At 38.5% G+C, this 72,089-nt stretch overlaps 2 protein-coding genes across 2 annotated transcripts; both read left to right on the top strand.

The window, feature by feature from the left end:
- Nucleotides 1-14,884: 14,884 nt before the first annotated feature.
- LOC107777113 (prefoldin subunit 6) lies at nt 14,885-25,673 on the top strand. The gene is made up of 5 exons (XM_016597101.2): nt 14,885-15,121; nt 15,213-15,283; nt 15,387-15,511; nt 24,046-24,106; nt 25,428-25,673. The coding sequence occupies exons 1-5, from the start codon at nt 15,043-15,045 to the stop codon at nt 25,482-25,484; spliced, it is 393 nt and encodes a 130-aa protein (XP_016452587.1). The 5' UTR covers nt 14,885-15,042; the 3' UTR covers nt 25,485-25,673.
- A 4,386-nt stretch (nt 25,674-30,059) lies between these two features.
- Nucleotides 30,060-70,424, top strand: LOC107777114 (cuscuta receptor 1). Its single transcript, XM_075252800.1, has 9 exons — nt 30,060-30,655; nt 30,756-30,914; nt 31,297-31,392; nt 31,494-31,649; nt 31,751-31,825; nt 67,134-67,283; nt 67,382-67,528; nt 67,682-69,849; nt 70,395-70,424. Exons 1-9 carry the CDS (start codon nt 30,289-30,291, stop codon nt 70,422-70,424), a joined length of 3,348 nt encoding a protein of 1,115 aa, XP_075108901.1. The 5' UTR covers nt 30,060-30,288.
- The last annotated feature ends 1,665 nt before the right edge of the window (nt 70,425-72,089 follow it).

The following is a 72,089-nucleotide window of genomic DNA, read 5'->3' as shown; positions in this document are numbered from 1 at the left end:
GGATTACCTCCTGTCTTGGGCCTTCAAGCCTAACTTGACCTAGATTTACTAGGTCCATATATTGATAGCTCTCAATCCACTAAATCCAGTTATATATTTCTACATAGGTGAAATATACAAATGACCCCTTTAAATTGTCTAAAACGATCAGATAAGACACTTCAACTGACCCCATTATCAATTAGACACTTTTTCTCTATTGAAATGCGACCTCCTGGACACTCGAGTCCAATATATCACAAGCGTGAAATACACTACGCTGATGTGCAAAAAGAACGAATTATAAAATAACACGTGTATTTTAAAAATTAAAAAAGAAGAAAATAACTATAAAAAAAATTAGACAATCATCCCCTTCCTCCACCTCCTTTCAGCTCATTCTCGTCGCCCCATAGTCTTCTCCTCTTCTCTCCACCATGCAACTACCAATGACCACTGGTATTCATAATTCTTTGTCTAGTTTCTCCAATTTTATGACTTCTTAGGTTAAAGGTGATTTTCGGGTGGTCACAGCGGTGGAAAGGAAATGAATAAGTAGAAATGGAGCGAAAGGGTCGACGGTCAAATATGGCTGTTGGTTATGCCAAAGAAATTTTATCTTTTGTGTGTGTGAGGAAGGGAAGAAGGTGGTTGTTGGTGGTCTGGATTTCGCCGGTGGCGATTGTAATGGTGGTTTTTGGGAGAAGTAAGGAGATGGTGGTTGAACGGGTTACGGGCCGAAGGAGTGGACTGAATTAGGCAGGTTTGATTTTGTATGTCATTCTCCAGAAAAATTTATCACTATGCTCTCGAGCTTTACCGATAATAATATTGGATGTTTACCCATAAAATTGGATTTTTGCCATGAAAATAGGACATGGTAGTAATTTGATTTCATTGACAATTGGGACTATTTCAATTTCTTTTGAATTTTTACTCCCTCCGTTTCAATTTATGTGAACCTATTTTCTTTTTAGTCGATGCCGAAAAGAATGACCCATTTCCTTATTTGGAAACAATTTATCTTTATGCAATGATTTATAGCCACACAAAATATATGTGCTTCATTTTATACTACGAGTTCAAAAGTCTTCTCTCTTTTCTTAAACTTCGTGTCCAGTCAAATGGGTTCACATAAAATAAAACGGAGGGAGTATTTCATTGAAATTTCTGGAGACTTTTTGAAAGATGTGTGTAATGACTCGGCCTGTCATTTTGAGAGTTGTAGCCCCTTTCCCCCATTTACTGTTCATTTTATGTTTTACAGTTGTTATGTGACTTGTCGGGGTAGCTGGTTCGGATTTGGAGAGGTTTCAGAAGGAATTGAGACACTTAGTCTCAAGGTTGGAGGCTTAAGTTAAAAAGGTTGACCGGATGTTGACTTGTGTGTAAACAACTCCGGAATGGAGTTTTGATTGAGTGATTTTGGACTTAGGCACATGTCTGGATTGTGATTTGGAGGTCCGTAGTTAAATTAGGCTTGAAATAACGAAAGTACGAAATTTGAAAGTTTGACATAGGATTGACTTTGTGGTTACTAAGCTCGGATTGGGATTCCAGGAGTTGGAGTACGTTTGAACGTTCACAAAGCTTGGGGTCGGCAAGGCATCGCGTTCGCGAGTGGTACCCCACATTCGTGTAGAAGACTTTTGGGCGGCAGATTAATTTGTGCTACGCAAACACGAGAAGAGGGCCGCGTTCGCAAAGAAGGGTTACCAAGGCAGACTTAAATATTTCAAAAATGAGGGTTTGAGTTCATAATACAAATTTGATTTTGGGAGCTCGGTGGAGGCGATTCTTGGAGAGATTTTCAAGTAGGTGATTGGGGTAAGTGATTCTTACTTAGTCTTAGTTAAATTCCACGTTTGTGTCTTTGATTTTATCATTTAATTAGTGATTTGGGGTAACAAATTGGGCGAAATAGAGGAAAGTTCTTAAGCTGAATTTTGAGGATTTGATCGAGATTTTGATATTGGATTTGAGTAATTTTGGTACAGGTGGACTTGTAGTTGAATGGGTGTTCGGATTTTGTGACTTTAACTCGATTCTGAGACGTGGGCCTGTGGGCCAACTTTTGAGTTGACTTTTTGACTTTTGATTAAGAGCTTAGTATTTTCTTATTGAATTGATTCCTTTAGCTCATGTTGATTGTATCGAATTATTTGCGGCTTGATTCGAGGCATTCAGAGGCCGTTTTGCGAGGCAAGGGCTAGTTGGAGTTGAATTTTGCACCGTTTGAGGTAAGTTATACTTCTAAACTTGTTTCTGAGGGTATGCGACCCCAGATTTTGTGTTATGTGATTGGTGTTGAGGTGACGCATGTGCTAAGTGACAGGCATGTAGGCATGCACCGTAAGAGTTGGGACTTGGTCGATTCCATGGAACTGAATAGTTGTAAATGCTTGTTATTACCCGAATTTCCATCGTGTGATAGAACAATTGGGCTGTCAGTCATGCTAGAAATCCTGTTTAGGTTACATATTGAACTATTTTGCTTAACCTGCCATTTTATACTTAGTCACAACTATTGTTTGTATAATATATTTCAATCTCTATTTTCCTTATTTGCTACGTCATATCATTATTATTTGGGTTGAATAACACGGTTCTGGTAAGCCCGAGAGACTGGAAAGATTAGTGACTGGGTGAGCCTGAGGGTCTATTATGAGTAATATTTATAGGATCCGACTGCACACCGCGACAAACTTTATTGATTAATGTCAGGATTTGGCTTATTATAGAGCTTGAGCTGGATCGGCCCCTCCGGAGTCTGCACATCCACAGTAGGCGCAATGCTAACAACTATTTATATTTTGGCTGGATCTGCCTGATTTATTGCATTCGGGATGGATCTGCTCTATAATGTGTTAAGTTTTGTCGTAAAATATGAAAGTGTGTCTACATTCTTGTTGAAAGCATGTCTAAATTTCTTGTACTTTCATTTGTAGACTATGAATTTCTGAGATATCACTGTCATATTTTCTATAACTTTCCACACTGTTAAATGTTGAAAGTGAACCGTAATAATTGGATTTGTCACTACTTTCAATCCAAAGGTTAGATTTGTTACTTATGGAGTTGGTTGTACTCACACCACAACTTCCACCTCGTGTACATATCCAAGTACTTTCAGTCATGGCGGTTGCTGATTTGCAAAGTCCATACATACGAAGATCATCGAGGTAGCTGCTTGGCGTTTGCAGACCTTGACTCTCCTCCATTATCTTTCAGTTTGTTTTATTTAGTTTTACTTTCTAGACAGTGTACCATAATTTGTCATTTCGTAGATGCTCATGTACTCAGTGACACCCCGGTTTTGGGAAGGATTTATATATTGACTTATGATTTTTCCTATTCTATTTTTAAAAGATTTTCCTTTAATTGAGCTGCTTTTAGTATTTTCAAAGATTTAGCGTGTTGGAAATGTCTAAGTAGTTGGCTTGCCTAGTACTAGGATAAGTGCCATTATAACGGGTTTGTTTTGGGTCGTGACAAGTTGGTATAAGAGCCTAGGTTACACAGGTCTCACGATTCATGAGCAGGTTTAGTAGAGTCTTGTGAATCGGTATGGAGACGTCTGTACTTATCTTCGAGATGCCTCCGAACCCTTAGGAAACTTCACATTCTAGTATTCTTGTCATGCGGATTTGTTGATTCAAGTAACTAAACTTCTGTTATTATTTTCTCTTACATATGGTGTGGACACGTGCTACCGGCAGGACAAATAGCCACCAATACCATCGGCTAGGGCCACAAGAGGCCAAGGTCACAATAGGGTCTGCGGTAGGGAAAGAGGTACAGCTCGTACAACAACTAGAGCAGCGCCTGCAGATCCACCAACTGCTCCAGCTCAGGAGCAGGTTCCAGATGTGGTAGAGCCAGTAGGGCCAACTCAGGCACTAGCTGCGCCCATTATGATTCCAATCCTTCAGGAGGCTTTGGCTCAGATTTTGACTATGTGCACCAGCCTTGCTCAGGCGGTTTCTGTTCAAACCGCGGCAACCACTTCTCAAGCCATGGGAGGTACTCAAACACTCGCAGCCTGTACTCTAGAGAATGTGATGCAGGGACTTCAGACACTGAGGGTATTGCTGGGCCAGCCGGTTGCAGCCGCTCAAGCCCAGGTAGGTCCCGCTATGACTGATGATGAGCAGAGGAGACTAGAGAGGTTTGGGAGGCTCCAGCCTACATCATTCGGTGGGACAGAGTCTGAGGATGCCTAGGACTTTTTGGATAGGTGCCAGCAGATTCTTCGCACTGCGGGTATTCTGGAGACCAGTAGGGTCTCGTTCACTACTTTTCAATTTATTGGGGCTGCCTTCAGATGGTGGGAGGCATATGAGAGGCGCAGACCAGTCGGTGCAGCACCCCTTACTTGGCACGAGTTCTCCGTACTCTTCTTTGTGAAGTTTGTGCCACAGACCCATAGAGAGGAGCCGCAGGCAGTTCGAGCAGTTGCGTTATAATGGCATGTCTATGACCCAATACGAGATAAGGTTTCCAAAATTGGCTCGTCACGCAGTTTGGTTGGTTCCCACTGAAAGGGAGAGGATTATGAGGTTCATTGATGACCTCTACTATCAGTACCATTTTGTTATGACCCGGGAGAGTGTGTCAGGTATTACGTTTGACAAGGTGGTTGACATTGCTCGGCGGCTAGATCTAGTTCACAGTTAGGAGCGTGAGGAGAGGGAGGCCAAGAGGCCTCAAGATTCGGGTGGCTTCAGTGGTATTCCTTCTAGGGGACAATCTTACCACAACAGGGGTCATCCATATAGGCTCGCTTAGATGGCTCGTCCAGTTCACTGTAGTGCATTATCCAGCCATGATTCATATAGTGCTAGACCGGTTCAGTCATCCCTCAGTGCTCTCCCAACTCAAAGTTTATCTCATGCACCTTTAGTTTTGGGTTCGTCTACACCAAGTTCTTCTAGTAGTTATTCTGGTTCTCGGGGTCCGCCTCAGTATTTGCCACCATTTTTCGAGAGGGGATATTTTGAGTGTGGAGAGTTGGTTCATGTGAAGAGGTTCTATCCCCGCCTTACAGGAGGTCCAGTTCAGCGGAGGAGTTAGTCCATTACTTCAGCACCAGTTACTTCACCACTCGCCCAGTCAGCTCAGGGTGGGGCTCAGGCAGCTAAGGGTAGCCTAAGAGGGGGAGGCCGATCAGGTGGCAATCAAGCCCGATTCTATGCTATTCCTGTTAGGCCAGATGCTATTGCGTCAGATACAGTGATCATATATATTGTCTCAGTATGCAACAGGGATGCTTCTGTATTATTTGACCTTGGTTCGACTTATTTGTATGTATCATCGTATTTTGCTTATTATCTGGATATGCCCCGTGAGTCGTTAGTTTCATTTGTTCATGTATCTATGCTAGTGGGCGATACTATTATTGTGGACCGTGTATATAGGTCATGTGTAGTGACTATTGGGGGATTGGAGGCAAAAGTTGATCTATTATTACTTAGTATGGTTGATTTCGACATTATCTTGCGTATGGATTGGTTGTTTCCATGTCATGCTATTCTGGATTGCCATGCTAAGACCGTGACGTTGACGGTGTCGGGTTCGCCAAGGATCGAGTGGATATGTTCTTTTAATTATGTTCCCAGCAGGGTGATTTCATTTTTAAAGGCCCAACAGATGGTTGGGAAGGGATGTCTGTCATATTTGGCCTTTGTGAGGGATGTTGGTGCTGATACTCCTACTATTGACTCTGTTCCGGTGGTGCGAGATTTTATAGATGTGTTTCCTGCAGACCTACTGGGTATGCCGCCCGACAGGGATATTGAATTTAGTATTGACTTGGTGCCGGGCACTCAACCCATTTCTAGTCCTCTGTGTTGTATGGCACTAGCTGAGTTGAAGGAAGTGAAAGAGCAGCTTTAGGAACTTCTTGATAAGTAGTTTATTAGGCCTAGTGTGTCACCTTGGGGCGCACCGGTTCTGTTTCTGAAGAATAAGGAGGGCATATGTGGATGTGCATTGACTATAGGTAGTTGAACAAAGTTACAATCAAGAACAAGTATCCTTTGCTGCGTATTGATGATCTATTTGACCAGCTTCAGGGAGCGTGGGCGTTCTCTAAGATTGATTTGAGGTTTGGGTAACACCAATTGAAGATTCAGGACTCGGATATTCTAAAGACTGTATTCATGACCTGTTATGGTCATTATGAGTTCCTTGTAATGTCTTTTGGGCTGACCAATGCCCCAGCAACATTCATGCATCTGATGAACAGTGTATTTCAGCCTTACCTTGACTCGTTCATCATAGTATTCATTAATGATATCCTGGTATACTCACGTAGCCAGGAGGAACATGCCCAACATTTAAGGATTGTGTTGCAGCGGTTGAGGGGAGAGAAGCTTTATGCCAAGTTCTCCAAGTGTGAGTTTTGGCTTAGTTCAGTAGCGTTCTTGCGCACGTAGTGTCCAATGAGGGAATTAAAGTGGATCCAAAGAAGATAGAGGCGGTTCAGAGTTGGCCTAGACCATCCTCAACTACAGAGATTTGGAGCTTTCTCGGCTTGGCTGGTTATTATCATCGCTTTGTGAAGGGTTTCTCGTCTATTGCATCGCCTTTGACCAAATTGACCCAGAAGGGTGCTACTTTCAGGTGATCGGATGAGTGTGAGGAGAGATTTCAGAAGCTCAAAACAGACTTGACCACAACTCCAGTTCTAGTTTTACCTTCAGCTTTAGGCTCTTATATAGTGTATTGTGATGCTTCTCACATTGGTATTGGGTGTGTCTTGATACAAAAGGGTAGAGTGATTGCTTATACTTCACGTCAGTTGAAGCCTCATGACAGGAACTACCCTGTTCATGATTTGGAGTTGACTGCCATCGTTCATGCATTGAAGATTTGGAGGCATTATCTCTATGGTGTATCTTGTGAGGTATTCACGGATCATCAGAGTCCCCAACACTTATTCAAATAAAAGGATCTAAATTTGAGGTAGCAGAGATAGTTGGAGCTGCTAGAGGACTATGATATCAGCATTCTGTATCATCTCGGGAAGGCCAACATGGTAGCCGATGCCTTGAGTAAAAAGGCGGTGAGTATGGGCAGCCTTGCATTCATTCCTGTTGGTGAGAGATCACTCGTAGTTTATGTTCAGGACTTGGCCAACCAGTTCGTGAGATTAGATGTTTCGGAGCCCAGCCGGGTTCTAGCTTGTGTGATTTCTCGGTCTTCCTTGTATGATCACATCAGAGAGCGTTAGTATGATGATCCTTATTTACTTTTCTTGAAGGATACAGTTTAGCACGGTGATGCTAAGAATGTTACTATTGGTTATGATGGAGTGTTGATGATGCAAGGTTGAATTTGTGTGCCTAATGTAGATGAGCTACGTGAGTTGATTCTTGAGAAGACCCACAGTTCGCAGTATTCTATTCATCGGGTGCCGCAAAGATGTACCAGGACTTGATGCAACATTATCGGTGGAGGAGGATGAAGAAGGATATGGTAGGGTTCGTAGTTTGGTGCCTAAATTGTCAACATGTGAAGTATGAGCATCAGAGACAGGGTGGATTGCTTCAGAGGCTTGAGATTCTAAAGTGTAAATGGGAGTGTATCACCATAGATTTTGTAGTTGGGCTCCCACGGACTTCGAGGAAATTTGATGCTATTTGGGTGATTATGGATCGGCTGACCAAATCCGCGCACTTTATTCCAATTGGTTCTACTTACTCTTTGGAGCGGTTGGATGAGATTTACATCCGTGAGATTGTCCGCCTTCACAATGTGCCAATGTCCATCATTTTATATCGGGGCACATAGGTTACGTTGTAGTTTTGGAGAGTCGTGCATCGAGTGTTGGACACACAGGTTGAGTTGAGTACAATATTTAACCCTTAGACGGACGGGCAGTCCAAGCGCATTATTCAAATATTGAAGGATATACTATGCGCTTGTGTCATAGATTTCGGGGGTTCTTGGGATTAGTTTCTGCTGCTCGTAGAGTTTGCCTACAACAACAGCTACCAATCGAGCATTCAGATAGCTCCGTATGAGGTTTTATATAGGAGACGGTGTCGATCTCCCATGGGATGGTTTGTGATGGGTCAGTCTAGGCTATTGGGTACTGACTTGGTTCAGGATGCTTTGGACAAGGTTAAATTGATTCAAGATCGGCTTTGCACGGCGCAATCTAGACAGAAGAGTTACGTCGACCGGAAGGTTCGTGATGTTGCTTACTTGATTGGGGAGAAGGTGTTGCTCAAGGTTTCACCCATGAAAGATGTTATGAGGTTCGGGAATAAGGGCAAGTTGGTCCCTCGGTATATTGGGTTGTTTGAGGTGCTTCAGAGGATTGGAGAGGTGGCTTATAAGCTTGCCTTGCCACTTAGTTTGTCGAGCGTGCATCCAATATTTTATGTTTCTATGCTCTGGAAGTATGTCGGCGATCAGTCTCATATTTTGGATTTCAGCACGGTTCAGTTGGATGGTGATTTGGCTTATGATGTGGAGCTGGTGGCCATTTTGGTCGGCATGTTTGAAAGTTGAAGTCAAAGAATATAGCTTTAGTGAAGGTACAGTAGAGAGTTCTAGTTGAGGAGGCTACTTGGGAGACCGAGCGGGAGATGTGGAGCATATATTCATGCCTATTTAAGACTTCAGGTACGTTTCTACACCCGTTCGAGGACAAACATTTATTTAAGAGGGGGAGGATGTAACGACCCAGCCGATCGTTTTGATAGTTGTAGCCCCGTTCCCCCATTTATTACTCATTTTATTCTTTACAGTTGTTTTGTGACTTAACAGAGTAGTTAGTTCGGGTCTGAAGAGGTTTCCGAAGGAATTGAGACACTTCGTCTCAAGGTTGGAGGCTTAAGTTGAAAAGGTTGGCCGGATGTTGACTTGTGTGTAAACAACTCTGAAATGGATTTTTGATGGTTTCTTTAGCTCTGTTGGGTGATTTTTGACTTAGGCGCGTGTCCGGATTGTGATTTGGAGGTCCGTAGTTGAATTAGGCTTGAAATTGTGAAAGTTGGAAATTTGAAAGTTTGACCGAGTGTTGACTTTGTGGCTACCGGGCTTGGATTGGGGTTTCGGGAGTTGGAGTAGGTCCGTGGATCAATTGTGACTTGTGTGCAAAATTTGAGGTTGGAAGTTCATTGAAAGTTGCAAAATTTGAGGTCCGTAGTTGAATTTGGAATAGGTTTCGGCATCGAATGTAGAAGTTGGAAGTTGAAAAGTTCATTAGGCTTGAATCGATGCGCGATTCATGGTTTTAGCATTGTTGGATGTAAATTGAATTTTTGACTAAGTTAATATGATGTTTTAGGACTTGTTGGTAGGTTTGGTTGAGGTTCGGGGGGCCTCGGGTGGATTTCAGTTGGTTAACAGATTGGAATTTGGACTTGGAAGATGGCTGAAGCTGTAGATTCTGGTGTCTGGTTTCCTTCTTCGCATTCGCGAAGAGTATATGGAGGCAGCTGAAGATTCGTTCTTCACATTCGCAAAGTGGGAGCCGCGTTCACGAAGGTCTGGGTAAATGGTGCATCGCGAACGCAAGAAGGGGGCCGCATTTGTGAAAGAGAGGGGAGCGTACTGGGGGTTAGCGGACTGGGACCCCACATGTTTGGTCTACGCATTCGCGGAAGGGTGATCACATTTGCGAAGCTTGCGGTCAGCAAGGCATCGCGTTCGTAAGTGGTACCTTGCGCTTGCATAGAAGACTTTTGGGTGGCAGATTTATTTGTGCTACGCGAACGCAAGAAGAGAGTCGCGTTCGCGAAGAAGGATCACCTGGGTCGACTTAAATATTTCAAAAACGAGGGTTTGAGTTCATAACACAAATTTGATTTTGGGAGCTCGGTGGGAGGTGATTCTCGGAAAGATTTTCAAGTGGGTGATTGAGGTAACGGATTCTTACTTAGTTTCGGTTAAATTCCATATATATGTCTTTGATTTCATCATTTAATTAGTAATTTGGGGTGAAAATTAGAGAAAAATAGAGAAAAGTTCTTAGGCCAAATTTTGAGGATTTGATCGAGATTTTGGGTATCCGATTTGAGTAATTTTGGTATGGGTGGACTCGTGGTTGAATGTGTGTTTAGATTTTGTGACTTTTACTTGATTCTGAGACGTGGGCCTGAGGGCCATCTTTTGAGTTGACATTTTGACTTTTGATTAAGAGCTTAGTATTTTCTTATGGAATTGATTCCTTTAGCTCATGTTGATTGTATCGAATTGTTTATGGCTAGATTCGAGGCGTTCGGAGGCCGTTTTGTGAGACAAGGGCTTGTTGGAGTAGGTTTTGCACCGTTTGCGGTAAGTAACACTTCTAAACTTGGTTCTGAGGGTATGAGACCCCGGATTTCGTGTTATGTGGTTGGTGTTGAGGTGACGCATGTGCTAAGTGATGAGCAGGTAGGCATGCACCGTAAGAGTTGGGACTTGGTCGATTCCATGGAACTGAATAGTTGTAAATTCTTGCTATCACCCGTATTTCCACTATGTGACAGAACAATTGGGCAGTTAGACACGCTAGAAAATCTTGTTTAGGTTACATGTTGGACTATTTTGCTTAACCTGCCATTTTCTACTTAGTCACAACTATTGTTTGCATAATATATCTCAGTCTCTGTTGTCCTTATTTGCTACGTCATATCATTGTTGTTTGGGCTGATTAACACGATTCTGGTGAACCCAAGAGACTGGAAAGATTAGTGATTGAGTGAGACTTAGGATCTATTATGAGTAATATTTATGGTATCGGCCTGCACGCCGCAACAGGCTTTATTGATTGATTTCAGGATTTGGCTTATTATAACACTTGGGCTAGATCGGCCCCTCCGAAGTCCGCACATCCATAGTGGGTGCAATGCTAACAACTATTTATATTTGGGCTGGATCTGCCCTAATTTATTGCATTCGGGATGGATCTGCCATGTTATATGTTTAGTTTTTATAAAATTTGAAAGCATGTCTAGATTTTTGTTGAAAGCATGTATAAATTTCTTGTACCTTCACTTGTTGACTATGAATTTCTGAGATATCACTGTCATATTTTCTATAACTTTCCATACTGTTAAATGTTGAAAGCGGATCATAATAATTGGACTTGTCACTACTTTCAGTCCAAAGGTTGGATTTGTTACTTATTGAGTTGGTTGTACTCACGCTACACCCTACACCTCGTGTGCAGATCCAAGTGCTTCTGGCCATGGCGGTTGCTGATTTGCAGAGTCTAGACCTTATGAGATTATCGAGGTAGCTGCTTGGCGTTCGCAAACCTTGATTCTCCTCCCTTATCTTTCATTTTGTTTTATTTAGTTTTACTTTCTAGACAATGTACCAGACTTCGTTATTTTGTAGATGCTCATGTACTCAGTGACACCCAATTTTGGAAAGGATTTATGTATTAAGTTATGATTTTTCCTTTAATTGAGCTGCTTTTAGTATCTTTCAAAGATTTAACGTGTTGGAAATGTCTAAGCAGTCAGCTTGGCTTGTACTAGGATAGGCGCCATCACGACAGGTTGGTTTTGGGTCGTGACAATGTGAGATCCTCCTTTCCGTTAACAATGAAGATGTCGGAGAGGAAATTTTTGGATGGCTGATAGAGTGAACGGATTTGCTTGGTATGCTTTTTTATATATTGATGGAGGCAACTATGATAATGGTGGATGAGGTAGGTAGAATTCTTATAGCAATGGTAGTAGCAATGGTGGAGATGGTAGCGACACTTTGAGATTGAAGGAGACAAAAGCCAGAAATTTAAGGTGCTAATTTTCCTATATTAGCTTGCTATTTGGGCTGCCATAGCAATTTGAATGCTTGGAGTTGATTGTATAAATGATTGTGACAATGTGTATTGGAAGAAATTGTCAGTGCTTATTTGGAAGAAACTTTTTAGTTGTTCTTATTTTCTGTAGTAGTGAAAAAATTTGAAGAAGGAGAAGTGTGAAGATGAAGGTAAGTGGGGTCCACATAAAGTAAGGTTAATTTAAAAAAAAAAGAACTAAATTTTCAAGACTTCACACGCTTAGATGTGAATATAAAACACATATTTTATCATGTCAATGTGAGGGGTTCACGAGATCACACTTCAATCAAGAAGACGTGTCTAATTAGTAATCAGCTTAGTTAAAATATCTATCTCGTTATTGTAAATAACTTAAAAAGGTCATTTATCTATTTGGCCTTCGACATATTTATGACATGCACACACGCAGAGTAACAATATAGGTGCGTGTCTTACTCTTTCAGGTTAAACTCTAATTTGTTCTAAAATATTCAATATTTTAGAAATAAAGAAGCACTTACTATTATTTTTATGAACGCACCCTAACAGTTTCAATGAAGTGAATTTTATTTAAGTGTGATGTTTAAGATAGATAAAGAATAGTTCAGATAAATATTTTTATATTTAAGGTTATTAAATATTTTTATAAATGAGTGTGTAAAAACCTTTAAAATATAGATACATGAATAAAAGGTAGTAAAAATAATATATATAACAAAAAGTTTAAGTTATATAAACTTGTAACTTTTTATTTATATTATTAGGTTATCCAAGGAGAGATGCCGTGGTGCATGTTATTTGCAGACGATATTGTTCTGATTAATGAGATGCGATGCAGTGTTAACGAGAGGTTAGAGATTTGCCGGCAGATCCTGGAGTCTAAAGGTTTCGAGTTGAGCAGGACTAATACAGAATACTCTTGTTCAGTGGTACGACTCAGGCTGTGGACGAAGAAGTGAGGCTCGACTCTCAAGTCATCCTTGGGAAAGAGAGTCTTAAATACCTTGGGTCTGTTATACAAGAGAATGGAGAGATCGACGAGGATGTTACATATCATATTGGGGCGGGATGGATGAAATGAAGGCTCACTTCACGTATTTTGTGTGATGAGAATGTGCCACCTAAATTTAAAGGTAAGCGCGGTGGTCAGATCAACTATGTTATATGGGATGAAGTGTTGGCCAGTCAATAACTCCCATGCCTAAAAGATGAAGGTGGCTAAAATGAGGATGTTGAGATGGATGTGTGGGAATACTAGGATAGATAGAATTAGAAATGAAGTTATTCGGGACAAGGTGGGTGTGGTCCTGTGGAGGACAAGATGCGAGAGGCGAGACTTAGATAGTTCGGACATGTGAAGAGGAGATTCACAGATGCACCGGTGAGGAGGTGTGAGAGGTTGACCATGGAAGGCCTAAAGAGAGGTAGAGGTAGGCCGAATAAGTATTGGAGAGGGGTGAATAAACATGATATGGCATTACTCCAGCTCACTGAGGACATGACCATGGATAGAAAGGTGTGGAGGTTGAGAATAAAGGTAACGGGTTAGGGTAAGTCACCTACCGTTGTCCTTGTCTGTAACAGTAACTTTAATACATGAGTTAGCGTTATTTATTTATTTTCGTATACCTTGATTTCTATATTTCTTGTCGTTGCTTTCATTCTAGCCTTCTGATTACAATACTCAGTTTTAGTTTTGTATTTTTGTATTTTTGCTTGGGTTTTCTAATTGGTGTACTTGCTGATGCCCTTCTTTTATTTTTCCTAAGTCGAGGGTCTTTCGGAAACAATTTCTTTGCCTTCTTGAAGGTAGGGGTAAGATCTGCGTATATACTACCCTCCCAAGACTCCACTTGAATTACACTAGGTCAATTGTTATTATTATTAGATTATCCAAAGGATATTTACATGTAAGTCTCCTTAAAATATAAGATTGGTAATTTTTAAAATGAGACAAGTACCCCATCATGTCCATGTTTCCCACCCACATTATAGTGAGTCTTTGCTTGTTGAATCCATTAAGCTAATCAAAACATTTGAATATGTTATATCAAATGGTTTGATGTATTCTGTCTGAATGACTATATGCATTCATCTGGATTCGCTATAATTTGGGATACCTACAAATTAAATATTTATGTTGTATATGATGTGCCAAATATGTCAATTATTACTTTCAACTTCACCAGTACCCGGTTTATCAGAACTACAAGTGACAAACGGGCAGATCGGGTCGGATATGGTTCAGATTGAAAACAGTATGAAAAAATGGATAAATTATCCGATCCGACCCATATTTAATACGGATAGAACGGGTTAACCGGCGGATAATATGAGTAATCATATTATCCATAACTTCTTGCATGTGATCACTTTTGGGAGAATTCTTAGTTTCCCTAAATTGAAATCCCAATTTGAGGCTTTACAAATATAAAAGTTAGATCCATTGACCAATGGTTATCCATTTTCTAAATGTATGATATGGATCTTATCCATATTTGACCCATTTTTAAAAAAATCATTATCCAACCTATTTCTTAGTGGATAATATGAGTGGTTAACTGTTTTCTTTTAACCATTTTGCCATCTCTAATAAGAGCCTACTACATTTAATGTGTAGCATAAATTTAGGTACAAAAGTTTATTAAAATTACAACAAATAATAAATATGAACTCATATTTAAAAAATAATATGTTCGGTGCTAAAAACTTTAAAGTTAAACTCATAAAATATTAAATCCTAGATAGTGGACTTTTGTTTGTTATTATGACCATCATCAGGGTCTTTAGTTAATGTGGCCTTTTGAAAATTATTTTTCATGTATGGATGATGTACATGGGTCAAGAAAATAATATTATATAGTCGCTTTTAAAATGTCGAAAAATATGTATTTTTATATATTATATAAAAATTAAATTTTATGGCTTGGCCTGTTGGCTAAAAGTGATCTTTGACTTTTTTTTTTTGGGGTGCAAATTTAAGCAGTTTATTCGCTTTAATGATGGAATTCTGTCAAGCCTATTTTGACACAATCTATTTCCAACACATGTTAACTATGATACCTGAAGGACTGAAGTCGAGCAACTACTAAAAATTGAGGACTAAAACAATGTTTATATTTTCTCGTTAACTATTGACACCGCAAATAAACGAGCAAATCTCCGGTTCTCTCCACGAATATCCACCCGCTCCCGGTCGCCGCCGCACTCCTTTCCCTAAACCCCAAAACTCCGGCAGCAGCAGAGAGCAAATCAACACAAGAGAAGGTAACCCAATTGCAGAAGAAGTTAAAAGAATGGCCTCGTCAGCTGCTCTTCGAGATTTGCAGCGTGACCTAGAAAACAAAGCCAACGATCTTAGCAAACTTCAAAAAGGCATAATCTTTTCTTCCTTAATCCTCCTCCCTTTTGTTTTCTTACTAAAAGAAACTGTATCATTCATATATTAATTGCGATGTATTTACAGATATATCAAAGAACCACCAAATCAGAAAGAAGTACACTATTCAACTAGGTGAAAATGAGCTTGTTCTCAAGGTATTATTATTATTATTTTATTATTCATATGCTTATTTGGGTGTGTTTGGTTTTTGCAATATTTGGGATATTGAGACAATTTTTTTTTGAGTTGGGTGTGTAGGAATTGGATCTATTGAATGAAGATGCGAATGTTTACAAGTTGATAGGGCCAGTGCTTGTGAAGCAGGACTTGGCTGAGGCAAGAGCCAATGTCAAAAAGCGAATTGAATACATTTCTGCTGAACTGTATGTCATTCATTTTGATTTAAGACTTTTTTTCTTTTTGGGCAATTGGTGGTTTCTGAATGTGCTTTGATGATTGTAATGTTGCTTTCTTGAGCAAGTATATAAGATTGTTGTTTCTTGGAAGAGGTTTTGTATGCTCAATTAATAGGTTTTCGAAAAATTAAAATAGTTTAAGAAATAGTTGAATGGACTAATGTGATAAGTGATGATTCATATAGCTAACCCCAGCTTGTTTGGGACTAAGGCGTAGCAGTTGTTGTTGTAAAGTAGTTCTTACTAATTCTTCAATCAGTAAAAGAATCGCAAGGGCTTATGCAAAATCTTTTTATTAAAGTTTTAGGAATTTCTTAATAATACTAATTTAATACCCTCTTTCATTTGACATTGTCCATGATATTTTGACTCAATGTGCTTCTTATATATCTAAGCCTTTGTACCTAAGTTGATGGTCTTCTATATGGGTTTTATTGGCTGTAATATTGCTGGACCGAGGTCCAGTAAAGAAATAGAACCGACATAGTCCATTAAGCAGATTATGTGAAATATGATTGGGATTTGCTCTAGTTGCCATAGCATATCAGATCTTTTTATTGGAAGTAGAACTACAAATATATATAGTTTCAGAACAGAAACAGTGATGTGCTTTTAGGACTAAATTCAAATTCCCTGTATTAGAGGCGCTGAAGAACTAATGACGGGGGTGAAATTGTAGAACACGATATCTTGTAGCAAAGTAAAACTGTTTAGGTTGCTGTTGTGTGTTATGGCAGTCTAAATTTGCTATGGCAATGAACAGTTGTAGCTGATATGCTAAACGGTGTTTTGAGAATCAACCAGACCATGATGTTTTATACTATTTGTTAACATTTGAAAAAGAATAGTTCAATCTGTAACATAATTCATCTACTTTCTTAATCTCTAAATGTTGTTCTCAATTATAGGAGTAGAGTGAAAGTGATTGACAAAAGGTTTTAGTGAAAAACTGTATAAAATGAAGGTTGTTCGAAGGTAATTTAGTAAAACACAAAGACTGTTTGAAAAGAGATTGAAGAAATGAACAGAAGTCCAAACACAACACCTTAGGACAGGTTCATACACATCCAGGAGTCACAACACCAAGGCAGGTTCAGTAGTCACAAATACGGTTCAAGGGGTTTGGGAATACATGGAACACATGGTGGTTAACACATAGAGATAATCGGTGCAGACATGTTCAGAAATAACACAGAGGGGTAACATGCTGATCTAAAGGAAGTGGAGTACATAAAAACGTAAACATAAATTACAAGTTTCACAACAAAAACCACAAATAGAAGCAAACTGAAAACAGGATGAACTTAAGCAATAAGAAAATCATATTGTTGTTGGAACTTTGAATTGAAATTTAAACGTACCAGTAAAGAGGAGAGTAAGCAAAGTGAAAGAACAGTAGGGCAAAATGGTTAGCCTTGGCTTGCAGCTGGCTAACTTAGAGCAGTAGCAAGTAGCACAAAAGAGAGCAGAAAGTTTTTAAGTGTGACAGATAGTTTTTGAACCAAGAGTGTTCGTCTCTTGCGTTGATGAAAGACTAAAGTATTTATAGTTTGAAAGCAGGTAGCAAATAAGGTAAAAATCAAATTCCATTAGTAACTAAGGAACTCAGAATCAGTCAGTCAGGTAATCAAGGTAAATACTCCCCTTAAGTTAAGGGAATTAACTCAAACGGTAAGAACAAGTGGTAAATAAGGAAAGAAATCAGTATATAACTATTAAAGAAAGATTCAAGTTCAGTAAGTATAGGGTAGGCAATTAGGACTAAGCTCAGAAAACTCCAATTAAGGAAATGGTTTAGTAAGAATAAAGTACCATAGCAAATAAGGTAGGGGAATCCGTTAATTTAGACAGACAAGGTAGAATTTTAGGGTTTAAAAGAGAAACTTTCAGTCAAACCATAAAATAAGGAATCCAGAATCAATCAAGAGGAAATTATGATTTAATACTCAACATATAAATAGAGTAAGAGCAACCAGACATAGCAAACATGCAGGGTCAGCAATATCGATAGAAAGAGGCAAGTCTTGAACAATCGATGAACATAATCACATAGAGGTGGTATAAGTTAGGCTAAGAACTCAATAAGAACATATTCGAAGCAAGGTAAAGTAGATTAAGTTTTTATAAAACAGTGCAGGTTCTTTTCCTATCCTTGCTTATCCCCTAACGTTTAAAGTTGTTTTGTCTGTTTCAGTGTTTGACTCGGCATTGTCTATGCTCCTTACATTGTGATTCCAAACTGTTAAAACCTGTATCTAAGGAGCTTTTACCCGTTCCCTTTTCCTTTCAAGTTGCTAATCTATAGCTTAACCTCTTGTCCTCTTTAAGCTGTCAACTTAAAATAATGTTTTCTCTTGATTTTCAGTGGTTTCAGTCTAATAAAAGCTCTGCTAAGTTTATAAAAAAATAAACAGATACAAGCTCCGCTAAATAACAAAAGGCTTTCACTTGGTTATAAAGTTGGACGTGAATACTTATTTATCCCAATTACTGGTACTGATAATTTAGTAAGTGAGGGCTCTGTATTAGATCCTACGATTGTAAAAACATCTGGAGTTAGGACATAATTTTCTGCTGGCTTTCCAATCCATAGCTCTGTCACACCCCAAAATGGGGTGAGATCTGGCCGATACCTTGTACCTGCCACCAGGATCGCCCGATCGAGTGAACCTATATGACATGTTAAATGTCCAATTCATAACCTTGTATCTCAATTCATCTAAATAATTACAATATTAAATGTGTAAAGCAAGATACTTACCATTTGAATTAAAGTGAGACAAATCGTATCACAAGACATAACTAAAAATGCCATGCAAATGCCATAGAGTACCCATAACCCAAAAATAATACGAATTTCATCTATGGAGCCTCTATGATGCTATGAACGAAATAATAAAGTTTTAGTCGCACGATACAAAAAGAAGACAAGGAAAATGCATCAGTATGAATCCTAAGATATCAAATTGGGTTCACCAAGAGTAATGAAGCTGCAGGAATCCTAGCTCGTATGTTGACCGTCTTGCGCCTAATTGACAGTTAAACCTAGCACCATTAAATGAATAATGTCAAAGTACTGACACTCAGGTATGCGTTATGGCGGCCACTCGTGGTGGTGCAAGAGTTATACAGACATAAAGAAAGTATCAAATGCATAAGTGAGGGAGAATGTAGCATCCATGAATGTTAAAGATATTGTTTTGCGTGCCAATAAAGATGACACAAAGGAAAAATATTTACGAACACGTTAATATACGTGTAACATGGTTTGGGGGTACATGGACGGGGTATGAATATTTAAATTGTGTTGAAAATGGAAAAGAAATCACAAACAATCAAAATTGGAAATTCATCGGGTGTATGGATCGTACCCCCATCGCATGCTAATTGAAATTTTGCCAAAGTTTATATGACAATATTTTACCAAGTGCATAAGAGCCACACCAGTTGAACTTGTGGCACACTATATCGCCAGCAAAGGGGGTAAATTCAACCCCTTATACATATCTCTTTCCTTGGTCAGAAAGCAAGTTACAAAAATAAGATTTGTGTTGCAATTAGTGTGGTTCTATATAAACTCATTACTTGTGTCAGAATATGCACATTTTCTCTAATATTTTGTGTTAAGCAAAGTGTGGAACCACTAATGGGATCATGACCAATCTCATCTTAAGCAAAATCAGGGTAAATTTTCTCTAATATTTTGTGTTAATTAAAGTTAGGTAACTCCTGTATTAACCCCATTATACATTTGGATTGACTAAATTCTAATAAGAACTATGAGAACCCATAAGAACTCAAGTTAGTGCTTGTGTGGACTGTGGAAGAGGTGATTTCTTTACCCCATTCTAGAATATAATTATGGATTGAGCATTTGGAAGGGATAGTGAAATAGAAATTACAATTTTATTGAAGTTCTATGCGAGGTTTCGAAATGAGTTATGTCCAAGCTAGGGGTAAATTGAGGAAGAAGATGAATAATGTCGGGTATATGAACGGTGTTTGGGGTTCTAATAAAGCGACTAGACTCCATAACACATATAATGAATGAATTGGAGCTAAAAATCGGCAATCGACCTTTAATGAAGAATATGGAATTTTTGGAAACTTTCGAAATTGTGTAAGATACTTGATTAATTAAACTAGTAAGGTGTGGAGGTCGAGGATTGGGGTAATAGATTAGGTAGCCTAGTGTTTTCCTTGTTCATACCGATAATATTAGTATGTACTCTCGTATTTAGTTGGTATTAGGTTTCTAGTACTACCTCTCGTTCCCTTCATTTCGGTCATCTTACTTTCTTGTTGTTATTCATGTTGCTTTTTCATGGCTACTTGCCGTTGTTTCTTGTATTATTTTTCTTTTCATTACTGTTGTACTTATACTTTCCTGAGCCGAGGGTCTATTGGAAACAATTTCTCTATCTCCACAAGTAGGGGTAAGTATAAGTTTGTTCGATTTGGTTGTTAATGTTATCGGTTCGACATAGTTATCCATTTATAAATATATTAAATCGATATCCGAATCGATAAGATATCGGGTATCAGTTAATCGGTTATCGATTGTTATCGGTTCGGTTATCGGTTTACCCGATAAGATAACTTAATTTAGAGGGAGGAACATAGCGTATAACACTAATTGATCTTATAACCTTGATCCGTTTCGATCAATGTTGCACGGACTCTCCAAAATGTTACCGCACCCATGTTGGATCCTTTAAAAATATACTACTTTTGGAGGATCCGACATGCACCCCGCTACATTTCGAAAAGTCCAAGCAACATAGGTTTCGGTTATGTTCTAAAGAGTGAACAAAGTTTCATGGACACATGTCTACGCTTATCAAAAGGTTTGTTCAATTGCATAAAACAATAAATTATGCTCAAATGTACCTCATATATTTGTACATGAATGAACATCAATGGGATTATGAAATAAAATAGGATGGCTTCATTATATTAACTTGCATCCACCTAAACAATGACTGGAGAACTATTGTTAATCTTTTCATCAAACACAACAATTTTATATTGTTTAAGCTAGCGTTTGGGCATAGATTTTCAAATTTGTTTTCAAAAATCTGATTTGAGTGAAGTTTGGTTTGAAGATGAAAATGTGTTTGGACATAAGTTTTCAAAACATATTTCACTTTTTTTTTGAAAAAACATGAAACATGACTTACACCCACAAATTCTAAAAACTATCACAAATACCAAACAATACCTTTATCAATAACAATCATTATATTATCGCAAACCATAATCCTGAACATAAATAAATTTGGTACAAAATTATCATTTTTATAATGAACTACATAATACACTATCAGATAACCGAGAAGACGAAGCAACATTGTTACAAAATAATAAATGGTGGGCTCTTTTATAAAATACAAAAGTTTGGGGCAATTTTTAAAAAATATAATAGTGATATTTTGGGCCAGCTGGTTTTGGAATTTGGGTTTTAGGAATTTGCCAAAATGTAGATAAAATCTATGGCCAAACATGTATTTGCCAAAAAAAAACCCAAATATATTTTGCAAAATATATGGCCAAACGGGTCATAAGAGCGAAACATTAAATATACTGATATTGTTAAATGCACTTATCCAACAATTGTAGCAAGAATAACATATTCTAAAATAGTGGCACGCTTACTCCAGGCTATTCAGGCTATTCGGGAGTATCCACTGGGAGGATCAATTAGCATAATATACTGAACATTGAAAATATTAGAGGACCAAAACAAAAGCTGCTTTTATATCAGAAATTAAGAGATTTGCTCAAGTCCACTTGTCCAAACACAGTAGAAAGTAGAAACAACACAAAATTATTTTACACCTTGAAAATTAAGAAGTTCAAACATAGTACTAATAAAGAATGAAGCTCTAAAGTGGCTTTATATACCTAAGAGTAAAATTATAATTTGCTAGAGCTTATTGGGTTATTAAAAAAATTGGGCAAACCAAGACCAGAACCGATAACCCAATAGTCAAATAACACAATTGTTATCGAACCATTAACCAATAACCTGATATCGATAACCCAATAAGCTTTTTTCGTTTCGGGCTATTGGTTTTACCCGATATATGCCCAGCCCTATCCACAAGGTTTGGGTAAGGTTTGCGTAGACACTACCTTCCCTAGACATCACTATGTGGGATTCACGGGGTATTTTGTTGTAGTTGTTGAGTTAATTTGAAAGCACACAAGAAGTTTAAAGCTCGGCATACCTTAAAGTCGCTTTACTTTACTAACCTTAAGCTCCAAATGTTAAAGAACGAGTTGTTCGATCCAAACGACTTCAATCTACATAAATGAACTCATATTCATCAATCAAGTATCACAACGATACTAATTTAATGAATAAAAATGTCTAACCCTATTCCAAAAAGTTTCCCCAAAAAATCCATATTTTTCCATTGAATGTTGATTCTCGATTTTTAGCTCTGATTCGGTTATTATATGTGTTATGGAGTCGACTCGCTTCACTGAAAACCCCAAAAAACATCGTTCATATAAACCCGACACTGTTCATCTTCTTCCTCAATTTAGCCTTAGCTTGGACATAGTTTATTTCAAGACATTGCATAGAACTTAAATAAAATAGTATTTTCTATTTCACTACACCTTAAAAATATTCAATTCATAATTATATTAAAAAAGGGGGCGAAGAATTTACCTCTTCCACACCAAGCCCTAACTTGAGTTCTTGTGGGTATTCTTGAAGTTTTTTGTTGGAACTTAGCCAATCTAGATGTGTAAGGGGGTTTATATAGGTATAAACTAACTTTAGTTAACACAATATATAGGACAAACTTAGCTTGAATTTGCTTAAGATGAGATTGGCCGTGAACCCCATTATTGATTCGTCACTTAGCTATGCTCTTTGGCTTTGCAATTGAAATGTCGATTACTGGGGATATATACCCCGACATATACTCCAAACGAGGTTACTTGTATATTAACGTGTTCTTAAGAGTATTTTCCACATCTGCCATTTTTTCTATGCGGGCTTTAAGGACTTAAAATCTTACGAAATTATCAGGGATGCTAGAAGCTCATTTCTCATGCATGTCACCATTTTTTGATGATATTCTCATGCATGTCACTATTTAAGCTGTTACTTGAATCCCAGGGGAGGAAGGTGGAAAATAATAAAATTATTGCTGCACTAGTGATTAGTTATATTTCCTATTGGTAGCTATTGTTGGCAGTACAAAAACTGTACTAAATCAGTTGGGTTGGTTATATGAATCCTTGGTATCCAATCTGTAGAGATTCTATTTAATTGATGAAAGAATTACAGATCCCATTAAGTTTGTGTTGCCGACAGACACAAAGTGAGGATTCTACTAAGTGGCAGATCGACTACACTGCCCCAGCAGCCAGCAGCTCTTTTCCTCTCCTAGAACTTCACTGAGATATTGTTTTTATTGAAAGTTCCATTCATTACAACTTAGAACCTCTTATGATTTTAGAAAGTCGAATTTTGAACGCGGAGGCAATGCGTATAAAAACAGATGGAAATCTTGAATTATGGTGCCTTAGCTGCTGTATCTCCAGTCTCCACATAGGTAGACCTGTGAAGCTATGTGACTTAATGTCGAGGATAAAATAGTCAGGACTATATAGGTTCTGAACATATTCATCTCTGTCATGATCTTTTACCAAATCATCCTAAAAATGTCGTGTCCATGCTTTGCTGGCGGCTTTTGAAGCTTGTCGGATTAGTCCCTTTTGGGTATTCCATTCATTTGGTGATTGTTGCAATCGGTCAAGTTAAAAAGATAACGTATCTATGTTTTATTGTAATGGGTGCTCCGGCGGAAAGAAAAAATGAGATAAAACTCTGAGCTCATCTATTGAACGATTACTATTTACTTTTATTATGTATGTAGTAGCCTTCGACTTATTGCCATGCTTAGGGAACCAAATCAACTGAATATGGTCCAAATAGGCTTGTGACAATTTGTGTACTCCCCCCTCCCCTCAGTTTTTGACTTGAAAATAGGACTTCTTTTTTCAAAAAAGGTGGTGAACGAATGCATATCCTGCATAAGGACAGATGTTAAACAGCTATACAGCATAAATTTATTCTATATGTCCGTAACGTATCATTGTCCATGATTTTATCCATGAGTCCTTGTCCTAGATTTTAGTGCTTTGGCAAAACCCAACCCTTCAAACAGGCAATTGTATCCAAGACTTGTACCAGGAAACACGAAGGAGTTTCAGAAAGCAAAGCATAAACGGACTAGTAAACTCACTGTTCTGATATAATAGATGAGCTGAACATGGCTCCTTTTTGTTTGGTTTTCCAGGAATTCATATGTAGAGTGTGTATTTCTAAGCGTATTTAGTAAATTTTAGGTAGATTTAAGCAGCAGATGGTAGTCAGTAGATAATAGAACATGTATTTTCCTTTGCTGCTTCAGTAGTTCTTGTTAGTTGTTACGGTTTTTTGGTCATGTAATGATTACTCTCATTCTATCATTCAACAGAAAGCGATTAGATAGTACTCTTCAAGACTTGGAGGAAAAGCAAAACAGCAAAAAGGAAACGGTTGGTTCACTTCTCAATTTATGTATTGTCTTATTATTTTTCACATTTTACGATGACTATCAGTTTGATGTTTTAAGAAGTACAAGGAAAATTGTAATGATGAAGAAAAAGTTTGTGTGCCTTAGACTTTATTCATTGTATGAGCACATTTGTCTAAAATTTGCTGCTTTACACTGACTATGGAGTAACAAATTGCAGATAGCATTATTAATTATTTTATCGGAACTTCTTGGTCGAAATTTACATTAAAAGAGAAACTACACTCCTTTCTGTTTCCGAATCAATTTACGATTAATTTGTCATTGGTAAAGTATACGTGTGTCCGCCATTGTCGCCTATACATTGAATCAAGAGAGTCTACTGAGCTCTCTAGATTTTCTACTTGTGTTAAAAAATTAGTTATTTCCCAACTCTTACAACATGCTCAAACCTGTTTAATTGTTATTTGGGTAGTGATTGCTCAATTCTGTCAGCAATAATAAGGAAAGACCCAGATAGACATTTGTACCTGAAAAATCACTTGTTGCTAAAGCATGTTCAGATCTCACACTGGGTTTCCACATCATTCATTTTCGTATTTTATTATTTGTTTCCATTTAGCCAGTTCTTCGAATTCCTTCGAATCATGTCCAGGATTAGAAACTTTATATTTGCTAACTGTTTTCATGATTGTGGAGGACGTAGCAAGAGGCTAAGGAGATCAAGTCAAAGTAGAGCTCTTATATTGTAGTCAAAACACCATCTAAATGGCCTTCTTACTCTCTGTTGGATAAGCTACTTTACCTTTATCTTGGGAAGGAGCTGAGACTGCGGTGTAAGGCATAAGTCTTATTTAACAATCTTAGGGATTCTGAATCAGATTTAAGACGTTTAGTGCATGACTTCTGTTATGTTTTGCTAGTATGAACAAAGAAAACAAATATTCCTATCGATATAAACTTGTAGTTTGCACTTGTAGTTTGAAAATTAAAGACCTGTTACTTCATGTCTGCTCTTTCTGACAAATTCCTTATTTATTTACATCAATATTTTTCACTCTTCGTCCTCTGTTTTATTTTCATGTATCTCCTGATCATTTACTGAATCCCCTTGAATACTGTGTTATCAACTCCAGTCGCTTGGGGAGCTGAACTGTATTACTATGATTTCGATGTATATTGAGGCTTTGGTTTGAAAATTTAATATCAGATATTGAAAAAATCTAGTTTGTTTGGTGATTTGTCTTGCTTTCTGCTAAAGTCATTAGGTGCCTTGTGCAGTTCAGTCCACTATTTGTATTGCCCTGATTCATTTGTTTGTTGTTATACTCGTCATTTTCCAGATTCTGAAGTTACAACAAAAGATTCAGTCTCTCCAAGCTGGAAAAGGCAAGGCCTAATGCACGCCTCTGGTGGTACTCTACACTACACTGGTCGGTTGATTTTGATCCGTATTAATAGCAGGATTACAGTGTCTTGTCGTCCCAGACACTCAGACGTTTACCTTATTGTTCGATTGGCTTTTGTAGATCCATGGTTTTGTACTTCGTATGATTTTGAATTACATCTGCTGATTAATTTTCTATCTAGCTACAATCTCCTCTTCTTTTTATGGTTAATTATTGTGGCCGCAAGCATTATTTCAAGGACAAGGTTAAGACTCTTAGCTAGGTGCATAAGCTTTTTTTACTACAAAAACGGAAAGCTATACCTAGTCGAAAGTTTTCACAATATTCTGAAGGAAAACTAACCAGCTTTTCTATGTTACATTTACCTGGTTGTCATTATAAGATAAAAAAGTGCTTCTATTGACTGATCTAATGAAACTAGCTAGTGTAAGCACCTGATTTTTGCCCTATATGAGAATCACTCTCAAAAAATTCAAATAAAATAATTTTCCTTGGTGTGCAATTTTGTGAGATTTTATGATATTTTTGGATAATTGTTTGTATTTGTCTGTGTTTGTTTATTTGTTAAATTAATAAAAAATATACAAAAATATGTCGCATTTTGCATGTAGGATTTAATTCTACAATTGTTAGTAATTAAATTAGTTTTACAAAAATTAAAAATTACAAAAAAACAGGCATCTTTTGCATCTTTAACATTTAATGTCCAAATGAACAATTTTATGCTTAATTATTACTTAATTGTGCGTTAATTGTTATTGGGAGTTAATTTGCGCTTTTATAACTTAATTTAGTTCTTAATAATAATTTAAGTATTTTATAATTTAGTTTTAGAAAATAAAAGAAGAAAAAAGAACAAAAATACAAAGAAAAATCAGATTGGGCCACTTCTTCAAATTTCAACCTCAGGCCCAAATAATTGCCCAATCTTCCCCACGACCCGGTCCACTTCAAACCGGGTCGACCCGGTCCGCCCCATTAACCCAATACCCAACCCCCTTCTTCATTTTTTGTCCAAACACAAAAACAAAACAAAAAAATAAGAAAACAAAAACCCTAACACTAACTTACCCGCCCCCATCCCCTCTCTTCTTCTTCTTCACTTCTCCTCCAAAGCTCCAAGCACACAACCATGGATGCCCTTACCTTATTCTTCGTCTACTCAGAACAACCAACGTCACCACCATTCACGTCGACCTCCCCGTCTGCTTCGCCGCTGCTTCGCCGGAAAACCCTCGGCCAAAATGGAAGGAAAACCCATCGCCATGGATGCCATGTTTTGTGTGTTGCTACTGCTTCATCTTCTTCAGCCTGCTCCAGCAGCGTCACTGCTGTTGCTCCGTCGTCTCTGAGCTTTGCCATCGTCGTCCATGGCGGCACTGCTTTCCCGCCATTGACGCTGCTTCAAGCTCGAGCTTTCTGCTTGCTGCGTCGACCACCTTCCTCCTCCTCGACGAACAGCTGCTCGTCGTCCAGTTCGAACCAAACAGACCCATCATGCTACTGCTGTCATTGCCCTCGTCGACCACTCGTTTCCATGGCCAAACGACCTCCGTTACTGCTTCGTCTTCTTCGAGCTTGGGCATCACCATGGCCAAGCTGTCTCCGAGCTGCTGCCTCACCTTCATCTTCTTCGCATACACAACCAGTCGCCGCTGCTTCGTCTTCTTCAATCGCACCCCAGCTGCTCATGTTCTGCCTTCATCTGCTTCAGTTACTTCTTAAATCATTCATCATCGTTGGTTCGAACTTTGGTCGAGGCTCGTCAAGTTCGTTGTTGGTTTAGTCGTTTGTTCGTCGTTTCGATCCGGTTATTAGATTTTGAGTTTTTATTTTTGTCCGTATTTTGTTTTGATATTTCTCGAATCTAAAATCGGCAAATGTTTGTTTTGTTCATGTCTATCGTTTGAATTAATTTTTTAGTTTGTTCATGTGCTTTGTTAAATTAATTTTTCAGATTTCAAATGAAAGATTAATTAGTTGTTTTTCATGTTTGTATTATTGTTTAAATATTTGTTAGTTTGTTAGATTCAAATTGAAATTTAATTAATTATTTCTTCAATTTGTTTCATGTATTGTTATGTATTTTCCAGAAATTATTAATGTTGTTTGAATCGTTTTAATCCGTCATGTTTTGTTGTTTTTAGTTCATGTTCATCTTTGCTTGAAGTTCATGTTTAATCCAGTGATTTAATGTGAGTTTTATGTTTGTTTTTGATTTGTTGATTTAGTTTGAATCATGTATTTTGTTGTTTGTATTGTTGTATCCTTGCTCATCTATTGATGGTCTAAATTAACCAGGATTGGTTCCCGATAGAATGAAAGCAGTTTTTCTTTGTACAAACTCGGTCGCAATTTTCCATTCGCATTAGCCGTAAACTAATAACTAATAAGTTACGTTTTTAGCATGTAATTAATTAAGAGATTTTCTTTTATTTTAGAGATGAACTTAATAGGAAAATATAGTCACTGTAGGTTTATCCTTTTCAATAAAATTGAGACGAGCCTCGACAAACAAAAATGCACAAGCTGCGGGGCCCTCTAAATGTATATATTAAAATACTTAGAATTCGGGACAGGCCGTTTAGCGAATTTTACGGCCTTCCCAAAATAACAATACGCTAGTTGCTTTAGGCGCACCTTTAATAATTTAACCTTCTTAAACACGGGTGCACATTGATGTGACCCAAATCCAAATCTCAAGGGAGTCAAAATGTGTCAACGACCACGAGTGCATTGATTGTGACGTGGTTCGAGATGCATTTTCACGACGTTGCAATTCTATAAAAATAAATGACAATAATAAAAGCGGTTTAAACTTAATAAAAGAACGTAAGTCATAACATGTATTTAAATCAGATATTCAGCCATTATAACAATTTAAGCGACCGTGCTAGAACCACGGGATTCGAGGGTGCCTAACACCTTCCCTCGGGTCAACAGAACTCCTTAGAATTTCTGGTTCGCAGACTTTATTTGGAAAAGTCGAAAATTTCCTCGATTTGGGATTCAAGATAAACCGGTGACTTGGGACACCAAAAGCCAAACCTTTCCCAAGTGGCAACTCTGAATTAAATAAATAATCCCATTTCAAATATTGTTACTTAAAATGAAAAAACTCCCTCGCGCATTTAAACCCTTCGGGGCGGGGCGCGCAAAAAGGAGGTGTGACAGCTAGTTCAGCAAATAAGCAGATGGCTCGATACCATCTACCTATCATTTTATGCAGGTGAAGTAAGAGCAAACTAGAGGGTTCACGTCTTTCTTTACGAGAAACTATATTTTCATGTCTTGCATTGCCACAACGTAAATGTGTTCTTTAATTGTATGAAGATTTTTTTTTGCGTCAAGTTGTATACATCTAGACTATTTCACTGAGTACGTGCTGTCTTTCAACTAGTATTTTTTGCCTTCGCTGGAGTTTTAACATGCGCCAAGAGCGTTCTAGGCATAGTTAATCACGAACAGCGCATATTAGCCTAACATGCGCCGAGAGCACCGAGCTTAGAGAGTTTGTTTCTAAATTATTCATTCATTTGGTATTTCTTCAATTGGTTTCCCTCTAGCTTCAATTCATTTGCCTTGTCTGCTATATATTTGGTTGAATCATATGGAGCTTAGTTTGAATTATGTCAAAGTTATAATATTATGATAGTGTCATGAAATAAAATTTTGTTTTATTTGTCTTGGTTTTGCTTTCCTATTTTATTTGTGGATAATTGTCTTTTTTCTAAAAAAATAAGAATAGCAGTTCAATGATTATGTGCCTTCGTTGTTCTCTATTCCTATGCTTGTGTTAGAAGGAATAAACAGGTTCTCTTGACTATGGTTTGGGATCTAAATCTCAAGTTTAAATTTAGAAACATAGCTTTTTATTTCTTTTCAAGTTGAGACTGTTATTCAATTCGCTTTCTTTCATCTTAACATTTTCCTTTTTTATGACTCTGCTAGCCTGGAACTCTCTGTGAGCCAAATAAAGTCATGTATATATAAGTCACATAAATATTAATAATACAGCGTTTGATTGTTAATATTAACCAAACACCGGACAAGTAATACCACATTTAATATCGAGATTAAATATCCTTATACCTCACACACTAAGTCTTTCTTATTCCAAGGACATATGCATAGGGGCAAATTAGACCTTCAAAAATTGTGACAAAAGGGGTGCGATTGGAATTAAAATCAACACATATTTCGTTTTAGCTCAACTCACGAAGACTATTCAACTATATTTTATCTGAAATTTACATTAACGCATATAAAGATGACCTCTGTTCTTAGTTGATTCGTCAAGTCATCCAAAATGGAAGCAAGCTAGCAAGTAGCAACTTAGAAAACCTTGACTTAAGCTAAAAACCACATAGTGGAATCTCCAATACTGCCATAGACTAGGGACAACCACAGTATCAATCAGCTCAACTCTTCTGTGGCTCTAGATTGATATGCACTGCTTTATTCAGTAATTTTTTCCACACATATTTAAAGCTAGTCTTTATTGGTCAAGTCATCTAAAACGAACAAAGTTTTGCCCCATTTTATCACGGCATTGATAATTTGATATGATAACTCGACTAATTTCGTTTTCGCAACCAATGTTGGAAAGTTACTGAGATGTTTCTCTTTTGTTTTCCAAAGAAAATTTTTGCTGTGTAGAGGTGCTGTAATTCCTATATATATAACCTTCTGGTAGCTAAGTTTATTAAAACAGCAAACTAAACTACAGTAACTGAAAATAAAGAATACATATATAATTGAAAAGAGCAAAAGTAGAGTACTACTAGTGGCCGGGATGAAGGATATGGGGAATATTAAGTTATGGTTGTGGGTGTTTTTTCTGATGATAATTGTGGCGAATGGTTGTTTGGATGAAGAGAGAAGTGCTCTTTTGGAGCTGCAGGCAGACATGATGAGTTCAAATGGCGGAACCTTATACGTTTGGGCTGGCTATAATGAGAGCGGTTTTGTAGATTATTGTTCTTGGCCTGGGGTAAAATGCAGCTTAGCAACAGGTCGAGTGATCAAACTCGATCTCATACAAGCAACGTATGGATCTATGGACGGTTGGAATTTTAATGCTTCTCTATTTCTTCCATTCAAATCGCTGCAAGTTCTTCATTTGTCTGCATATAGTATTACAGGGGGGACAAAAATCGAAGGTAGTTTTACCTGATCTTGTATTGGTATATATTGTTGACCACCTGAAACTATATAGTATATATATTAACATATTTTTCTGTTACTGATTTTGTTATCCAGGAATTGACAAGTTGTCGCATTTGACTAACCTGAAAGTGCTGGATTTGCAGTATAATCTCGTCCATCCAAATGTTTTATCATCTTTGTGTTGGATTTCTTCTCTTGAGGTTCTAAAACTAAGTGGTTTCACTTGGTGGAAAAATTACAATGTACATATAGGTAATTTTTGGGCTTCCAAAGGGATCACATTTAATTCCTTTTGTGAGAAATTACATTATGTATATAGTAAAAAACTACTAAATATTAATTATGTATGCAAATATATAGAAGTTATTGAATCCCCCTATAGTAACAAATAGTGATAAAGGTAACTCAAAAATAGGTTTAAGTTGCAAGTTTACATTTTAGTTGTGGCACTCTTATCATTTTCTGAGTCTCCTTGTTAAGATTTCTCTAGTTCTGTCAATAGGAAGCAACTTTTTGTAACATACAAACATATCATAGCATTATACTTTATCCTTCTACATTACTTTTCGTATATTTATTTAAAGGAATTTATTATGGGGACAAATTTTTTGGAAATGGTTACTGTATTTTTCAGGCGAAGGTAGTGCGAAATGTCCAGGCTTGAGCAACTTAAGGGTGCTCTTGTTGGAAGGTTATAGAATCAATGATATCAGTATTCTTTCTGCGTTGGGTAAACTTCTTTTTCCATAACAAATCATAGATGTTAATAAACTAGTCAGGTGTTTTTGTTTCTACCCTTAAATAATTTTAAAAATTCACAAATCAATGTAGGCCTTGGTACACATATTGGACTGAAGAAATTAGAGAAACTCTATCTGAGTGATAATAGCTTCAATTCCAGCATCTTTTCATCTCTGAAGGATCTTCCATCTCTCACGCATCTGGATCTCTCGTACAATGAAATAGATGGAAAAATTGAAATGAGTGGTTTGTCGTTAGTCTCACTCATTAATCATATGTACCTGTATCAAATACGTAAATGTTTTTTTTTTCTTTGTGCTAACTATTTTATTGATTTACCTCTGTAGATATAGTTGCTCTGAGCAATTTGAAATTTATGAATCTCCAAGGTAACAAATTTGAGAGCTTTGTGACTACCAAAGGTACGTAGTTGATAACTTGAAAGTTGGGCACCTCGGATAACAACATTTTAGTTATTCACCCTATAAAGGCATAAAAATAAAAGAATACAGTATTAGAATCGGTTTTTAGCATTTAACCTCCTTTTATGTTATGACTTCAGTTGTAATTTTATACCAGAAATAAGTGATGGTACATGTTTTTGTAAGTCTTAATAGGCGTTTTGGACATAAATTTCAATTTTTTTTTTTTGGGTAAACAAAAATTTGATTTTCACTAAAGTTTGATTCGAAGATGAAGTTGTGCAATTTGGTTACAACTTTTGCAATGCATTTGGATGTACTTTTTTCCTAAATCATGAAACATGATTTATACTCCACAATTTGTCAAAACTATCAAATTATCCCAACTTGACTATCTTACCTGAAACAAACAAGTAAACACATGTAACGCTTAAATGCACTCTAATTTTTTTGTTAAAAAAGATAGTGAAAGTCGATGAAACTGATATTTCAGAAGATGAAGAAAACATGATATTCACAATGTAGAATTGTGTTGACGAAGGTTTCTTATCTATTACCTTGATCTTCTTACTGTTTTAACTTAGTTATAATTTCTCTCAACTGTAGGCAGTAACAAAGAGAAGTGAGTGTTTAATGGTTAGCTTGGTATTTAATTCTAGTGGGTAGATGGGATGTCACGACCCGGATTTTCCACCATCGGGATCGTGATGGCGCCTAACTTTTAGGATGTTAGGCGAGCCAATAGATAACGATCTAACACGCTAATCACTAACCAAAATAGTAATTAGCAATAATTTAAACTAAACGAGTAAAAAATGTAGGAATTTTATAACAATCTAAACAGTAATACATGACTACCCAAAGATCTAGTGTCACAATCCACAAACGTCTAAGAGTTTCTACAAATACTGGTTTAAAGAAAATACATTTATTCTCGAAATGTAAGAAAACAGAAAAACTAAGATAGAAGGAAGGGGACTCCAGAGTCTGCGAATGCCGATAGATCTACCTTGGATCTCCTGATGGATTGAAGGCAGCAACCCAACTCTGATCAACGAGGTCCGGTACCGGAATCTGCACAGAAAGTGCAGAGTGCAATATCAGTACAACCGACCCCATGTACTGGTAAGTGCCGAGCCTAACATCGGTGAAGTAGTGACGAGGTTAGGACACAACGACAACATGAACCTGTGCAGTTAAATCATATACAAGAAAATAACAACAACAAAAACTTAACAGATAATAACGGGAAAGGGGGAAAATACACAAAGGGGGACATCAAATCCTGAAAATAGTAAAATACAAAAACACAGTAAATATCATGCTTTGAACCGCCGAAAATAATAACATAGCAAACATGTGCACGGCATCACCCTTCGTGCTTTTACTCTCGTCCTTACCATAAGAAACAACGGAAACGGCACGACATCACCCTTCGTGCATTAACTCTCTCATAACATGGCATGACATCACCCTTCATGCATTATCAATATCAGAATACGACACGACATCACCCTACGTGCATTATCACTCACAGAATACGACACAACATCACCCTTTGTGCATTAACACTCACTCACAATATCTTGCATGGCATCACCCTTCGTGCTTTACTCTCTTCCTCACCCAAACAACATAAATAATAACAATCTAGCAAGGGAATCATCAATGACCAACCTCATTTTTGCATTTAACTTCACAATATAAATCGCAACTTGAGTCAATACTCAACCAATATCCAATACCAGGAAAACATAATAAGACTTGTTTAACATGAAGAATAACCAGTTTAAGCATGAACATTACGTATAAAGAAATACAACAGTCACAAGTATAAGACTCACTCGCATGCTATGATCCGACAACAACGTATAGATACTCGTCACCTCACTTATACGTCGTACTCAACAACTAAACACGTAGAAAATAAGGTAACAACACCTAATCCCTCAAGCTAAGGTTAGCCACAAGACTTACCTCGATTCCACGGCCTAAAATCAAGCCTCAACAACCGCTTTTCCTCTAGATTCCACTTCCGAACAACTCGTCTCTAATCATAATTAACTTAATAATATCGATTATCGCTAAAGAAATCAATTCCAATGCATAATTACAAGTTTCCCAATATTTTTCCCAAAAAGTCAAAAACTGACCCCGGACCCGCTTGATCAAAACTCGAAGTTCAGACCAAAACCTGATTACCCATTCACCCCCGAACCCGAATATACAATTGGTTTTGGAATCCGACCTCAATTTGAGGTCTAAATCCCTAAATTTCGAAATTCCTAAGTTCTACCCAAAAACACCCAATTCCACCATGAAAAACCCTAGATTTTAAGATAAAATCTTGTAAAAAGATGAAATAGATTGAAAGAAATGAGTTAAGAATCATTTACCTATAATTTGGGGAAGAAATGGTCTTTGGAAAATCGCCTCTTGAGGTTTAGGCTTTGAAAATTGGGAGAATGAATGAAAAATCCCGTCCAAAATCATTTTTAAACAGTTGCAGATATCGCATTTGCAATCAGGGGTTCACAAATGCGAGCCCCGCAAATGCGAACATTCCATTGCAAATGCGAAGAATGTCCAGGACCTGCTACTATCTCAAATGCGAACACTTCTTCGCAAATGCGACATGTTCTTATCGCAAATGCGATACTGAGCTTTGCAATTGCGAAGGTCTCCTCCCAGCCCTTCTGATTGCAAATGCGAAACTTCTTCGCAAATGCGATGCTCGAATTGCGAGCCAGTATTCGCAAATGCGAAGTCTGCAGACCTGAAACATACCATCAATGTTTCCTTAAGTCCAAATCACTCTGTAGTCTATCCAAAACTCATCCGAGCCCTCGGGGCTCCAAACCAAATATGCACACAAGTCTTAAAACATCATACGAACTTGCTCGCGCGATCAAATCGCCAAAATAACACCTAGAACTATGAATTTAGCACCAAATTGCATGAAATTTTCAAGAAAGTTTCAAAACTTCTAACCTTTCAACCAAAGGTCAGAATCTCATCAAATAAACTCTATTTTCACCAAATTTCACAGTCATGACTTAAATATCATATTAAACCTGTACCGGGATCCGAAACCAAAATACGAACCTGATACCAACAAGATCACGCATTATATAATTTCTTTAAATTCTTATAATTCTAGTTTAACAATTTTTATCAAAAATCATTTCTCGGGCTAGGGACTTCGAAATTCGATTCCGAGCATACGCCCAGGTCCCATATTTTACTATGGACCCTTCGGGGCCGTCAAAATATGGGTCCGAGTCCGTTTACTAAAAATGTTGACCGAAGTCAACTAAAATCAACTTTTAAAGGCAAAAATTATTATTTTCTCAAATTTCCACATAAAGGCTTTTGGAATCGCACCCGGACTGCGCACGCAAATCGAGGAGAGATAAAATAAAATTTTTAAGGCCTCGAAACACAGATTCGAGTTCTAAAACAGAAGATGACCTTTTGGATCATCACATGAGGTCCTTTTATAAATTCCAAAAATTTGGGGTAAATTTTTAAAATTTAAAAGTTCCTAAGTCATAGATATTCAATGAAAAACTGGTCTCAAAGGACTTCTCCAAATTTGAAAATTCATTTTCAAGTTGAATTTAAGAAATAGTAAAATTTTCATAACCAAACATTGTTTTGAAAAAAAGAAAAAATATTTATTTCCAAAAAAAAAACCTTAGGCGTTTGGACATAAATTGTTGGATAATTTCAAAAAGGTAGTTGCACGACCCGAAATTCTCACCTTCAGGACATTTTTTGATGGCGCCTGTCACACCTCCTTTTTGCGCGCCCCGCCCCGAAGGGTAGAAATGCGCGAGGGGAGTTTTTCCAATTTAAGTGACAAGATTCGAAATGGGATTATTTATTTAATTCAGAGTCGCCACTTGGGAAAGGTTTGGCTTTTGGTGTCCCAAGTCACCGGTTTATCTTGAATCCCAAATAGAGGAAATTTTCGACTTTTCCAAATGAAGTCTGCGAACCAGAAATTCTAAGTAAGGAATTCTGTTGACCCGAGGGAAGGTGTTAGGCACCCTCGAATCCCGTGGTTCTAGCACGGTCGCTTAAATTGTTATAATGGCTAAATATCTGATTTAAATACATGTTATGACTTACGTGCTTTTTATTAAGTTTAAACCGCTTTTATTATTATCACTTATTTTTTTATAGAATTGCAACGTCGTGAAAATGCATCTCGAATCACGTCACAATCAATGCGCCCGTGATCGTCAACGCATTTTTGACTTCGTTGAGATTTGGATTTGGGTCACATCAATGTGCACCCGAATTTAAGAATATGATTTAATTAAACTGTGCCTAAAGAGTCTAATGCGTTACTATTTTTGAGAAGGCCATGAGATTCACTAAACGGCCTAGCCTGAATTGTAAATATTATGATTAGTTATTTATTGAGGGCCCCGTAATTTGCATTTTTATTTGGCGAGGCTCGTCTCATTATTTTAGAAGGGTATTCTAGAGCGACTACATTTCTGTTACGTTTGTCCCTAAAACTAAAGGAAAAGGAACATGCTAGTTTAACTATATGCTTTTGCCTAATCCGGATTCTTATCAATTCTTGATTAATTATTTACAAAGTAGAGAAAACACTACTCTTCAATGGAAAATTGCTTTAGTTTGACAGAGGAAATCCGCTTATTCTAATGAAACACGACACTTAATCCGGACAAACATCTTTAGGTCAAAATTAGATTAACTTGCTTAAACAGGGTTAATAGAATTCCTTATTGAAGGATACTACCGATAACATTCAAAACTAATCCTATAAAGGCCTAAAGAAATCGAAAACCGGGTAGTTCAAAACCACATTATATTTGGCTAGGTTTAATAGCCATTTGCCCTTACTTATTCAATACATGCTGAAGGAGTGAATTTAAATTTTTTAACGATCACATTAAATAATTTCACATTCCAAGAGTTCTATTTACATTCTGTATGCCACTAAACGAATCGAACACCACAGTTCAAATCAACAAGTACAAGCTTAATAATGTATTCTCTATCAGCTATAAACTACAATTTACATAAACTTAACAACATTTATGAAAAGGCAGTCAGTAAACAGGTGATTATAACTCCTTCAAATCTTTATATTCATGCTTTTTCAATGTTATATTCAGATACACCAATGTGAGACTTGAGATGTGTACCTGGAAACAAACTGAAAATGCCAAAGAGAAGAGGAAGAAGATAGGGAAATCAGCAACAGCAGAAAACAGAATAGCAGCAGCAGCAGGCAAAGCAATACAGCAAGAACAGGCTCGAGTGCAGAAATGCAACTATGGCCGATAGAAAAACAGTAGCCAAATGACAGCAACACCCAGTGGAGTAGAATCAGAACTCTAGACAGACCAAACCAGTAGTAAACCAATGAAAACACTCGACTAGTAGACAACTTCAAAGAATCAGAATTGATTTGAACAAGTTGAACAACTGAAACCCAAATAATAATAAGAGGAAACAGTTTCTGATTGTTGAGTGTACACCTTCTATTTCTTAACCTCTCTCTATCTGTGTTTTCCTAAAATCAGTTCTATCTTTTCTCTTTTATCCTCACAGTGTATGTCCTCTCCTTAGTACCAGGTGGTATCCTTTTCTCTTTTGCTTTCTTCTCTGTGTGTGTGTTTTTCTTTTTCAGCTCTCCAAGGTCCAGTCTGTATCTCCCTCCTATCTCAATTCTGTCTATTTGCCTTTTATAAGCCTGTTCAGAATATATCAAACTACCCCTCCCATGTGCTTTCTCATTTTCAGATTCCAATTGGCCAATTAAGTATGAACAAAACCCATGATATTCCCTGGCAGACTCTCTTTAAGTAATGTTTATTATTTTTGAGGTTAAAGTAGAGTATGGGCAGCAGAATGTAGCTGACAGCATATGCTGTCAAATTATTTAAAACTTAACAAAGACCTTTATGCAGGCCACAGGTCATGCACAAAGCACATGAGGTGCACCAATGCACATGCTGTGCACAAGTGCACATGCCCTCCAATTCAGCATAACCAAGCATCCTTTTTACATTACTGATCCAAATCAACAGCTATAAGTAAACAAAACTAGTTCTTAATTGATTCAACAAATGCTTAGCAGAAGTAAGTCGATTTGTTATTGTTCGGACAGTTGAAACTAATTGACGACACACGTCGACTCGACTATATTAGCATTAACATACACAATCGTAGCCAAAAATCAGACATTTAAACAGTATCGATACATGGTTCGAATTATACTGACTAATCAGAAATGCACTCGAGGAGTCAACTAGTCAGTCCAAACTCGAAAATCAGCTACTTGCACAAACAAATACATAATGCCTTATCAGAATAGGAGGGGGGATTTAGACAAACAACAGAGGTTCAGGCAAAGTGGTTGAAGCACAGTTGATAGAAGTCAAGGACATAAACAGAAAACGAACAGACCCTTACACCAATCAAACGAACCAAAACAACCAAGAAAAGAAAGAAACTCACCTTAAACCGCAAAAGATCAAAACCTTAACTCGGACTTGGTCAGGCCTTTCTTAAGGCTGAACGGACTTTAAACGAAGTGTTTCTCAGATGAGAAACACTTTGATTAAAGTCCATTAGACCTTAATCTCTTCGGTTGAGCCAGTGACGGAGGAACACAAAATTTCCAAAACTCAGATCTGGGATTCATGCTTCCCTGATCAGATTCGGACCAAACCAAGTATGGTTTGGTCACGAGGGGGGTCTGGGGAGTGTCTGGTGTGAAACTGGGGTTAAACTGTGTAGATCGAGTTTTGACTCGAATCTTCAAATGAAGATTCGAGAAGGTGGGGAGGGATTCGAACTACATGGTTAACAGATCCATGTTCAGGATGGCAAGGGGGTTCTAGGGTGTTAAGGGGAAGGTCACCGGCGTCCATGCCGCCGGCTTTCATGGTGAAAGTATACAGGGGCGGCTAGGGTTTAGGGGCCTGGTCTGTGGAGACGAAGGCTGGGGTATTGGATAGGGGGGGCAGGGTAAGGTTATGAACTTATATAGTTAGTGGGTGGACGGATCTCGACTGTTAGATCAATTTAGATCTACGGTCTGGATCTGATGGCTTAAGTGGAACGATGTCGTTTCAAGTGTTGAGGGTTTGGGTTCGGTCCGGGTGTAAACGGGTCGGGTTCCTCAGTGGGTTGTGGGGAAGTGATCTTGGCCGTTGATCAATCTGAGATCAACGGCCCAGATCACACTAGACTAAAACGTCGTCGTTTGGACGTCCTGGGTATCAGGTGGTCTGGACCGGGCAGGCCTGGGTCTTGGCCTGTTTGTTTGGGCCAATTTTAACAAATTGGCCCAAGTCCGGAAAGGAAGAAGGGACCTTTTCTTTTATTTTTTTTTTATTTTTTATTTCTTTTCCTTATTTATTTTAAAAACAAAACTAAACAAAAAATCAAAAATTAAATACACACTCAATACAATTATTCGCGCACACACTAAAATATTTCCAAACAAGTAAAATCAAACAAAACAAAATCACGGACAAAGATGCCTGTTTATGCCTTTCTATTTAAACCATGTTACGGTTCAGATTATGCATGACACGTACACATTTTTTGAATTTTGTTTTAATAAAGTAAATAAATAAATGGGCCAAAGTCACAAATAAATCAACAAAGTGCCGCACAAAAATCCAAAATTGTACAGCAGGACCAATTTTTATTCTTTTGGAGCGACTGTCGCGCAAAACAAAAATCACGTGCTCACAGCTGCCCCTCTTTGTTTGGAAACACGAAGAGTTTCCGTGCAAAGATAAAGTGAGCGTGTATGAGCGATCTTTGCCTATGGGCCACTCCGTATGAAGCATGTTTTTGAAAGATCTGACCGAATCTTGCTTCAAAGATTTCCTACATATCCTGGGCTAAACAGGAATCAGGTCAATGTAGTTCGAGAAGTTTTGGTAGCTGGGACTACCATGGGATTGCAATGCTTGCTGCTACTGCTGTTGCTGTTGTCACTGCTGCATCACTGACCGCCTTATTACAACCAAACGAAAATTAGAAACTGAACTAACTACTTATATGCAATGTCAACTGCTAGTTACAAGATTCCTATCTATGATTCTTTTACGACTTGATCTTGGGTCTTAGCTGATTCTGCTTGTAGACTCCGATCTGAATCTTGATGCTTGCGAGTTGCGGCGACTTGTTTAATCTCCGGGATACTGAGTGAGACGCGGTTGGCAGGGTTCAAGACCTTAATAATATTGGAGTCAATCCGCCTTCCATTTACTCCGATATCTCAGGACACCTCTTTTTTTTTCTTTTTTCTTCTTTGATTCCGAACTGGGACTCATCTCGTGGGTCATTTCGACCCACGTGGCTCGAGGTCAGACCTGCAGGAGAAAACAAACGAACGAAATTTTCTGCCCCAGTTTCACTAGGAAAATTTCGTTAATTATTTACCAGGAAGTTCATAAAATTAATGAAAGAGGATATTCATGCTCAGTTCAGGGTTGGAGCCCTAATACCGACTAGCTGGGGAAAGGTTCAGTTCAGGGTTTAAAACCCTAATGCTGAACAAAGGAAGAATTCAGTTTAGGGTTTAAAACCCTAATGCTGATTAAAGGAAAAGTTCAGTTTAGGGTTTAAAACCCTAATGCTGATTGCATGAAAAAGCTCAGTTTAGAGTTTAATACTCTAATGCTGGCTGAAAGGAAAAAGTTCAGTTTAGGGTTTAAAACCCTAATGCTGACTAAAAGGAAAATTCAGTTTAGGGTTTAAAACCCTAATGCTGATTGCATGGAGAAGCTCAGTTTAGGGTTTAAAACCCTAATGCTGGCTGAAAGGAAAAAGTTCAGTTTAGGGTTTAAAACCCTAATGCTGACTAAAAGGAAAATTCAGTTTAGGGTTTAAAACCCTAATGCTGACTAAAAGGAAAATTCAGTTTAGGGTTTAAAACCCTAATGCTGATTGCATGGAAAAGCTCAGTTTAGGGTTTAAAACCCTAATGCTGGCTGAAAAGGAAAATTCAGTTTAGGGTTTAAAACCCTAATGCTGATTGAAAGGAAAATTCAGTTTAGGGTTTAAAACCATAATGCTGATTGCATGAAAAAGCTCAGTTTAGAGTTTAAAACTCTAATGCTGGCTGAAAGGAAAAAGTTCAGTTTAGGGTTTAAAACCCTAATGCTGACTAAAAGGAAAATTCAGTTTAGGGTTTAAAACCCTAATGCTGATTGCGTGGAAAAGCTCAGTTTAGAGTTTAAAACTCTAATGCTGGCTGAAAGGAAAAAGTTCAGTTTAGGGTTTAAAACCCTAATGCTGACTAAAAGGAAAATTCAGTTTAGGGTTTAAAACCCTAATGCTGACTAAAAGGAAAATTCAGTTTAGGGTTTAAAACCCTAATGCTGATTGCATGGAGAAGCTCAGTTTAGGGTTTAAAACCCTAATGCTGGCTGAAAGGAAAAGTTCAGTTTAGGGTTTAAAACCCAAATGCTGACTAAAAGGAAAATTCAGTTTAGGGTTTAAAACCCTAATGCTGATTGCATGGAGAAGCTCAGTTTAGAGTTTAAAACTCTAATGCTGGCTGAAAGGAAAAAGTTCAGTTTAGGGTTTAAAACCCTAATGCTGACTAAAAGGAAAATTCAGTTTAGGGTTTAAAACCCTAATGCTGATTGCATGGAGAAGCTCAGTTTAGGGTTTAAAACCCTAATGCTGGCTGAAAGGAAAAGTTCAGTTTAGGGTTTAAAACCCTAATGCTGGCTGAAAGGAAAAAGTTCAGTTTAGGGTTTAAAACCCTAATGCTGATTAAAAGGAAAATTCAGTTTAGGGTTTAAAACCCTAATGCTGATTGCATGAAAAAGCTCAGTTTAGAGTTTAAAACTCTAATGCTGGCTGAAAGGAAAAAGTTCAGTTTAGGGTTTAAAACCCTAATGCTGACTAAAAGGAAAATTCAGTTTAGGGTTTAAAACCCTAATGCTGATTGCATGGAAAAGCTCAGTTTAGAGTTTAAAACTCTAATGCTGGCTGAAAGGAAAAAGTTCAGTTTAGGGTTTAAAACCCTAATGCTGACTAAAAGGAAAATTTAGTTTAGGGTTTAAAACCCTAATGCTGATTGCATGAAAAAGCTCAGTTTAGAGTTTAAAACTCTAATGCTGGCTGAAAGGAAAATGTTCAGTTTAGGGTTTAAAACCCTAATGCTGACTAAAAGAAAAATTCAGTTTAGGGTTTAACACCCTAATGCTGATTGCATGAAAAAGCTCAGTTTAGAGTTTAAAACTCTAATGCTGGCTGAAAGGAAAAAGTTCAGTTTAGGGTTTAAAACCCTAATGCTGACTAAAAGGAAAATTCAGTTTAGGGTTTAAAACCCTAATGCTGATTGCATGGAAAAGCTCAGTTTAGGGTTTAAAACTCTAATGCTGGCTGAAAGGAAAAAGTTCAGTTTAGGGTTTAAAACCCTAATGCTGACTAAAAGGAAAATTCAGTTTAGGGTTTAAAACCCTAATGCTGACTAAAAGGAAAATTCAGTTTAGGGTTTAAAACCCTAATGCTGATTGCATGGAGAAGCTCAGTTTAGGGTTTAAAACCCTAATGCTGGCTGAAAGGAAAAGTTCAGTTTAGGGTTTAAAACCCAAATGCTGACTAAAAGGAAAATTCAGTTTAGGGTTTAAAACCCTAATACTGATTGCATGGAAAAGCTCAGTTTAGGGTTTTAAACCCTAATACTGGCTGAAAGGAAAAAGTTCAGTTTAGGGTTTAAAACCCTAATGCTGACTAAAAGGAAAATTCAGTTTAGGGTTTAAAACCCTAATGCTGGCTGAAAGGAAAAGTTCAGTTTAGGGTTTAAAACCCTAATGCTGGCTGAAAGGAAAAAGTTCAGTTTAGGGTTTAAAACCCTAATGCTGACTAAAAGGAAAATTCAGTTTAGGGTTTAAAACCCTAATGCTGATTGCATGAAAAAGCTCAATTTAGAGTTTAAAACTCTAATGCTAGCTGAAAGGAAAAAGTTCAGTTTAGGGTTTAAAACCCTAATGCTGACTAAAAGGAAAATTCAGTTTAGGGTTTAAAACCCTAATGCTGATTGCATGGAAAAGCTCAGTTTAGAGTTTAAAACTCTAATGCTGGCTGAAAGGAAAAAGTTCAGTTTAGGGTTTAAAACTCTAATGCTGACTAAAAGGAAAATTCAGTTTAGGGTTTAAAACCCTAATGCTGATTGCATGAAAAAGCTCAGTTTAGAGTTTAAAACTCTAATGCTGGCTGAAAGGAAAAAGTTCAGTTTAGGGTTTAAAACCCTAATGCTGACTAAAAGGAAAATTCAGTTTAGGGTTTAAAACCCTAATGCTGATTGCATGGAAAAACTCAGTTTAGAGTTTAAAACTCTAATGCTGGCTGAAAGGAAAAAGTTCAGTTTAGGGTTTAAAACCCTAATGCTGACTAAAAGGAAAATTCAGTTTAGGGTTTAAAACCCTAATGCTGACTAAAAGGAAAATTCAGTTTAGGGTTTAAAACCCTAATGCTGATTGCATGGAAAAGCTCAGTTTAGGGTTTAAAACCCTAATGCTGGCTGAAAGGAAAAGTTCAGTTTAGGGTTTAAAACCCTAATGCTGACTAAAAGGAAAATTCAGTTTAGGGTTTAAAACCCTAATGCTGATTGCATGAAAAAGCTCAGTTTAGAGTTTAAAACTCTAATGCTGGCTGAAAGGAAAAAGTTTAGTTTAGGGTTTAAAACCCTAATGCTGACTAAAAGGAAAATTCAGTTTAGGGTTTAAAACCCTAATGCTGATTGCATGAAAAAGCTCAGTTTAGAGTTTAAAACTCTAATGCTGGCTGAAAGGAAAAAGTTCAGTTTAGGGTTTAAAACCCTAATGCTGACTAAAAGGAAAAAGTTCAGTTTAGGGTTTAAAACCCTAATGCTGACTAAAAGAAAAATTCAGTTTAGGGTTTAAAACCCTAATGCTGATTGGTTGGGGATAAAGCTCGAGAATACTACACGATCTATTTTTGAGTTTTCTTATTTTAATAGAAGATAAAAGGGAGTTTTGCGGGAACTTACCTTTTGAGTGAATTCCTTATTGCCAAAATATTTCTTGTACCCGTGTACCTTCTTCTTTGGGCGACACCCGCTTCTTGCATGGTTGTCTTGGATTATTCCTGTTTCAACTTTTCAGACCAAGAACAATTGTTAGTTCGGAAATGACGGTTGGTTCGGTGACCTTGATCGTTCCCAATTGCTTTGTTGCGTCTCTATTTCTGTTGCGAAGTCCCGCCATTGATTTGATTCGAATGGCGAAACCTTTAGACTGCTCAGGCTTGTATTTCCGGATTCTGTGATGATTTGCCTCGTAAGGCCTCTTTTTTCTTTTTGTCCCGTTTTGATTGAAGGTTCTCAACGGGGATTTTATTGGAGGTGTTCTGTGGGAACTTGTACAAAAGGAAGCTCTGTGGGGGGAATATTTACAAAGTGGATTCTTTGTGCGGATTCTGTACAATGGGGTATGCTGGGTTTTTGTTTCAAAACGGGTTTCCCAGGGTTTGTTGGGGTAAGCTTGTTGGGGAATATTTACAAAAGGACTCGCTGGGGATGTGCTGATGAAATTCCAACGGGGATTTTTTTTTTTTTCATACTGGGGAGACTTTGTGGGAGATTGTACAAAAGGAGAAACTCTGTGGGGTTTTGTACAGGGGGAGACTCTGTGGGGGTTTGTCCGAAGGCGGACTTGCTGGGGAAGATTTCAAGATTTCTCTCTTTCCTCTTTACTCTGAAACGCCATCAAACGTCATGATTCATCATGCTTGGGCAATCATACCAACGAGATGAGGCGCTTTCCTTCATGAGACAGGATTCCGTGCAAACAAACCATGCCACCTGTCCTTTCCGGTGTGTCCTGAACTTGGGGTTAAAATGCAAAAGGGATTCGAAAAGAAACAAAGAAAGGGGAAAACAAATCGGAAAAGGAATACCCTTTTCGGGATGAGAAAGACTTATCTGAGGAAGATAACGCTGGCTTTAAATGACATGACATGCTCTTTGGACTGGACGTCTGATCTTCTAAGAGCTTGCGTTTTCCTGAACCAGAACGGATCTGTGATTCCAAACTGGTGGCACTCTGCCAAAACTTTCTTGGGGTGGCGTCATTCTTTTTCGGCCAACAGCGCCCTTTGCGGGTTTTCGCTGGCTGACCTCTCTCATTTCTCTTCCTGTCATCGCTTGATAGCACTCTTTGCGAGTTTTTACTAAACAAGCTCTCTCATTTTGGTTTCTCTACTCCCGTCGCCTCGTGGTGCCCGAAGGTTTTCACCGCCGAGACTCTCTCATTTTATCTCTCTCAATTCAGAGTGTGCTGGTCTCCATTTGTGATGCTTATTGGTTCCCCACCATATTTGGTAATTGATCTGAAGGCTTGTGCTTGGTAAAGAGAGGTAGTGATACTAACTTCTCAACTGCTCGACGTGCCCCGGTTTTCAATTTCAGGGTGAATGGGATTTTATTGTTGGTGTGACTGAACCTCAGGGAGAGGCTGCCTACGTATCCTTTCGGAATCAAGTCAAACGTAGTTCAGGCCTCAATCAATTTTTGTTTTGTTTTGTTTTTCTCTTTTTTTGTTTGTTTTTTTTGTTTTGTAAGCGGCTCAAAAGTTGGTAGAGAGAATTGGGTAGTGTTTGGGGAGTAGTGGGGAATAAACACCTTCGCCATTTTCAACGTGTCAGGACCATTGGAGTATGATTTAGACGTAATACCTCTTGACTGCATCTGCATTTACTGCTGTGTCGGGGTCATTTCCTTCGATATCACCTAAATACAATGCTCCTCTTGGCAATATTTTCCTTACGATGTATGGGCCTTTCCAATTTGGGGCAAACTTTCCTTTTGCTTCTTCATGATGCGGCAGAATACGCCTCAGTACCAGCTGACCTACTTCGAAATTCCGGGGTCGGACTTTCTTGTTGTAAGCACGGGCCATCCTTCGTTGGTATAACTGTCCGTGACAAACTGCAGCCATCTGCTTTTCATCAATCAACGTCAATTGCTCTAACCGAGTCTTGACCCACTCGCTGTCCTCGATTTCTGCTTCGACAATGATTCGAAGCGAAAGAATCTCTGCCTCTGCCGGTATTACGGCCTCGGTCCCATAAACCAAAAGATAAGGAGTTGCTCCTACTGACGTGCGTACTGTAGTGCGGTACCCCAATAATGCAAAAGGTAACTGCTCATGCCACTGTCGGGAACTTTGGATCGTTTTCCTCAGAATCTTCTTGATGTTTTTGTTTGCCGCTTCCACAGCTCCATTGGCCTTTGGCCGATAAGGCGTGGAATTCCTATGCGTTATCTTGAATCGCATACATCTCCCATCAAGTGACTGTTCAAGTTGGCTGCGTTATCTGTAATGATAGTCGCAGGAATGCCGAAGCGACAGATAAGATTTGAGTGTACAAAATCCACCACAGCTTTCTTAGTGACCGACTTGAGAGTGACAGCCTCTACCCATTTTGTGAAGTAATCTATGGCAACCAGTATAAACCTGTGTCCATTCGAGGCTTTTGGTTCAATTGGTCCAATGACGTCCATGCCCCAGGCGACAAATGGCCAAGGCGCAGACATGGGATGCAGTTCCGTGGGAGGTGCGTGAATCAAATCACCGTGCACCTGACACTGATGACATTTCCGAACGAAGCTAAAGCAATCCTTTTCCATGGTCATCCAGTAATAACCTGCTCGAAGGATTTTCTTCGCTAAGACATACCCGTTCATGTGAGGTCCGCACACACCCGCGTGTACTTCGTGCATGATCTTTCTCGCTTCCTCGATATCGACACATCTTAGGAGATTGAGGTCCGGGGTCCTCTTATAAAACAATTCACCGCTCAAAAAGAAACCACTTGCATGTCGCCTAATGGTCCTCTTTTGATCTCCAGTAGCATGCTCGGGGTACTCTTGCGTCTTCAGGAACCTCTTGATGTCATGGTACCAAGGTTGAGTATTTGATCCCGCCTCGATTACACTGTAGTAACCGTGCCTTTCCTTGATTTGGATTTCCAAAGGATCGACGTGGGCGTTGCCCGGGTAGGGTAGCATTGAAGCCAAAGTGGCAAGTGCATCTGCCAGTTCATTGTGACACCTCGGAATGTACCTGAATTCTATTGATGTGAAGCGCTTGCTGAGGTCCTCCACATGTTGTCGGTACGGGATAAGTTTGACATCCTGAGTTTCCCATTCGCCTTGAGCCTGCCGGATGATCAGGTCAGAATCTCCCATAATCAGTAAGTCTTTGACATCCTGATCGATTGCCATATGCATACCCATAATGCAGGCTTCATATTCAGCTGTATTATTTGTGCAAAAGAAACGAAGTCTAGCTGTGGCGGGATAATGCTGACCGGAAGGCGAGATCAAAATTGCCCCAATCCCTACACCCTTGGCGTTCACGGCTCCGTCAAAGAACATCTTCCAAACATGAGCTTCCTCCGAGATCACTTCTACGGTGTTTACCTCTTCATCTGGAAAGTAGGTATCCAATGGCTGGTATTCCTCATCGACCGGATTTTCGGCCAAATGATCTGCTAACGTTTGGGCTTTCATTGCCGTGCGAGTGACATAAACTATGTCGAATTCCGTAAGCAAAATTTTCCATTTAGCCAGTCTCCCAGTAGGCATTGGTTTCTGAAATATGTACTTCAAAGGATCCAACCTGCTTATGAGGAATGTAATGTGGGCTTGGAGATAATTTCTCAGCTTTTGAGCAACCCATGTGAGAGCGCAACATGTCCTTTCCAGCAGAGTGTATTTGGCCTCGTAGCCAGTGAATTTCTTGCTCAAGTAGTAGATTGCTTGCTCCTTCTTTCCGGTTACGTCGTGTTTCCCGAGGACGCAACCGAAAGAGTTCTCCAAGACTGTCAGATACAAGAAAAGTGGCCTCCCTGGTTCTAGAGGGACCAAGACTGGGGGATTCGAAAGGTATTCTTTGACTTTATCAAAGGCTTCTTGACACTCAACTGTCCATTCGATCGCTGCGTCTTTCCTTAACAGCTTGAATATGGGCTCGCACGTGCTTGTCAGCTGGGCAATGAACCGACTGATGTAATTCAACCTGCCCAACAGACTCATCACGTCTTTCTTTGTTCTTGGGGGAGGTAAATCTCTGATGGATTTTATCTTAGTTGGATCTAGCTCGATTCCTCTCCTGCTTATGATGAAGCCCAAAAGTTTGCCCGACGGAACTCCGAAAGCGCATTTGGCTGGGTTTAGCTTCAAGTCATACTTCCTTAATCTCTCGAAGAACTTCCTCAAGTCTTGGATGTGATTGTCTTGCGTCCTGGACTTGACTATCACGTCGTCCACGTACACCTCTATTTCCTGATGCATCATGTCATGGAAAATGGCAGTCATGGCCCTCATGTAAGTAGCCCCAGCATTCTTCAGACCAAATGGCATGACCCGGTAACAGTAGGTGCCCCAAGGCGTGGTGAAGGCATTTTTCTCGGCGTCCTCTTCATCCATCAGTACCTGATGATACCCAGCATAACAATCTACGAAAGACTGTATCTCGTGTTTGGCACAATTGTCAACGAGGATGTGGATATTGGGCAGCGGGAAGTTATCTTTAGGACTCGCTCTGTTCAGATCTCGGTAATCTACACATACCCGAGTTTTCCCGTCCTTTTTTGGTACTGGAACCACATTCGCTAACCATGTTGTATATTGGACTACCCGGATCACTCCTGGTTTCAGTTGCTTGGTGATCTCCTCCTTAATCTTGTCACTGACCTCAGTTTTGAACTTTCGTTGCTTTTGTTGAACTGGAGGACAATCAGGATGAATCGGCAATTTATGAACCACTAGATCAACACCTAGTCCCGGCATGTCATCATATGACCAAGCAAACACATCTTTGAATTCAAAAAGAAGTTGAATTATCGCCTCTCGCGTTTTCTTGTCCGTGTGAATGCTTATCTTGGTCTCCCGGATTTCTTCCGGGGTTCCTAAATTTACCGGTTCAGTGTCATTCAGATTTGGCTTAGGTTTATTCTCGAAATATTCCAACTCTCGGTTTATTTCCCTAAAAGCCTCTTCCGCGTCATACTCTGGTTCTGGGTTCATTAATTTGCAGTTAAATAACTCATTGTGATCTGGGCGTGAAGTCCGCAAGCATGTCATATTTAAAGCCGCATTATTAGGACTAAAAAGGAAGATAAAAGGAAAAATGATAAAAATCAGAACAAAAGAAAGAATAGGAAAGCAATGATGATTTTTTTTATATTTTCTTTGGAAAGTTGGAAGACAACAATGTTTACAACTAGGAATTCAAAGCAACAATTGAAAAGAAGAAAACGTTCAAGTTATGTCCTGGAGATAACTTGTGACACAGGAAAGGTGACGGAACAGGTCTACCCGGACTTTCGTCTAGTCGGGAATGGCGTGGCCTCCCAGTTTTGAAGTTGGGCGCTCGACCCCATGTACAGCATCTCAGCAGTGCTTGTGCCTTCACCTGGTTGAACCATGTGGACCTCGTAAAGCATCTCTCTCATTGCCCCACATATCTCCTCGATTTCCTCAGCTGTGAAGACCTCATCATCTTCTTCTTCAACGTACCTTGGCCTGATGAAAGTTGCATATAAATCCGGCAGTGGTTGAGGTAACTTCCAACCCTCATTTCTCCTTTTCTTTGCCCATTCTTCGCCCGCTGGAGTAGGTTTGAAACCTAGTCCAAAAGGTTTCTTGATGACTGGCAAAGTAATGGGTTCTGTTATTCCCTGAAGGGTTCGTCCAAGTCCCTTCCCTGGCCTAAATCCGTGCCGGATCATCTCTTTGGCCACCATAAACGAGGCGTTAGACAAGAAAGGCTGGGGGCAGGGTATTCCCTCTTCGTGCTGCTCTGCCAGTACAATCTCGAAAGCTTGATAGACCGTATGTTCACTCCCTTCTCTCGGTTCAAGGTACGGGATGGATGGGTCCCGATAAATGGCATGCTCATCTTCCCCATGGACCACGATCTCTCGGTCTTCGTACTCGAATTTCACCATCTGGTGAAGAGTGGAAGGAACGGCTCCTGCCGCATGGATCCAAGGTCGGCCAAGGAGGAAATTGTAGGATGTGTCCATGTCGATTACCTGGAAGGTTACTCGAAATTCGACTGGTCCTATGACCAGCAGCAGGTCTATTTCTCCTATGGTATCTCTCTTGATGCCGTCGAAAGCTCTTACGCAGACATTGTTGGGTCGGATCCTTCCGGTCCCAATTTCCATCCTTTGTAGCGTGGAGAGCGGACAAATGTCAACACCTGATCCCCCATCCAACATTACCCGCTTGACATAGTAGTCCTCGCATTTAACTGTTAAATGCAAAGCCTTGTTGTGTGCCGCTCCTTCCGGGGGTAAATCATTCTTGCTGAAAGATATTTGGTTGACGATGAAGAATCTTTCTGTCATCCGCTCTAGTTGCTCCACCGAGGTTTCAACTGGTACATATGCTTCATTCAGGGTTTTCAACAGGATCTTTTGATGCTCGGTTGACCTCATCAATAATGACAACATGGATACTTGCTCAGGGTACTTGCGCAGCTGATCTATCACTTCGTAATCCGGCATTTTCATTTGTTGGAAGAACACTTCTGCTTCCTCTACACTCACGGGCTTCTTTGGCGGGAAGCGCCTTTGTGTGGCGTTGTCCAGTTCTTGGGTATTTGAATACCTTCCAATGAAAGTATTTTCTGGAAGTTCTCCCATGACCTCTTTACCTTTGTACGTCACCAAAATCTTTTGATAATTCCACGGCACTGTGGACGGGTTGGTCATTGGCTTTTGTGGCACGCGTCCGATAACCACTGGCTCATTCAGCCGAGGTGGTTGAATCGTCCCCCGGACCACATAGGCCCCTTTTGGCATGTACATAGGTTTTGTCTTTTTGATCCTGGAGTTCTGCGTCTTTTCAGTTTGACCTCGTGGGAGGTAAAGAACTCCACCTTTTGCTGGTACTACTTTCTTCTCCACCTTCTTCTCAAGCACTTTCTTTATAGCTTTGACCTCTTCCCCCTTTTCTGGTTTCTGGTTTATTTCAGGCCTCTTCCCTGTGTCGACAATGGCAATTATGGCTTTCAAAGCAGGGTCGAACTCTTTGTCTTCACAAATCATTCCGATCAGCGGCCCATTATTGTGAGTGGGTAATGGATTGTTAGTTACATTCGAGATCTCCTCGTCCCTTAGCACTATTTTCCCCTGCTCTATCAAATTTTCGACCACTCTCTTCAATGACCAGCAGTCGTTTGTATCATGTCCCTCGGCCCCTGAATGATAGGCGCATCTGACTCCGGCTTTGTAAGAAGGCGATGTTGGGTTTTGCCTCGTTTGGGGAATTGGTTGTAAGAAACCCAACTGGACTAGCTTAGGGAACAAAGTAGAGTATTGTTCACCGATGGGCATGAAAGTCCGCCGTCGAGGTGGCTCCTGGGGGCGGTAGTTATTCTGCGGGGGTTGTGGGTTATAGTGGTTGCGGTAAGGAGGCTGATTTCTGGGAGGTGGAGCTGGGCCTCGGTTGGCTTGTTGTGGTGGGTGGTTATAAGGTTGGGCATTCATGACCATATAAGGTTGATGAGCATATGCCAAATTTGAGTGGGGGTAGTAGTGATGTGGGGCTCTTTCCGGAAAATGGGGCCTGGGATGACGATACTCCCTTGCTTCGGAGGCTGCCATAGTCGTTTCTTCCTTCTTCTTCCCCCTTGTCGTTCCTCCAGATCCGCTTTGGACGGCCTGGGAAGTTGCCCTTATGGCTGCTTGACTCAAAATCCTACCCGTTTTCAACCCATTTTCCACCATCTCTCCAATCTTGATCGCTTCCGCGAATGGCTTACCCATGGCCGACATCATGTTTTGGAAATTGTCAGACTCTTGAGCCTGGAGAAAGGTAGTGACCATTTCCACTTCATCCATGGGAGGCTTTACTCTCGACGCCTGTTCACGCCACTTAATAGCATATTCTCTAAAGCTTTCCGAAGGCTTCTTCTTCAAATTCGACAGAGAGTTTCGGTCTGGCGCAATGTCGATATTATACAGGAATTGTTTTACAAAATCTCTGGCGAGATCATCCCATATATGCCATCGGGACATTTCCTGATCCATATACCATTCCGAAGCTATCCCTACTAGACTTTCCCCAAAATATGCCATTAGCAGTTCTTCTTTTCCGCCGGCTCCCCGCAATTGGTTGCAGTATTTCTTAAGGTGTGCAATGGGGTCACCGTGCCCATCGTATTTCTCAAACTTGGGGGTCTTGAAACCCGTTGGCAGGTGCACGTGAGGGAACATGCACAGGTCGGCGTAAGAGACGCTCTTTTGTCCGCTCAATCCTTGCATATTCTTCAAACTTTGTTCAAGGCTTCTCATTCTCTTGGCAATCTCATTTTGTTCTGCAATTCTGGGGTTCTGATCCTGCCCGGGTGCAAGCTCGCACTGAGGCGGTAGAGGATTAGTACTGGTAGCGAACCAAGTTGGTTCCATTGAGAACGATGGGGCTTGGAATGTAAAAGAGGATGAGTCAAAGCTTGGCTTGTACGTGGTAGGTTGTGCCGTAACTGGGCAAGGCGATGCAGTAAAGATGTTCATGCTTGCATCAGTGGTCGACATTCGGGGATGAGGTTCAGAAGGCGATCCAGCAGAGAAGGCTGAGGTGGCCGGGTACCCAAATGGGGTAGCAGGATAATTTATGGGGACATTAGACGTTCCACTTGACCTGGAGAATAATTCAGGGAATCCGGGGACGACACTTGGCGGCTCTTTCCCATTATTCCAATCGTCCAGCATTTCCAGCATGCGGAGCCGTAGGATTCTATTTTCCTCCGCAGTTGCAGATTCAGGTGTGAGGACGGCTGAGATCAAGCTTTCCTCGGAAACAGGGATCGTTTGCAGTGGAATTTCTGAAGACATTTCCACACTTCCTTTTGACCTGGTGAAGTAAGTGTGAGTACTGCTTCTGGCCCTAACAACAGGTAGTTGAACACTTCTCCTTGACCTCGTGAAATATGAATGCGAGGCCAGACTTTCACCAAACCAACCGTCTTTTCAAAAACCTTGGAGTACTCAATGACAAACGCACGGTTAATTTGTAGCAAATAACAGATAGTTAATCTCACGTTGGGCATGATGCACCTATACAGTTAAGTGGATTACTATATGTTTGCTATGAGAGCATGCGTCATTCCGGCATTTTTATTAGTTTTCTTTTTTTCTTTCTTTTCTTTTTCTTTTTCTCTTTTGTATTTCTTTTATTTATTATTATTATTTTTTTTTGCAGTAAAAGAAATGCGACCGGATCCGATGAGGATTGCCTATGTATCACGATGCCTACGTGAATCAGATCATTACGTAGTTCGAAAAACACAAATGAACGTAAAAGAAGCAAACTCTTTATTGTTGAAGCGGTCTATTACAAACTACCTTTTGCAAAAGAAAAAGCAAACTTCGAAAATAAACCTAGACTCGACATAGACTAAAAAAAAATCACCCTGATGGGAAAAACAGGCAGAAAGTGCTAAGATACAGATTTAACTTATGAGTGCATTATGGTTTTAAAAATTGGTTTCCGCGGGGCATCGTTCGGCCTCGCCGCGGTCTTAGGCGTGAGATCCCTCTCAAGTTGCTCCAGCTCATGCATAGTCTGCTTAACATAACCCATCACTGCCGAGAGGACGGTAATGCTGGACATGCTCTCACATTGTAGACATCGTCTGGTGATGGCATGGGCAATGGCCTTGATCCTATCTCTGGTTTGCTTTCTTCTCTACGAGTAGGCGTTTTATCTGATCGCTGCATATCTTGAATACTTGAGCATCTTGTATATGCTGATGCTTCAGTCGCCGTACTTCCAACTTCATCTGGGCTATTGAGTCGTACCAGTATCCGCTCTCTATTTGGAAGTCCTTGGCCTGATTAACTGCTTTGATCTCAAGTGCAGCCATCTCTCTCTTTATTTTAGCAACAGTCTTCTCGTGGTCGCCTTCCAATTGATTCAAGTATCGACGATGCTTATCTGCTCTTGTATCCCACTGTGCCTTGAGCTCTGCTACGACGTTTTCAGATTTCTCCAAACCATCTTGCCATTCTCTGATCTCGCTTTTTAGCCTTTTTATCAGGTGCTCGTCTGATCGACGCCTTGGCTGTTTATCTGCATCCAACCTTATCTGTTTGATCTGGGCTCTGAGCATTTCATTTTCTTGAATTAACCTGTTCCGCTCTCCCAAATCGGTAGCAATTTGCACGTTGTGCTCGTATTTCATGCCTTCTACTTGCTGCCTTAACCTGCTGATTTCGGCACAATAGCCTCTTTCCTTTGCTAACCAATCCCAATGCCTTTGTGATGACTCGGCGAAATTCCTGATGTGGGGTCTCTTAGCTGGCCTTTCATGCTCAAGTTCCCTTTTGTACCATGCAAGGTAACCTGGCGCCGTTTCTCCTTTGGCTCGATCCCGCACGCAAGTATCTGATTTCAAATATTGACCCTCATTCCAGATTTGGCGAATCTTTGCTTCTGGGAACTGTCCGTTAGGACTTATCTCCACTGCTTGAGCGCTAAGATCTTCCTCATGAGGTACTGTCTGACATCTTCCGAACTGTCTCAAGACTCGGCAGGGTGCGTAAGGTTGAATGCTCTTAAGCCCCATCAATAAGAAATGAGTTTTAGCTGCAGACATATATAGGATCTCATCAACAGGCAACCATCCCAACGTCCATTGTATTTGGCTGGCGGTAAGAGCTCGAAAGAACGAGGTCCATGCCAGGACTCCCTTGGGCAAACTGATCTCTTTGGTTCTCGTGTAAGATTCTTCTATGCATGTCTTTTCCGAGGAACCATGGCTAAAAATCTCGGAATGATGGCAGAGGTGCTCGGTCATCCATATCTGTAGGAGCAAGTTACAACCTTCGAAGAAATTTCCTCCAGCTTTACAAGCTGTGAGAGCCCGAAAGATGTCAGATACCACCATTGGCGCGAGAGTACTGTCACTTTGCGTGAGTAAAGTGCTGACGACCCCAGATACCTTCAAATCAATGTTTCCATCTTTCCTTGGAAATACCAGAAGGCCCAGGAACATTATCATGAACGCTACCCGTCTGTGCTTGTCCCACTTCTGACGAACACCTTTGCTGCACAGTTTGTTGATTGGATTATTGAATCCCCCCTCATGACCGTACCTATCATATATGAAGCATGGAGTACAAAATCCGGCTGCCAGATCCGGGTTGTGGACTATTCTAGGTATCTTCAATGAATCTAGGAACCTATGTACCGTGACAACTCTTGGGGCGACCAAGTATTTTTCCCTTAAGGGAAGCTCAGTATTCCCGACGTATCCGGCCATTTCTTCCAAAGTCGGGGTGAGTTCAAAATCAGAGAAATGGAAAACATTGTGCGCTGGGTCCCAATAGGTAACCAAAGCTCTTATGATATCTCCCCGAGGCTGGATTTCCAATAAACCCACAAGACCTTTCAGATATTTCTTAACCTCATTTTGTCCTTCAACACCTAGATCATTCCACCATAGCCGTAACTTGACAGGGATTTTTGTCATTATTGAAAAATGTTCATTTTGCATCGTGCTCATCCTGCACATTTATTAAGGTGATTTTAACAAAATGACTGACTCAAAAATATTTTACAGAGGGGGTCAAGTTTTGAACACGGCCATTAAACACTTCGGGGATGAAGATTTTAAGGCTGTGTGGGTCGACTGGACAAAAATGCTAAACAAGACCCAAAGGTGGCTGTTTATGCGAAGTCAGCCTTCCGGCGTCCCTTTCGGGAACATTCGGCTATTTATGACAAAACAACGTCACCCGACTTATTTATGACCCTTTTAAAAATTTGACACACATTTTTTTATTTATTTATTGATTTTGGCTATTTTAGCAAAAATGGGGGTTGAACCCGACGAGGGTTGCCTACGTATCTCACATCCGGTGAGAATCAAACCGGCGTAGTTCGGGCATATCGTAAAATAGGAAAAATCGAATAAACCTAGAAATCAGGAATACGTATTTTTATATTTTTTGAAAAGAGATAAAGATTAAAGAAACTATTTATTTTTTTATTTTTTTTTAGGAAAAATTTGGACTATTAGTCTGAATTCATCAAAGGGGTACTACGAAAGAAACAACACATTTTTTTTGAATTATGAATTTTCGATTTTTTTTTAAAAAAAATAAAATAAATAAATACCTTTTTTTTGATTTTGAAAGTGATAAAAAAAGAATTTGTTTTTATATTTTTTTTTAATAACCCTCAATAAAAGACAGATTTTGTTTTCGTTTTTTTTTTAGAAAAATTCCGGCAAAGTTTTGACACTACTTGGACATTAGTTTTATTTTTCCAACAATAAGTAATTATCTCCCCTACGCTGCTATTTTCCTCTTTTTTTAGGAACCGGTCGACATGCGGAACCGAAGCAAATAAATGCACAACACAGATAGGAATGCAGCATGATGGTCTTTTTCATTTCAGGTTGCCTGTCCTAGACGGACCCAACCCCTGTGTTGAGTCCCCTAAGTCAAATGCAATATGATGCAAATAAGCGTTCTTACTGGGGATCCGGCATGAAGTCAAGTTATTCTAGGTTCGTAACCTGGGTATTTGTTCTAGACTGTGTACCTGAGCGGACAACTTTAAGTCGAGGAGGGGGCTACGTACCGGGGACCCGGGAGATCGTCCGGCTTTGTAACTTGTCCGACCTCTTTCTTATTTCAGGTATTGACACTAACAGAATAAGGAGTCTCGACCAGCGAGCTTCTCCCCGGAGGTAAGAAGAGAAAGGTTTCGGCACAGTTTATATACAGTTCAGATAATATCAAAGCGGTAAAAGACAACATTTAGCACGTTATGCAAAAACATGTAATAAAGATCAGAATAAAGCCAAATATAACAATTATTCTAAGCTCGAATTCTTGAACCCTGAACCAGTGGTTCTGGGTTTTGTCCCCAGCAGAGTCGCCAGAGCTGTCACACCTCCTTTTTGCGCGCCCCGCCCCGAAGGGTAGAAATGCGCGAGGGGAGTTTTTCCAATTTAAGTGACAAGATTCGAAATGGGATTATTTATTTAATTCAGAGTCGCCACTTGGGAAAGGTTTGGCTTTTGGTGTCCCAAGTCACCGGTTTATCTTGAATCCCAAATCGAGGAAATTTTCGACTTTTCCAAATGAAGTCTGCGAACCAGAAATTCTAAGTAAGGAATTTTGTTGACCCGAGGGAAGGTGTTAGGCACCCTCGAATCCTGTGGTTCTAGCACGGTCGCTTAAATTGTTATAATGGCTAAATATCTGATTTAAATACATGTTATGACTTACGTGCTTTTATTAAGTTTAAACCGCTTTTATTATTATCACTTATTTTTTTTATAGAATTGCAACGTCGTGAAAATGCATCTCGAATCACGTCACAATCAATGCGCCCGTGATCGTCAACGCATTTTTGACTTCGTTGAGATTTGGATTTGGGTCACATCAATGTGCACCCGAATTTAAGAATATGATTTAATTAAACCGTGCCTAAAGAGTCTAACGCGTTACTATTTTTGAGAAGGCCATGAGATTCACTAAACGGCCTAGCCTGAATTCTAAATATTATGATTAGTTATTTATTGAGGGCCCCGCAATTTGCATTTTTATTTGGCGAGGCTCGTCTCATTATTTTAGAAGGGTATCCTAGAGCGACTACATTTCTGTTACGTTTGTCCCTAAAACTAAAGGAAAAGGAACATGCTAGTTTAACTATATGCTTTTGCCTAATCCGGATTCTTATCAATTCCTGATTAATTATTTACAAAGTAGAGAAAACACTACTCTTCAATGGAAAATTGCTTTAGTTTGACAGAGGAAATCCGCTTATTCTAATGAAACACGACACTTAATCCGGACAAACATCTTTAGGTCAAAATTAGATTAACTTGCTTAAACAGGGTTAATAGAATTCCTTATTGAAGGATACTACCGATAACATTCAAAACTAATCCTATAAAGGCCTAAAGAAATCGAAAACCGGGTAGTTCAAAACCACATTATATTTGGCTAGGTTTAATAGCCATTTGCCCTTACTTATTCAATACATGCTGAAGGAGTGAATTTAAATTTTTTAACGATCACATTAAATAATTTCACATTCCAAGAGTTCTATTTACATTCTGTATGCCACTAAACGAATCGAACACCACAGTTCAAATCAACAAGTACAAGCTTAATAATGTATTCTCTATCAGCTATAAACTACAATTTACATAAACTTAACAACATTTATGAAAAGGCAGTCAGTAAACAGGTGATTATAACTCCTTCAAATCTTTATATTCATGCTTTTTCAATGTTACATTCAGCTACACCAATGTGAGACTTGAGATGTGTACCTGGAAACAAACTGAAAATGCCAAAGAGAAGAGGAAGAAGATAGGGAAATCAGCAACAGCAGAAAACAGAATAGCAGCAGCAGCAGGCAAAGCAATACAGCAAGAACAGGCTCGAGTGCAGAAATGCAACTATGGCCGATAGAAAAACAGTAGCCAAATGACAGCAACACCCAGTGGAGTAGAATCAGAACTCTAGACAGACCAAACCAGTAGTAAACCAATGAAAACACTCGACTAGTAGACAACTTCAAAGAATCAGAATTGATTTGAACAAGTTGAACAACTGAAACCCAAATAATAATAAGAGGAAACAGTTTCTGATTGTTGATTGTACACCTTCTATTTCTTAACCTCTCTCTATCTGTGTTTTCCTAAAATCAGTTCTATCTTTTCTCTTCTATCCTCACAGTGTATGTCCTCTCCTTAATACTAGGTGGTATCCTTTTCTCTTTTGCTTTCTTCTCTGTGTGTGTGTTTTTCTTTTTCAGCTCTCCAAGGTCCAGTCTGTATCTCCCTCCTATCTCAATTCTGTCTATCTGCCTTTTATAAGCCTGTTCAGAATATATCAAAGTACCCCTCCAATGTGCTTTCTCATTTTCAGATTCCAATTGGCCAATTAAGTATGAACAAAACCCATGATATTCCCTGGCAGACTCTCTTTAAGTAATGTTTATTATTTTTGAGGTTAAAGTAGAGTATGGGCAGCAGAATGTAGCTGACAGCATATGCTGTCAAATTATTTAAAACTTAACAAAGACCTTTATGCAGGCCACAGGTCATGCACAAAGCACATGAGGTGCACCAATGCACATGCTGTGCACGAGTGCACATGCCCTCCAATTCAGCATTTAAACCAAGCATCCTTTTTACATTACTAATCCAAATCAACAGCTATAAGTAAACAAAACTAGTTCTTAATTGATTCAACAAATGCTTAGCAGAAGTAAGTCGATTTGTTATTGTTCGGACAGTTGAAACTAATTGACGACACACGTCGACTCGACTATATTAGCATTAACATACACAATCGTAGCCAAAAATCAGACATTTAAACAGTATCGATACATGGTTCGAATTATACTGACTAATCAGAAATGCACTCGAGGAGTCAACTAGTCAGTCCAAACTCGAAAATCAGCTACTTGCACAAACAAATACATAATGCCTTATCAGAATAGGAGGGGGGATTTAGACAAACAACAGAGGTTCAGGCAAAGTGGTTGAAGCATAGTTGATAGAAGTCAAGGACATAAACAGAAAACGAACAGACCCTTACAACAATCAAACGAACCAAAACAACCAAGAAAAGAAAGAAACTCACCTTAAACCGCAAAAGATCAAAACCTTAACTCGGACTTGGTCAGGCCTTTCTTAAGGCTGAACGGACTTTAAACGAAGTGTTTCTCAGATGAGAAACACTTTGATTAAAGTCCATTAGACCTTAATCTCTTCGGTTGAGCCAGTGACGGAGGAACACAAAATTTCCAAAACTCAGATCTGGGATTCATGCTTCCCTGATCAGATTCGGACCAAACCAAGTATGGTTTGGTCACGAGGGGGGTCTGGGGAGTGTCTGGTGTGAAACTGGGGTTAAACTGTGTAGATCGAGTTTTGACTCGAATCTTCAAATGAAGATTCGAGAAGGTGGGGAGGGATTCGAACTACATGGTTAACAGATCCATGTTCAGGATGGCAAGGGGGTTCTAGGGTGTTAAGGGGAAGGTCACCGGCGTCCATGCCGCCGACTTTCATGGAGAAAGTATACAGGGGCGGCTAGGGTTTAGGGGCCTGGTCTGTGGAGACGAAGGCTGGGGTATTGGATAGGGGGGGCAGGGTAAGGTTATGAACTTATATAGTTAGTGGGTGGACGGATCTCGACCGTTAGATCAATTTAGATCTACGGTCTGGATCTGATGGTTAAGTGGAACGGTGTCGTTTCAAGTGTTGAGGGTTTGGGTTCGGTCCGGGTGTAAACGGGTCGGGTTCCTCAGTGGGTTGTGGGGAAGTGATCTTGGCCGTTGATCAATCTGAGATCAACGGCCCAGATCACACTGGACTAAAACGTCGTCGTTTGGACGTCCTGGGTATCAGGTGGTCTGGACCGGGCAGGCCTGGGTTTTGGGCTGTTTGTTTGGGCCAATTTTGTTAAAATTGGCCCAAGTCCGGAAGAAGAAAGGGACCTTTTCTTTTCTTTTTTTTTATTCGCACACACACTAAAATATTTCCAAACAAGTAAAATCAAACAAAACAAAATCACGGACAAAGATGCCTGTTTATGCCTTTCTATTTAAACCATGTTACGGTTCAGATTATGCATGACACGTACACATTTTTTGAATTTTGTTTTAATAAAGTAAATAAATAAATGGGCCAAAGTCACAAATAAATCAACAAAGTGCCGCACAAAAATCCAAAATTGTACAGCAAGACCAATTTTTATTCTTTTGGAGCGACTGTCGCGCAAAACAAAAATCACGTGCTCACAGCGCCTAACATTTCACTTGCTAGGCAAGCCAACGTTAGAAAATTTCTAAGCCAATTTTTAATCAATTTCAATAAGTTAAGTGAATTAAACCGAAATAAAACTAAAACTGAGTGCGGAATGATATAAAAACCAATAATATCTAAATACACCCCAGATTTGGAGTCACAAGTTCATGAGCTTCTAGAGTTTCAAGTACAAAGTTTGAAATAAGTACAACTGTCTCGAACCATAAGATCAACAATAAATAGGGGGAAAGTGGAAGGGGGACTTCAAGGTTTGCGGATGTGTCACAACACGAATTTTCCACCGTCGGACTGTGATGGCGCTTAACATCGCACTCGCTAGGCAAGCCAACGTTAGAATTCTATTTGCCTTTTTCCTTTACATTTTATAGTTAAAACCAACAAAGCTAAATCAAACAGAAATAATTGTGGAAGCACATAATTAACTAGTTATCCATATACTATTAACAAATATCGAAAACTGTTACCACTCAGAAACTGGTGTCACAATCACGAACATACTACGAATTACTACAAATACTGGTATGGAAGAAGTACATCTGTCTCGAAAGAAAATAAAATAGGAAAATAGAAACATAAGAGGGGACGCCAGGGCCTACGGACGCTAGCAGGACTTCCTTGGGTCTCCTGGATGAAGTATCTGCAACCGACCTCTCGATCAGCCACAATACAACAACAACAACAACATACCCAGTAAAATCTCACTAGTGGGGTCTGGGAAGAGTAGAGTGTACGCATACCTTACCCCTACCCTGAAAAGGATAAAGAGGCTATTTCCAGGAGACTCTCGGCTCAACAGGAGAGACAATAATATCAGAAAAGAAACAAAAAAAAAAAGGCATGTAACAACAAAAAGATGTGAGAAAGAAAATAACAACAATGAATAAATGAAAGGACAATAACACAAAACTATGCAAAACAACAATGTGAACTCAACATAGACCACTAACAAACCTAAACAAAACTCTATCAGACTACCCGGTACAAAGAGGAAAGAACTCTCGACTACCCTATAACCTACCACCCTAATGCTCGACCTCCACATGTTCCTATCAAGAGCCATGTCCTCAAAAATCTGATAGAGTTACATGCCTAGTATCAGTACAACTGACCCCATGTACTGGTAAGTGTCGAGCCTAACCTCGACGAGTTAGTGACGAGGCTACGACGGGGCATTTACAATATATAACCTGCATACAGTATATAATAAAGCAAAAGGAAGTACGGAACGAAATGGAATAGTAACTTGCAACAAAATAAATACGAAACTCAATTATCTTGCCAGTACTCAGCTATAACCAATCCTTAAGAAAGTTTCAATGCTACAGAATAAAATCACAACAGAAGATGAATACATAAACAACAAAATAATGCGGCGCGCATCTTGATCCCACCATATAATCGGTAACAATATGAACATTTACCCTTAGTGCTCCTATTACAGCGTGCAACCCGATCCCACCAGTCCACCCTTATTGCTCCTCAGTATATCACCCTTATTCCTCCTATTGCGGCGTGCAACCCGATCCCACCTATCCACCGTTATTACTCCTATTGCGGCGCGCAACCCGATCCCACCAGACAATCACATTTCACCCTTATTCCTCCTCAATATATCACCCTTATTCCTCATGTTGCAGCGTGCAACCCGATCCCACCATATCAGTACCAATAACACTATAAGAACAAGTATTTTCACAATTTAGCTCAAACCCTCCACAACATTTATGCCTCAAACCAAATCAAACATAAATCTATACAATTAAGAAACTTCATCAATTAATACTACCTAGCGAAACCAACCAATATGTACCATGAAGCACCGATAAACCAACTTAAACCAATAATGTGATACAATGAACTACAGAACAATTAATACCTTCAATAAAAAAAACATCTAACAAGAAGCAATTAAACATGGAAGCATGATTAAACATGTAGCAGTTAAGACAAGAAAAACAATATATTAGGAACGAGGAAGGGAACAAGCTAAACAGATAATTTGGCGGCGCATAGGTATTCGTCACTTCACCTATACACCACACACATGGATTTTCACATAGCAATTAAGTCGGGGATCCCTAATCCCTCAAGTCAAAGATAGACACAACACTTACCTCAATCCAACAGCCAATTCAAAGCTCAATTACTGCTTTTCCTCTAGATTTCACCTCCAATACACTCGTATCTAGTCATAATTAACTTATAACATCAATTATCGCTAAAGAAATCAATTCAAATGCATAATTATAGATTTTCCAATATTTTTCCCAAAAAGTCAAAAATCGATCTCAGGCCCGCTTGTTTAAAACCCAAATTTCGGACCAAAAACCGATTACTCAGTTACCCCTGAGCACGGATAACCGACCAATGTACTCCGTAAGTGTCGAGCCTAGCCTCGACGAGGTAGTGACGAGGCTATGATAGGACACCCACGTAAATAAACCTGTACGGACAGAAATATACGAGCAACATAATAATAAATAGAGAATTAACGAGTACTATTGGGAGGGGACATGCGAAAGGGGTACACGATTCGATAAACACAACATGGAATTATAACCAGAAACAACAATAAGCCCTTAACTAGCAAAATGAATAAACAAAACTGCATGGCATCACCCTACGTGCTTTTACTCTCAACCTCACTATGAAACAATAATAACGACACGACATCACCCTTCGTTCTTTTACTCTCACTTTCATCATAAATCAATAGATACGGCACGACATCACCCTTTGTGCACTAACACTCTCCCTTACCATGTAACAATGAACATATAACAAAAAGGAGATAGAATAAGCAAGCACAAGCCTTACGTCCACAATGGTCCCACAATACCAACCTCAACTTCAGAACAATACTCAATTATCACAGATAACTCATAATTGCAGAAAGAACGATCAATTTAGTAATTAACTATTCTAAGCATGTATATATCACGATCAAAGAAAGAAATAGATTACAAGAAACAAGTCACACCCGCATGCTTTGACCCAACTACAACGCATAAGTACTTGTTACCTCACATATACATTGTACCCAATAATTAGACACGTAACAAATAGACAAACAAGTCCTAATCACTCAAGTCAAGGTTAACCGCGACACTTACCTCAATCCAAAAACTAACTTAAAGCTCAACCGTGACTTTGCCTTTCGAACAAGCCTCCGAACCAACCAAATCTAGCAAATTATCAACCAAACGATTCAGAATAAGCCTTAGGAACTACCCACAAACGAAAAATGTTCAATTTAGGTCATTATTGAAAAAGTCAACAAAAGTCAACTCCTGAGCCCCTTTGTTCCAAAGCCAAAATTCGGACCAAAACCCGATTACCCATTCACCCCCGATCCCGGTTATGTAATTTATTTCGAAATCTACCTCAATTTGAGGTCTAAAGTCCAATTTTTACAAAATCCATAGTTCTTCCCAAACGCCCAATTTCCACCATGAACATCCTAAATTTTAGGTTGAAATCTTATGAAATGTAATGGAAGATTGAAAGAAAATAGGATAGAATCACTTACCAATGAATTGGGGAAGAAGGGCTCTTAGGTAAATCGCCTCTAGGGTTCTCTAGGTTTAAAAATTTTAAAGAATGAGATAATTCCCGTCTAACTTAGCTTTGACCAGTTGCAGATGTCGCAATTGCGCCAAATGCGAGGTCCCAACATCCCCCAAATGCGACCTTTTGATCGCAAATGTGATCTAGTGCTGAGGCAGCCATCTTCGCAATTGCGACGATTTTCTTCAGTATTGCGACCAAGACAGGAACCTGGGTTCCTCGCAATTGCAAACCCTGACCTCGCATTTGCGAGATCAGAAACCTGCACCAAAACTGAAGCTCACCAGCATTTCCTAAGTCCAAACCCGCTCTTAGCATATCCGAAACTCACTCGAGCCTTCGGGGCTCCAAACCAAGCATGCACACAAGTCCAAAATTACCATACGAACTTGCTCGCAATCAAATCGCCAAAATAACACCTAGAACTATGAATCAGACACCAAATCAAATGAAATTTTCAAGAAAACTTTAGAATTTCTATTTGAACATCCGGACATCTGAATCACGTCAAACTAACTCCGTTTTTACAAAATTTGACAGACAAGTCATAAATATAGTAATGACCTATACCAGATTCCGGAGCCAAAATACGAACCCGATATCAATAAAGTAAAAAATTGGTCAAACCTTCAAAGTCATTAGGCCTTTTAACTATCAAATTTCGACAAAAAGCGACAACTCGAGCTAGGAACCTCCGAATTCGATTTCAGACATACGCCCAAGTCCCAAATCACGATACGGACTCACTAGGACCGTCAAGATACAGATCCGGGTCCGTCTACTCATAACGTCGATTGAAGTTAACTCAAATGGATTATTAAGGCAAAATTTTATATTTTATCAATTGTTAACATAAAAGCTTTCTGAAAAATACCCGAACTACGCACACAAATCGAGGAAGGCTTAAAGAAGCTATTAGAGGCTTCAAAACATAGATTTAGGGTATAAAACTATAGATGACCTATCGGGTCATCACAGTAGTATTTGAAGTTAATAGCTTATTTGGCCAAGTTTTTGGGAGGCAAAAAGTATTTTTTTGGTAAATAAAGTACTTATTTGAAAAATTAAAGTGTTTGCCAAGATATAGAAGTGCTTTTGAACCGTAACAACAAAAGAAGTTAATTTAGCTTTTGGAAATAAGTTACAAATTCTTGCTTCTTAAAAAGCAGAAGCAAAAAATTATTTTTAAGAAAAAAATATTCTTATCATAAATTCATATTTTTTAAATTATCCCCATTAATTTAACCTTTTTCTTTACTTTTTTTATTTCTTTCTTCTCTTTTATATTTTTATTCTTTTCTTAATCTCTTTCTTCCTATTCCTCTTTGGAATAGTCTATATATTATAAATAGATCTCTTTTTTTTTCTCTTTCTTTGTTATTTTGATTTTCTATTAATAATCACCAGGTTCAAGCACTCTATTCATCAAATATTATTTTTTTCTTTTGTAGCATACAAAAATTATATGATATCTAGTTTATATTTATTGTTTGCTGCATGTATATATTATTGTTGACAGGATACAATACTACCTAGTTTGTTATTTTCTCAGGAATAAGTAATGATTTTCATACATGTAAAGCACATATGTCCTACCGATATTATTGCTTTAGTATATCTATATTTTATATTCATTGAAAATTTTAATATATATTTTATACTTTAATTAAATAAAAATAAAAAATTACTTAAATTCTTTTATAATAAATATTTGAATTTATTTCTCCTCTTTAAATAATACTAATTGTAACTAACCTTTATTGCTCTTTTCGTACTTAGACACTCAAAAGTATTTTTTGAAAATATTGACCAAACTCAATTTGCTTATTGAATACTACTCTACAAAAGTATTTCTCAAATGAATTGGCTAAACACAAACTAGTAATCTCCAAAAGTACTTTTTTAAAAAGCATTTTCTGAACAAAGATATAATTTTCAGAATAAGTAGTTTTTGGAAGCTTAGCCAATTAGGATCTAAGTTGAAAAAGGGCGTTTTAGAAATTAAAGTATCCATTCAAAACAAAACATTTGGGAGAGGACTCAAAAAGAAAAAGAAAAAGAAAAAGAAAAAGAAAAAGAAAAAGAAAAAGAAAAGGTTTAGAGCCCTTAAGTATATATCTAAATCTCTTGCATAACTAAAGTTTTTGTAAAGAAAAAAGAAGAAGAAAATACCTAATTTCGGACAATCAATAAGATTCTGAAAATATTCTTTGTAAAAAAGATAAAGAATTCTGCAAAATTATATCCCAAAAAGGTATTGTCTCTTTACAAGGAAAAAATCCATGTTAACCATAAAAAAGAAAAAAGAAAAAGGAAAAAAATTCATCGTGGACTAATTATATTAAAAGGGTTGAAACATAAATGCGACGACAATGTCAATAGAAATATGTTTCACATTCATTCTTCTTATATTGGAGAACTTATAATTCTAATAAGATATACTACTAAAACTAAGAGATTTGGTACCTAACTTAATATATATTTTAATTATTAAATATAGTTTTTAAATATTACACAAATTGACAAAGAGAATAATATATTGTTCGAATAGGAAAAATGTTCCGAAAATAATTTGTATCTTCTATCATTTGCACGTGTACCTATATCAATAAATATATTATTTTAAAAATTATACAAATATTATTAAATAATGTGTTAGAGTTATTGAAAATATTAAAAATTATAAGTTCCTAAAAATAACGAATGTTAATCTCACTATGCTAGCTCTGGCAATAATTTTATATTTACTGATGTAGGTACAAGCGCAAAGCGCGTACCTTAAGACTAGTAGACTAAATAGATTGAAAATCTATCCGTTGAACCATTCATTCTCATGTAACACAAAGATATGATTTACTTTGCACTGTTTAACACAGGTAGCAAAAGAATGAGTTCTATGCGGAAATTAGAGCTTGGAGGTTTTAATTCCAACTCGACCAACATCTTACAATCCCTAAAATCATTCTCATCTCTCCACTCGCTTTCTTATAGAGATAGTAATCTCACAGCTCCGACCATCACTTACGGTAAGCTACAACTTAAAAATATTCTCTACCTTAGTACGTATCACCTCTTTTCTTTTTTAAATTAATTTGTTATTTTTTCTTCGATTCTATGATATAAGCATTAACAAATCTGAGCACATTGGAGCACCTATACTTGGAGGGATCATCTTTGAATGAGAACTTTCTCTCAAGCATTGGACAAATGACTTCTCTTAAAGTGCTGAGTTTGGCTTTTGGCGGCAATTATGGCACCCTCCCCAATCATGGTAGCGTGATTTTCTCTCTCTCTCTTTTTTTTTTTTTTTTTTTTTTTTTTTATGCTAATGCCAACATTTCCATGATCTGATTAGACATAGCGTATTATAGAAATTTACTTTTGCTAAATGTCATATGTATGAATCTTTTTTTATCTTATATAGGTTGGTGTGAACTCAAAAATATTCAAGAGCTAGCATTCACTAACAACAATTTTGAGGGAACACTTCCTTCATGTCTTGGAAACTTGACATCAGTTAAATGGTTGGGTTTGCAAGGGAACAACTTCACTGGAAATATAGACTTACATCCTTTTTGGAGAAGACTCACACCACTTGAGTTCCTTGATATTTCATATAACCAATTTGAAGTTCCACTGTCATTTAAACAGTTCGCCAACCATTCAAAACTGACATACTTGGATGTTGGCCATAATACAATAACTACATACACCGAATTTCAGAATTGGATCCCAAATTTCCAGTTGCAACTTTTTGCTATTCATGGATGTATAAACCTTCAGAAATTGCCTTCTTTCCTTCACTACCAGTATGACTTGAGAATTCTTGCTATTGATGGAAATCAATTGCCAGGAAACTTTCCAACCTGGTTGTTAGAGAATAACACCAGACTTGGAGCTCTTTATGCTAGAGATAATGCTTTCATTGGACCGTTGGAGTTGCCATCTTCTCTTCCCCGTCTACATACTATTGATGTTTCTAATAACACACTAAATGGACATATTCCAACAAACTTTAGTTCTGCCTTCCCAAAGATTAATCGTTTGAACATGTCACAAAATTTGATTGAAGGTCCTATACCTTCTGGGGTTAGTGGCATTTCTTTAAGAATTGTAGACCTATCTCATAATTTCTTGTCTGGAGGAGTTCCTAGTGATCTGACTAGTTCTCCATATTTGCTCTACCTTCAGCTGTCAAACAACAGGTTGAAAGGGCAAATATTTTCGAAGAATTTCAGATCAAGTACACTATCTTTTTTGTATGTGAATGGCAATAACTTTGAGGGACCACTACCTAGTAACATTTTTTTTAGAGACTTTATTGTACTGGATGCTAGCAACAATAATTTCTCTGGAGAGATTCCGAGATGGATTAGAGATAACTCAAATTTATTACAGCTTGATCTTTCAAAAAATCATTTCGAAGGCTCGATTCCCGTTGAAATTTGCAAGTTGAAGAGCATTAAGGTCTTAGCTATGTCTGAAAATAGACTTTCAGGCATTATTCCTTCTTGTGTGAGTGGTTTGCCCCTTGATCACATCCATCTAGACAACAATAAATTGGGTGGTGGACTTGAATATCTTTCCAACATCTCTTCTCTGATTACATTGGATCTTGGCAACAATAGTTTTACAGGAAGTATCCCACACACCATAGGCTCACTTTCCAATCTGAACTTCCTTCTCCTCAACCATAACCAATTGGAAGGAAATATCCCAGCTCAGATTTGCTTGTTGAACGAGTTGTCCATCATGGATTTATCTTTTAATAAGATTTATGGTTCACTCCTTCCTTGTTTGGGAAACTTAATACAAGCCAAAAGAGATGGAAAAATAAGGACTCTTATATATGCTTCATTTCCCAAGGAAGCTTGGTTAAATTTCTTGACCTGGAAAATTTCAACAATGCACTACCATAATAGATATTCGATGGGAGAATCTAACTTCGGTATGATGGATGTGGAAACTCAGGTCCAGTTTTCAACTAAAAGAAACACATACACTTATAAGGGAAGCATTCTAAAATACATGTCAGGTATTGATCTATCAAGTAATAGATTAACTGGTGAAATTCCCATTGAGCTGGGGAATTTGAGCAAAATACATGCGCTGAATCTATCACACAACCATCTCATTGGAAGAATTCCAGAAAGTTTCTCCTACTTACATGAAGTTGAGAGTTTAGATCTTTCCTACAACAGCTTGAATGAGAGTATTCCTGAAGGTCTACTTGAGTTACATCCTTTGGCGGTGTTCAGCGTGACATACAATAACTTATCTGGTAGAGTACCAGACTTTAAAGGTCAATTCGGAACATTCGACAAAAGCAGCTATGAGGGGAATCCATTTCTTTGTGGTTATCCATTAGACAATGAATGTAGCAGTACTAAATTGTCAAATACCTCCAAGAATGAAAGTGATGAATCTGACTTGGATTATAAGGAAAGTTTCTACATCGGCTTTGGCGTGTCTTATGGAGCAATCTTGCTGGGATTGGCTGCAGCACTCTGCTTCAATCCTTATTGGAGAAGAGCATGGTTTAGGCTTATTGAGACATTGATGCTCGCTTCTTACTATTTTCTCTTAGACAATGTTAGCCCTTTCAAGAATTGGCGGTGAAGGAGAGGTAATTGTTATTCTCTTATTGTATGAACTTTATCATTTGCTATGTTGCTACTTTATCATCCTCAATAAAATTGATACATTTCAGACATTTCTTTTCTCTTTCTTTCCTTTACGCTCTTCTAGTTTTTCATTAGCCTTTACGCTCTTCTAGTTTTTCTCTTTTATAAACTTTTAATCATCTTAAATAGTTTAATCTCCAAGCTAATTTGTACACATGTCTGCAAATTTCAATTTGTCCCCTATGACAAAACGAGCGTAAAAAATCTCTAGGGACCACCACACATCACTTCCTTCAATCAGATCCCAAAAAACAAATGTTTACAAACAGATTAGCCATATTGACATTGGAATGTGAAGCCTCGAAACACCGGCCTTTCATATAATTGGGGAAAACTATCAAAATTATATTGTTCCTAAATTCAAGTGCCATATGCACAGATTCATGAGAGAGAGGCCCCAAGTTCTGCAATTAAAATCATGGGGCAAACAGTTCTATAGGCTAATGGGTTAAGATTATAAGCCCAATACTGAACTTTTGGTAGCCCATTGGAACGACAAGTTCAATTTACATATAATACAATTCATTTAATACTTATTTAAGTATATTACAATTATTTTTAGAAAATTAGTATTTTAAACTATACAACTTTTAATATCCCTAATATCTCTCTCTTAAGATTCTCCCATCTAAGAGTATCCTTATATATCTCTCTTGAGATTCTCTCACCTAAAAATATCCTTATATCTCTCTCTTGAGATTCTCTCTCACCCAAAGTATATTTATCCGTATTAATTCTTCTCCAATTTCTCCATTAAAATGATTCGTATATCCCACGCCTCTTCTCCTATTATTAATATGTATCTAATGTATGCTAATAATAAATATAATATACTCCCTCCGGTACACAATAAGTGTCCAATTTGCTTTTTTATTTTGGTTCAATATAAGTGTCCAGTTATGTAATCAAAAAAGAATTCAATTTGTTTTTACAAAATAACCCCTATGTACATATCACTAAAAAGTTTTCTTACTCCTCACATTAAATGTTTAATTAGGGGTAGTTTAGTCATAGTAGGTATTTTTGTATAGAATATAATATTATCTTAATGGACGTGCTAAAAGCAAATTAGACACTTATTGTGAAGCGGAGAGAGTACAATATATTATATAGTACAAAATAATAAGTATACAATAAAGTATAACATACCTTTATGTCATTAATTCCATAACCTGCCAACCAGAGTACCTTGAGATTGCTCAACCCTGTACATTTCTCATTGATGCCTTCATCTGCAAAAAGAAACTATTTCAGGTGAGTATTCTTGCATAATGTTATCCAAAATGGCCACAGTTCAAAAGTTCCTTTAAATATAAAAATATGAAAAAAATGTAGAAGATCGGAGTATACTGCTATGATTCGTCTGTGTGCTGAAAGAGGTATCAACATATGCGCTAAGTCTTAGAACCTCAAGAGATGAAATCAGACAGGAAATTATCCTGCAAATCGAGCACTTTCAGGTTGGTCAGATGTGACAGTTTGTCAAACCCTGAATAACAAAATCAGAAAGAAAAAACACGTTAATATACATATACACACACATGTATAATGTTCAACAATCATCATGTTAATAAATCAAGGACAAAAATATACCTTTATGTTCTGTCCACCCTATACTATTAATTTCATGCAATATAAGATCTTCAGCCATTTGAATGGAAGAAACAGAGAGGCATTAAATCTCTATTCTGTTGCGGAAGCCAAATGTATATAGTGTGAATAAGTCACAATTACTATACCAAAAATTATGACAGCCACCAAATAATAAATAAGACAATAAAACAACAATAAAGGAAACACCAGAATTTACGAGGTTCGGCTAATTTTGCCTACTCCTCGGACACAACCAATATTTTATTCCACTCCAAAAATACAAGTGAAATAATACTAAAGAGAGAAGATACAAATGCCTTAAACAGATGAGAAGGCAAATGAGAGGTGTGTTTCAATCCTAAACATTAGGCCTTCTTTTATAGGGGAAAAATCCCCCCAAACTTAACTCCCAACCAATGTGGGACTTTGGCATTTTGCCAAACTTCAACAAATCTCCACCTTGGCAAAATTCCACATTTTCAATTCTCTCTCAATAACAAATTTTGGTTGTGTCTTCATCTTCAATCTTCAGTGTTCAACAATGTTGATCAAATC

This window comes from Nicotiana tabacum, chromosome 5 (genome assembly GCF_000715075.1).
Source record: "Nicotiana tabacum cultivar K326 chromosome 5, ASM71507v2, whole genome shotgun sequence".
In the NCBI taxonomy this organism is placed as follows: domain Eukaryota; kingdom Viridiplantae; phylum Streptophyta; class Magnoliopsida; order Solanales; family Solanaceae; genus Nicotiana; species Nicotiana tabacum.
Note: the sequence above shows the minus strand (reverse complement) of the source record. Positions and strands in the feature narration are given on the sequence as shown.

What these genes read in the sequence shown, in the direction of transcription:
- LOC107777113 (XM_016597101.2), top strand. Translation starts at nt 15,043, where the DNA reads ATGGCCTCGTCAGCTGCTCTTCGAGATTTGCAGCGTGACCTAGAAAAC. An exon ending in AAAATGAGCTTGTTCTCAAG is followed by an intron (nt 15,284 to 15,386) that starts GTATTATTATTA and finishes TTGGGTGTGTAG; the next exon opens with GAATTGGATCTATTGAATGA. An exon ending in AAAACAGCAAAAAGGAAACG is followed by an intron (nt 24,107 to 25,427) that starts GTTGGTTCACTT and finishes GTCATTTTCCAG; the next exon opens with ATTCTGAAGTTACAACAAAA.
- LOC107777114 (XM_075252800.1), top strand. Translation starts at nt 30,289, where the DNA reads ATGAAGGATATGGGGAATATTAAGTTATGGTTGTGGGTGTTTTTTCTG. An exon ending in AGCTCCGACCATCACTTACG is followed by an intron (nt 67,284 to 67,381) that starts GTAAGCTACAAC and finishes CTATGATATAAG; the next exon opens with CATTAACAAATCTGAGCACA. An exon ending in ACTATTTTCTCTTAGACAAT is followed by an intron (nt 69,850 to 70,394) that starts GTTAGCCCTTTC and finishes TAATGGGTTAAG; the next exon opens with ATTATAAGCCCAATACTGAA.